Consider the following 72,089-nt stretch of genomic DNA (forward strand, 5'->3'; position numbering starts at 1 on the left):
CTCTCCTCTAGTGTGCATATTTCATCTGCATTGTGCCTTAACCAGACCTCTTCAAGGGAAGAAATACCCATTTCACCACAAGGGTGACATTTTCTAGAGGAAGCCATGTAACTCCTTAGAAGACAGCACTGCTAACTTACTTAGGACCTGATTAATGTCTCTAACTGTATTACTTGTGCTGTGCTTATTTTAAAGATTCATGCCTTATTTCTTGTATTAACAGATGTGTGATAAAGAATGTGATGAAAAAATAATGGTGACTAGGCCTCTTGAAATGATTCATATAGTATATATAGTTTTATAAGATCCAGGATTGTAATGCAGTGACTATTCCCATATGACTCAGTGGTAACGAACCTGCCTGCTAATGCAGGAGACTTGGGTTTGATTCCTAGGTCTGGAAAATGCCCTGGAGAAGGAAATGGCAACGCACTCCAGCATTCTTGCCTGGAAAACCCTAAGGACTGAGGAATCTGGCGGGCTACAGTCCATTGGTCTCAAAGATCAGAGACGACTTAGCGTCTAAACCACAACAACAGCTACAGATACGGGAATAAGCAACAGGAAGGAACCATTTGCTCAGGACTTGGGCCCAGACCACCTTTTTTCTGGGAGTCTTTTTTTCCTCATTCAGTCCGATGACTTTAAGATTCCACTCATCAATAAATACTCTTGTTCCCCAAGTGTGTGTGTGCCAGGCCCTATTCTAGACACTGGATAGAGAGCAGAGAACAGAACCAAGAGTTCCGGCCTCATAGAGCTTGCACTCTAGTACAGGAGACATGCACATCAATACATAACATCAGTCAGTGGGCTATTAATGCCATGATAAAGGGAACACAGGTAAGAAGGGTTATTCGAGTGCCTGTTGGCGGCAGTGGGGCAAGGCTGCTCCATGGATGTGACGTTTAAGAAGAAACTGAAAGAAGAGTGTAGGCCGAGGGAGGACAGCTCCCCAGTTCCTGTCTCCAGAGCCGATCTCTACTGGGATCCAGAGTCATATACACCTGCCTCCTGATCTCCCCTCACGGATGTCTCGGGACATGTCACACTCCGTAGGTCCAGTCCCACCTCTTCAATCCCCCGCTCCCATCACTCACTGATCCTTCCTCATGTTTCCATCTCAGTCAATGGCACCACCTTCCCAGATGCTCTTCACAAAATTCTCCTGAACCCACCCACTCTTCTTCATCTTTAGACCACCTGGTCCAGATCCATCCATCCCCTCACCTGTACTCCTGCCATAAGCTTCTAGATGCTTCCTCTATTTCCATCCTTTCCCTCAAAGACTGGTTTGGAGTAAAGTCAAAGTACAATACTCTGAAGATTTCTGTTTGCTCCCTTAGGATGGAACACAGACTCCACAACATCACCCACCTCCAAAGCCCTGCAAGATCAGACCCCTTTCTTCCTCTCCAGCCTCCTCCCCTGCCTCCAGCCACTGACAACTGTTTCTAGTTCTCTTGGTCATCTCAGAGCTTTTCACCTTTTATGTCTACACACCACCTCCCAACCCTCAACTGAGACCTGAGTTCAGCCGGGCTCACAATAGACCTGTGCTCAGTCTATGCTACTCTAGGTCTCAGTTTGCTCATCCAGAAAATGGAGATAATAGCTCCTGCTTTTAGTCATAAAGGCTATTAACTGTACCCTCCAGAGACATCTCTGGCAGCATAAGCAGAGAACAACTGTACTAGAAGGATACTGGATAGCTTGGAGAACTGCTAGAGAGGGACCAGCCTGAGAACAGGCTCAGACCAGAAATGAGGGTGCTGGACAGCCAGCTCACAGCCAAGGGCACTTGGTCCAGGCCCCTGTGGCCACTGGAAGCACACTGGATGCTACTGCAGGCCCTGCAGAAGGAATTCTGGTCTCTCTTTGTTTCTGTGTATATCTGTTCTTGTGTGTCCAGGCCCCATTTGTGGGGCAGGTCCAATATTTATCTGGCCTTTTCTTTCTTGAGGCTTCCCTGATGGCTCAGACAGTAAAGCATCTGCCTGCAATGTGGGAGACCTGGATTCGATCCCTGGATGAGGAAGAGACTCTGGAGAAGGAAATGGCAACCCACTCTAGTATCCTTGCCTGGAAATCCCCATGGACAGTGGAGCCTGGGATGCTACAGTCCATGGGGTCGCAAAGAGTTGGCCACGACTGAGCGACTGCACTTTACTTGCCTTTTCTTTCTTATTGAGGGTCAGGCCCAGTCTCTCCCCAGGTTGCACACATTATGGGATTGTCCTCAAATATAGTGATGAGGTCAGGTCCTCAGTGATTTCCCTCCATGGAGATATCCATCACAGAAGGTCAAGTGTTGTTAGGAGGATTAAATGGGACAAAACATGATTCAGAGATTCTCAAATATTCCCCTAAAAGGCAGAAGGGATGGAATGCATCCCACTTGGTAGGTCCAGGCTACAGTCTGAGCTGTAAGCACTTGTATTCATTTCAGAAACATTTGCCATGGGCCAACAGGGCAGGTATTGACATAAAAGTTAAGAGAGGTGTCACACACAGCACACACTGCAGGCTAACCACTGTTCTGGATGTTTTGTTCCTCCCAGCAGCCCATGAACTATGCACTCAGTGTCCCCGTTATCACAGACACACAGTGGGTAACTAGAGCAAGATCACACAAGTAGGAAGTGGCAGAGCTGGGATTTGAACCCAGTCATGTGGGTGCAGGATCTTGTACCCTGATTGTCATTAATTTGTACCTTGAATTCCAGAAAGATAAAACAGCCAATATTTTTTGCACCAACAGGGTGCAAACAAACAACAAGGAGGTCCAGCACCTCCTTGGTGGCTCACATGGTAAAGAATCCACATACAATGTGGGAGACCTGGGTTCAATCCCTGGGTCAGAAGGATCCCCTGAAGGAGGGCATGACAACCTGCTTCAGTATTCTTGCCTGGAAAATCCCCTTGGACAGAGGAGCCTGGCGGGATACAGTCCAAGGGGTCGCACGGAGGTGGACATGACTGAGCGACAAAACATACCACCAGTCTGACTAGGTGACTTATTATCACTATTTCATTTTCAAGGATATTATTATTGTCATCCCTATTTAAGAGATGATGAAAGTGAGGCTCAGAGAGCACATTATGTTTTTTTCCTCAAGATCACACAGTTACTCTCTGAGAGAGCCTGTGTTGAATACAGATCTGTCTCCCCCAAAGCTCAGCAAGAACCTCGGGAAATGCTGAGCCCGTTCCCTCTTCTCTCAGATCCAGGTATAACCTCCTGGCTCCTGTCTGTCCTGCTCTGGCTGCAGTACCTCATTCAGAGGTCCTACAGCAACACCCCTGTCTCAGTCAGACTACCTATTTCCTGTTGAAAAGGGAAGTAGCCAGCCAGAAAAGTCCGGAGACAGCAGGGAGAAACTTCACAGGGGTTGATTAAAGCCCCCTTGTTTCTCTTCAGCTCACCTGGCCCCCAACAGGCACTTTTAGACAGGAGCCAACCACACAGACAAGGGCCGCATGATCGGCCGTCTGCACGGGCACCCAGGGCAGATAACCAGGTGCCTGAGACACAGGAGGGAACGGCCCCAACTCTCCCCACTCAGAGGAAGACTGAGGAGGCTGATTCTGTGATTTTTCCAAGAAGCTGCTCCAGGACCAGAAAACGGGAACATCTGTGCCCCAGGCTGTGTTCTGGATGCGGCTCAGGCCATAGTCTGGGGGTGTCAGCTGGAGTCACCCTGTGCAGAGGACGCTCTGGCCGGCTGAGGAGGGAGCCTCTGACTGCTGCCCCAGGAGACAAGAAGCCCAGGGCAGACAGGGAGCAAGGGAAGGGCCTGAGGCTTGGGTACTGGGAGGTCTTCTCCATGAACTGTGTGTGTTGAAGGGCTGGGGGAGGCCGTGGTCACCAAGTAGGTGGGTTTCGGGTCCCCAGCTCTCCCTCCTGAGACCTCTGGACCCAAGTCACCTCCCTTCTCTCTGCCTTTGGAGACAGGCCTGTGTGGGCATCTCTCAGCTCCTCCCCGAGCCTGTCTGCTCTCGAGTCAGAGCAGATGTGACTGTGAATCCAGTCGCAGACCCCAGATCTGCCTCTCTTCACTCTGGGCTTCTGTTTCATCTTCCCCTGCTTATGGTCAGCCCTCTATATGCACAGCAGGAAGGAATTTGCTTTTCCCAAAGGAAACACAAGCTCCCTAAATAAGGCAAGAGCATTCTGGCTGCTGAGCTGGATCTGAAAAAGTGGAAAGTCAAGAATGTGTGGGAACAAGGAAGTCTGGGAGACCTCAGACTGTGGGGGTGCCTAGAAGCAGTTTGTGTTTTTGACAAGAATCACTGGAGAGTTGGACCCCAGGAAAGGGATTAAGGAAACTCATGTTATGAAAGAGAAGCATGTTCCCCACCAAGCAGTGGTCATGGGGAAGGAGGGTGTGTTTAGTCAGGAAGGATGTGACCAATAAACAGGACCCAGCAGCCGAGAGGAAACAAGCAGAGAGGGTGGAGAAGGGGGACAGACGGGAGGGAGCCGGCTCCATCTCCACGTCTGAGTCTCCAGGACTGGCAAGTCCAGGGGCCCCGGGAAGAGGGGGGCTGGGAAGGACCAGGGTCTCTGGGACCCCTCCCCCATCTAGCAGATGAGGAAACTGACTCAGCAGCAGTGAGTGCCCTCCTCAGGGGGATGGGGCAAGTTTGTGCAGGACTAGGGTGGACGGGGCAGAATCCCAGCCTGGAGGATGCTGCTGCCACACTTATAACAAGAAGTATGGGGCCGTGGCCAGACAGCCAGCCTGGCAACAGGACACCTGGTCCTGACTCTGACTCTGCCACACACAGGGTGACTTTGGACAAGTCCTGCCCCTCCCTGGCGTCCAGCTGCTCCTCCTCTATGAAGAGAAGACTAAGTGTATCTCACTCAGTCATGTCTGACACTTTGCGGCCCCATGGACTGCAGCCCACCAGGCTCCTCTGTCCGAGGGATTTCCCAGGCAAGAATACTGGAGGGGGTTGACAACCCATCTCCAGGGGATCTTGCCAACTCAGAGATCAAACCCGGGTCGACCTGCATTGCAGAAGGATTCTTTACCATCTGAGCCACCAGGGAATACCCTAAGACTAGAGGGTTGGACTAAATACAAGATCATTACACTTTCTTTTGAGGGCCACAGTGAGGAATTGGAGCACCATTGGAATTGTGACAAATGTCCCTTAATCTCTCAACAGGAGGAATTGACCAGCTGCCCCCCATGAACCACGAGGCTTGGACAGCGAGCCCCTCAGGTGAGCCCACCCTAGACAATTCTTTTACTGAAGCACAGAGACATTTGCATCCTCCTGAGAAGTGAGGTCCCAGGGTTGTGTTCAATTTGATTTAGAAAAATATAAGAATCTGAGGTTCCTGCACTGAGACTTGCGGAGGTCAACGCATACTTGCTTTTGTGGATAAAAAATTAGCCAATAGTCAGACAACCTAAGAAAGAATTGGAAATTTTATTGGAACCAACCTGAGAAGTTTAACTGGGGAGACAGTCTCTCAAGACGCTCCAAGAGCTGTTTTGAGGAGATTAGGTTTGGTTTGGAGGTCAATGTTTAAGTGATTTGGGGAAGGACATGAAACCAGCCTACGCTTTGGTAGAAGGTTGCTTCACTCAGGAAGAACAGATATCATGGTTCATGCTTTTAGTGCTTCCCAAGCATGAACAGATGCAGAAAACTGGGTTCATAGAAAAGTCTCCTGAAATATCCAAGTATGTGAGGGCAGGTTCTGCCAGTTTTCTCAGAGTACAAAGTACAATCCTGACCTTTTTCACGACTTCTTTCCAGAGTGGATTGCAGGTCAGTGAACTGCAGCAGCCAGTGACTTGATTTTGGAAGACCTCAGTGGTGGGCAACATTCTTTATCACACAATCTATTTGTTTCCATCTTAATTGCAATCAAGGTTTGGGAGGAATTTTCCCAGGTCAGGGGAGGATTCCATTGATGGGCCACTGGGTGTGCAATTCTTCTTCTAGTTCTGGTATCAGTAGCCAAAATCCTCCAGAACAATTGTCTCACTTGTCTGTCCGGCTCTCAGAAATGGTTCCCTCCTGTTGCTTCTTCCCATATTTCGAGTCATGGATCTTATAAAACTGTATGTAAGGTCACCTGGTCATCACCATGTTTATCAGAGGCTCAATGACACATTTGTTAATGCGAGAAACAACACTCTTATAAAGTGCTAGACAAGAGTAATATGGCTAGTGACATTAGTAAGGTCATAGGGAGGCAGTGTCATGTAAAGTCACAAGGCTGGGGTTAGAAGAACACAAATGGATCTTTATATTGGGTCAGGTATTTCTGCCCTTCGGAAGGTCTGGTTAACACATACTCCAGATGCACACTGCACACTTCAGGGCAGGGAGGAGGTCAAAACAGGCAGAGACGAATTTTGTTTCAATTTTTCTTGTCTTGACTTAAAATATGAATTTTATTTGTTTGCTTCTTAGGATTTGCCTGCCACGGGAACCACGTCCTGGAGCCCTCCCCATCCACCCCACCTGCCCCTGTGTGAAGAACTCATGCTTCATCCCAGTACAGGAGCGAGGGGCAGCAGGGGGGCCTTCCCCTGTCCCACCCCCTCCCCTGCCCACCACAGCTCTGATGCCTGACTCCTCCAGTCCTGGTGACTCCAGGATGCTGGGCTCTGTGGTTTGTGGCTGAGAAACGAGACTGAACACAATAAGGGTGGCTTCCTGGCCACCAGTTATTATAAAGGCTGCTGGTCCAAATGCACCTGTGAGCACAGACATACAGGCACATACACAGGCAAACACGCGCTGGGCATGCACGCAGGGACACACCTTTAAATACAGTTCTCCAGGGTCTCGTCCTTTAAGAGCTAAGGGGACAGAAAGTCTAGTGTTGGGGACACAACTGCTAGTTGTCTTGGGCTGGGCCATGGCCCCAGGGCCCAGGGGAAGGTGCGAGTGGGGAGACATTGGGAAGGGCTCCCAGAGATGAGGGCTTTCATCAGAATAAAAATCTCCTGCATCCTTCCCAGCTCTGAGAAAATTTGGGCAATTAGATATGTCAAGTTTGTGGGGTTTTTCTTTTATCTTTGTACTGAGGTAAAAAAGAGCATTACAGTTGTAGGAGAAAGGGCAAGGCTGCATCTATGATTGATAGCAGGGGTGATGGTATCCAGAAATTCCAGACAATTAAGAAATCCATGTATATTTACATTTATTTAGATTATATGTAGATCCTGGAGAAGCAGGAGGCAGCATGAGAAAACAGCTGACACATAGAAACACATGTCTGTGCAGCACAAACTCAAGCAATACAGTTTCCTCGACTGTGGCATCAGCATTACTCACCCATCCAACACCACCCATCAACAAAGTTTTGAATAGAAACTTTCCATGCAAAAATATAGTCAACCAGTAATTTTTGCCCTTGAGACAATAAAAATTAAGAAAACTATAACACCCAGGCTAACATCACCTTTAATGCTGGCAATGGCGATGTCCTTCTCCCTTCAGAGGCAGAACCTGCTGTTTTGATCACTGAGGTAGGAGGGCCACATCGCTGCCCCTCACCAACTCTGCAGGCAGGTGTCTTCAAGACTCTGGGGTTCATTCACCAGGTCCTACTTTGATTCCCCAGAGAGTAGTTGGATGGGGAGGCATTCAGCCTTTGCTTCCTTTAAGATGGCCTCTGCTGGCAGTGGGTTTCAGTAAGCTTGGAAAAATTCTGGAGCCGATGTCAGATGGGGCCAACCACCAGTTGGGGCTTAGCGACCAGGGTCTCTGCTTCAAGACTCCTCCCACTGGAAATTACTGACCTGCACAGACTTTTGTTTAACTTAAAGGAGTGGTGGACTGTATACCCCATCCGCTGGGAAGAAGTGGGCCATATCCCTTGGTACTCACCCCCAACCCCAGCCTCCTTCCAACACACACACACACCAACTAAGGCACCCCCAGTGGGACAGACTTGCTTGGCAATGAGGCCCCTCCAGAGGCCCAGGGTGTGAACAGCTGCACAGAGGGCTGTGTGATGTGGAGTCAGCGCCTTAGGAGGCAGTGGGCAGAGAAGGAAGGGGTCTCAGGTCCTGATGGATCAGAAGAAGGAAAATGGGGAGAGGTGGTCAGGACACAGGAGATGGGAAAGCCAAGGATGACCAGAAAAAGGGAAAAAAGCAGAAAGTGTAGATTAGATGAGGGCAGCAAGAGAAAGAGACAAAACCGAATGTGAGCAAACACACCAAACGGGGCAAAGACAGAGCAGAAGGAGAGAAGGAACACAAAAGAGAGTGAGATGCATGGAGAAGGTTGTGAGGAGGGAGAGGGAGGCCAGGAAGAGGGCATCAGAGGATGTCAGAGCTCTACAAAGAACACCTCTCATTTAGAAAGTGCATTCTTAGTCCCTACAATAGCCTCACAGGCCAGGCACTCAGTGTCAGCCACATCAAGCAGCAGCTGGATAGGACGGCTACAGCCAGCCGCTGGTCCCAGGTGCACACCGAGCAGGTGCGTCTGTTCCTGCAGCTCACATCACTGGATCACTGGGGTTGCCCATCAGGCTTCTTATTGAACTGGTGGAGCTGACAGAGGACCAGAGCACTAGGGCAGAGGAGCACAGAGAGCACCGTCTGCTCAGACAGGATACAGGTAGGGAACAGAGATTTTTGTCTTTGACTCGATCAAATCGCTTCACTATGAAGTTCACAGCTCCTTCCAGGAGGAAGCATATGAAGTACACAACCTCGAACGTAGGGCTGGCTGATGCTGATACTGGTGGGGGCTGCTGATGAACGTGATGATGAGCCAGTCAGCATAGTTCTCTGGCCTCCTGCGCAGGCCCGGGAAGGCTGGCTTGAACCAGACCATGCCTCCAGGCTGGATATGATGCAGAATGCTTCAATGGCATAGAGACAGCAGCCACGAAGGCGAATGCAGTGGCAGTGATGACCCTGTTCTGGGCGAAGCCTGGAGGCAAGAACTTGATGTAGGTGGCGCCGAAGATGATGGTCTTTGAGAGGCAGGTGATAGAGAAGTAAAAGGCGTGGGCACAGAAAAAGCCCTCCCAGGAGAAGGGGAGGTGGGACCGGAGCTCACAGAATTCCACTATGAAGATGGTGAGGGTCATGGTGAAGCAGACGCACCAGATGAACATGCACCAGTTAATTACGTCCCCCTTCAGAGTGTCCTCACTGGCCCCCAGCGAGAAGGGCACTCAGGTGGTGAGCAGATGCCCCAAGTGGAGGAAGAAGCCCACGATGGGCTTGGTGCCCAGGCCTGAGGACGGGCACATGGTGATCATGGTGGTCAGGTAGGTCACCAGCACCCGTTTGTAACCTTGCTTGTTTCTCAACCAAAGGCTTATGAATAGTTAAACAGAGTTTGATGTTTTCTGGTTTCAGTTTTGCTTGGCCAGTTAAGCTCTGTTTCTGCCTCAATTCTTTTTTCTCTAGAAAATATACAACCACTGACACCTAGATCTGATGTGCTGATCTGAACAAAGTAAGGACCACACTCACCTTCTCAATCCAGCAAGGCGGCCCAGGGGTTAATGTAAAGTCCCCAAAATAGAAGCACAGCGCACCCCTGGCATGCAGCCTGCAGCCGTTTCCTGCTTCCCTCCTTGTATAAATCCCGGCTGAGCCTTGCCGTGCTGGGAGTTGATTCTTCTGGGCAGTAAAACACCTTCTTGCCAGCTTCCTTAAGATAAGCTACTTTTCTTAAACCCAAGACTTAGCTCTCTGTATTGGCTTCTTCAGCGACAAGCAGCTGGGCCTGACTTGGGGGACAATGTTGAGCGCCCAGGCAGGAGTCAGGTCCCCAAGTCTCCAGCCCCTCCCTTTCTTCCTAGAGCAAGGAACAGAGTGCCACTGGGAAGATAAGGTGGAGTGCCAGCTATTCCCAGGAAGATATATAGGTCTCTTCCATCAGCTGCCGAACTTGCTAGATTCAGGAACTTGCCCTGTCCCTCCCCAGGCCTTGCTCACAGGGTTCTTTCTCTTTCTGTTAAGAGAAGGAAACTGGCCTCTGAAGGAGCACTGAGCTCTTGACTGAGTGAGTAGAGGGGTGTGGGTCCCAGGAGCCCCCTTTCCACCTGTTTGGGTGTATTCTGTGCTCTTTGAAACTCTGGGGCCAGTTGGAGACTGGAGAAGTGGGAAATGGCTTGTTTGTGACTCTGTACCACTCTCTTCAAGAATTGCTTGTTTGTTTTAAATCTGTTCTGGAAGAGCCAGTGAAGTGGGGGGAGGGGACCTACATCCATCCCTTCTACAAGTCCACTGGCACCCATCTTGGCAGATGGGCAAAACTGGAGGTATGACCCTGTAATCAAGAAAAAAATGGTTTTCTACTTTCAATACAACCTTGCCCATGTATGTTTTCTGTTGGGAATAGTGTTGGTTCCTGTATGGATCTCTAAATTATTCCAGTATTTTGCAGTTAGAGCTCTTTTTTTAAGATCCGGAAGTGGGAGGGAACTCCATGTGCAGGTCTTCCTGTTACTCCCTAATTAGGATTCTTCCAAGGGCACCAAATTAAAGGCCAAAAGGAAAGTAAACTGTGAAAAGCTTGCCGTGTTCACAGACGAGTCTGCAGGCAAGGGAGGGAGAAGAGGCGTCACCTTCTTAGTGAACTGATCCAGCCCCAGCTTTGTGGTTCCTATGATGCCCCAGGCAGGGGCTGTCCTGGTCTGCGCCATCCCCCTCCCCCTCCCCCCAACTCCAGTCTCCGGAAGAGGAGGGGTTCTAGTGTGTTGGCGGGGCACAGCCTTAGCGTCACCACAGCTTGAAGAAGAAAGGGGTTCTGAAGTAGTCTCTCCCTTTAAGACCTGACAGGTCACTCAATTTGGCCAGAGTGCGTCCCTTATGGCACGGGGCGGGGAGGCGGAGGTGGGCAAGGGGGTGGATTTCCACTAAGACAATTCCCTGCAGGAGGTTTCAGTGCAGAAGAAAAGTCTGTAACTGCTACTGGACATACGATCTTCTTCTCAACATAGACCTGCTAAACTGGAAAAAACCATCCTCCAAGTTGATCCACAAAAAATGGTGGAAACCTTCATTCGTATTTTTTCTAACCTCCACCCAACATGGGCTGATGCACAGATGTGGGTGATGATTGTGTTCACAGCAGAGGAGCGGCACCTTGTCCCAGAAAAAGCCGGACACTGGTGTCTCAGTGTTTGGCTTCTTGAGGACTGAGTAGACAAGCCTGAGTTCAGGAACACAGCCACGGGCCAAGGCTCCTCCAGAAGCCAAAAGAGACAAGGAGGGACCCTCCCCTGGGGCATCAGAGACAGAGCAGCCCTGCTGACACCTTGTTTCAAAACGCTGACCTCCAGAACTGTGAGAGAATCCGTTTCTGTTGTTTTAAGCCATCAGGCTTGTGGTAATTGGCTGCAGTAGCCCTAGTAGAACAAAATGAATTTCCAGAAATGAAAAATATATTATTTGTCATATTTTTTTAAAGTTCCAGAAAAGCTTGCCAACCTCCTGCTCTAGAGTATGGTGGTCACAGGGATCCCAGGACCCCTTGTCATATTCTGTGTCCCCCAGTGTCTGAGACTCACAGGGGAGGGTCCACTGATCTAGAGAAGGGGGGTCAGTCCAAACGCCCACAGGAGCCAGGAGGGAAGGAAATAAGTAAAGGGGATGGAGAGGACTAGGGCCCCTGGAGAAGACCAGCTGCACCTGCCGGGGGTGGTGGAAAAGCAAGATGCCGTGTGCATGGCACGGTCTTATGTTTACAAATCAGAAAATAAGGAAGATACTCCCTACAGGCATGTGTGCATGTATGCAAACATGTGTCTAAATACAGTTTCAGAGCTTGTGACATGTGTTGAAGGCTGTACGAGATGTTGAGAACACGGATGCTCCCTGGATGAAGGGGTGGACGCTCGTGTGAGCAGGCAGGAAGCCTGGCCATCCCAAAGAGGGGGAAATAGGCACATGTGAGATGATCATAGCCCTGTTTATGTCGATTATACAGGAGAATAAGAGAAATATAGAAAACTACACAAAGGTATAAATGGAAAACAGTAAAGAGGCCATAGCTGATGCTCACCCCCAGCTACTCCCCCAACCACAAGGGAACACAGCCCAGTGACACCAGATCCCCTGAGGTTTCTAAAGGAGCAGGAAATCTGGATTTTCTTGTGAAATTAAAATACTGCAGCTTCCAAGCCCTTAGGGAAAAAACAACACTGATTCTACATCATGTCTTCCAGAAAATACCATGAAGAAAAACAAAACAAATCCTCGGGGCCACCTCCAGTACAAACTGGTTTGTGCCCCTAATCTGGAGCTAACCAAGCTTGCATGAGGGGACCAGGGCCTTCTGGGTCCTCTCTGAGGGGGAGGCGGAGAACCGTGAGACCATGAATTGTCTCATGTACATTCAGCTCAAATTCTGCTACAAAAATGAAATTTCTAAAAATCGTTTTCAATTTTGAGAGACTTGAAGATTTGAGATTGTACATAAGGATGATTCTACCTTACAACCCCAAAAGATAATGGTATGCAGCCCAAGAGGCCCCAAATATTCATGGTTTGGGGGCAGATCAAACATGGCTGTGAGATTTGGGGATGAGGCAGTCTCCTGACAAGGCCGAGGGTGATGGGTGGGGAGAACCATTCTGGAGCGGCTGTGTTGTTACCCAAGTGTCTGACCATTGGGTCCAACTCCACAGATCCTGAGCCTCAGCCATCACAGGGCCCTGAGCCTGTTCCAGGAGGCTGACTCGATCCACCACCAGCCAGACCAGCACAGCCCACGTGCACTGGGGTGACACTTGAGACAGGGGCTTCTTGGAGGTCACATGCTGCTGTCTCTGCCTCTGCCCGCCACAGCTCTTCTCCACCTGTGTGGCCTTCTCTCTGGTGGCCGACATGGGCATCTGGAGAGGGGCCACAGGTAACTGGTTCATGTCCTTCTGGTGCATCTGCTTCGCTGTGACCCTCATCATCTCCATAGTCGACTTACGTGAGCTCTCGTCCTGCTTTCCTTTCTTCTGGTGCAACACCACCCTCCTCTGTCTCTCGGCCTCCATCATCTACTCTGTCACCTTTGTCCAGTTCCTGCCTGATGGTCCTTACCGGGACCGGGCCATCACTGCCACTACGTTCCCCTGTGTCCCACCTCTGCTACATGCCATGTAAGTAGTCTGCATGCGGATCACCTATGGGTTCAAAGAGACCTCCTGCTGTGTGCTCACCATGCCAGGCCTGCTGAAGGTGCTGGAGACCTTTATGGCTGGTTTCATCTTCATCTGCATCATCAACACCTCCCTGTACCTGCACCAGCCGGCCCTGGAGTGGTGTGTGGCCGTGTACTCCATCTGCTTCATCCCAGCAGCCCTGGCCATCCTGCTGAACCTGGGCAAATGGCAATGCAGGCTGCCCAGCCTGTATCCCATTTTTCAACTTGTGCTCAGCCTGCTGTCTGTCCTCCTCTATGTCAGCGCTCTGGTCCTCTGGCCGCTCTACCAGTTCAATGAGCAGTTTGGCAGACAGCCCCACCGGTCCAGTGATATGGGCCGCATCAATGGGCTCAACTATGACATGTGCTTCTGGGACCAGCGACTGGCTGTGACCCTCCTGACAGCCATCAACCTGCTGGTTTACGCGTCTGACCTGGTGTACTGGGCTCGCCAGGTTTCTGTAGGGACTGAGGACCAGCCCAGGGTTCCTGACCCCTCTGCTCACAGGAGGTATACTCACCGAGCTCTGTCAGCCCCTGATGTCCTCTTCCTGGCTCTCCTCTCTCCTTGCTCGCGTACTTATTCACTCATCTCACTCTCTTTTCCATTTCCTTCCCTTCTGCTCTGTCTCCTTTCTGTCTTGTGTGGTTGCCCACATTCTGTTTTGCTTCTTTCTCTTGCTTCTTTCATTTTTTCTACATTTTTCTACCTTTCGCCCCTTTCCTGGTCATCCTTGCTTTTCTCATTTCCTGTGTCCTGACCACCTCTCCCCATTTACCTTCTCCTGATCACAGCAGCCTGACATAAATCAAGCTCCCACTCAAGATCAAATTCACAAGTAAGATAGAAAAGATTGAAAATAACCCAGGTGTTCATCTTTAGGATGCGGATTAATAAACAGTGATGTAGTGCAAGAAGGAATACTCTGCAACAGTGATAAGTAAATATCTCCAGGATACATGAAATAAAAATAGTTAAGATATAAATCAACATGGAGTATACTATATTTTATATAATAAAAATGAAGGGAAATAATATTAAATACACCTGTATGTACTTGACTTGCATCAAGGAGCACAGGAAGGACTCCCCTGAGTTCATTGGAATAGCGACGTGGGCCGGGTCGGGGAGGGGAACTGAGGAGAGAGTGGATGGGGCCACAGGTAGAAGTGAGGTTTCTCAGAACATGGCTTTTTCAGAATATTTTTATTTTGAACCAGGTAAAGATTCCCTTTTTAAAAAACTAAAATTTATGTTTGAAAAATATACCAACTGGAGAAGAAGAGTCAGGGAAGGGATAGTTGGCAGATGGTCTGCATGCTTCCTGCAGCCTTCATGGAAAGGCTGCAGGAGAAGCTGAGAGATGCCCACACAGGCCTGTATCCAAAGCAGACAGAAGGGAGGCACCTTGGGTCCAGGGGTCTGAGGAGGGAGAGCTGTGGTCCCCAATCCTCCCTGCTGAGTGGCCAGGGCCTTTCCAAGCCCTTTAGCACACACAGTTGATGGAGAAGACTTCCCGTTGCCCAAGCCTCAGGCCCTTCCCTTGCCCCCTGCCTGACCTGAGCTCCCTGTCTCCTGGGGCAGTGGCCAGAGGCTCCTTCCTTGAAGGCCAGCCAGAGCCTCCCCCAGGCAGGGTGACTCCAGCTAACATCCTCCAGACTGTGTCCTGAGGCGCATCCAGAACACAGCCCGGGGCACAAATGTTTCCATTCTCTGGCCAGCTTGGAAAAATCACAGAATCAACCTTCCTAGTCCACCTTGGAGTAGAGAGAAGGGACTCTGCTCTCCGGAGGCTCCAGGCACCTACCTGGGACCCAGGCATCGACTGCCAATCCGTGTGGCCCTTGTCTGTGTCACTGTCCTGTGGAAAAGTCTCTAGGAAGACTGATGTGCCGAGGAGATTCAGGCCAGGCTCCAATCAGTCTCTCCCTAGGGTCTGGACCCTCCCTGTCATGTTCTGGCTGGCTTGCCAACAGGAAGTGGTCTGGCCTGTATGGGAACTTGGCCACAGGACCTCTGGGTGGGGCACTAGAGCCAGACCAGGACACACGGGAGCCAGGAGATGAATCCTGGACCCAGGGAAGAGGGAAGGGGCTCAGCATTTACTGAGGTTCTGTTCCCTGCTGGGGCTTCCTTGGTGGCTCAGATGGTAAAGAATCTGCCTGCAAAGCAGGAGACTCATGTTTTATCCCTGGGTTGGGAAGATCTTCCGGAGAAGGAAATGGCTTCCCACTCTAGTACTCTTGCCTGGACAATTCCATGGACAGAGGGAGCCTGTGAGGGCTACAATCTGTGGGGTCGCAGCATCAAACACGACTTAGCAATTAACACTTTTCTTTTTCTGAGCTTTGCAGGGAGACAGGCCTGTGTTCAAATCTGGGCTCTGACAGAAAGTGACTGTGTAAACTTGAGCAAAAAACATAACACACTCTCTGAGCCTCAGAATCATCATCTGTACAATGGGGATGACAATAATAATATCCCTGAAGATGAATGAAATGGAGGTGATGTCACCAGGTCAGTCTGTTGGTGCTGAAAAATATATTGGCCACTCTGTCCCTTTGGGTCTAAGGTACAAATCAAACCCAAGCAGATTTTAAGGTCCTAAACCCACATGACTGTGTTCAAATCCCAGCTCTGACACCTAAACCTCTGTAAAGGTGATCGGTTGACCTCTCTGTGCCTGTTAAAATGGGGACTGAAAACATAGTTCAGGGGCTGCTGGGAGGAACAAATGAATCCACAGCAGAGCTCGACCTGCAGTGAGCACGACACATACGACCTCTTGTAACTGTTGTGTCCACAGCAGCCCCGCTGCAGCCCAAGTCCTCAGGGCCCCTTTCTCAGCCAACAGAACCTGTGAGCTGTCACCTGAGGTCTCTTCTGGAGCCAGGCTGGGCTGGTGAGGTTTGCCCAGTTGGTCTTTTCTGGGACTGCTTCTGACCAGGAATGGAGAAGCAGTGGGGGTGGGGGAGCTTAGTTCAAGCCCATCTCCTCACCCCTCACTCCAACCAGCATCTGTTTCCATAAATCCCTCAAGTGCTTGGCCCATCAGCCCAAACCACTGCCCCCAGAAACACTCCCATTGCTAGTGTGGGACCACTCCTTAGGGAAAACCCATAAAAGAAAGCCTGGTGTTCTTTCTGCTACTTCAGGCAGGAAATGCTTCTTGAATAGTCTGTTCCTGGACCTTGTCAGAGGCTGGCAGGACCCCAGAACCCTCCATCATCTCTCGGACCCTCTGCTCCTCTCTCACAGGTTTTGGCTCCCCCATTTTCTACTCCCCCGATCACATGTACTCTGACCCAGCTTTGTTCATGTGTCAACCACAATGTGCCTAAATATAGGCACATAAAGACCTCATCTTCTAGTATCTTCAAGCAAATAGGATGGCTCAGCCACCAGCCCATTAGTAGGAAGTTGTTACTTTTGTATTGAAACAAGTCTGATATGTTAAGAGTATATTATTATGGGGTATTATAAAAAGGAATGCAATATCCCACATTTACTTTCATGGAAAACACGAGGCTTCAAAGATAAACTCTAGAATATAGATCCACAAAGCAGAGGTGTCTTGTCCTTTGTTCTTTGAAATTTTCCCAGTGCTGAGCAGAAGGCCTGGTATGTTGCAGGAGTTTATTGAATAAGTATTAACGCGAGCTTACAACCTCAGGCCCCTTCCTGCCTGGACCTCCTGACTGGGATACATTCCATCCCTTCTGCCTTTAGGGGAAATGTTGAAGAATCAGTGATTCCTTTGTTTTCTCTTTTAATTTTCCCAACTTTCCCATGGCCTTGTATGATGAACATCTCCAGGGAGAAGAACAATTGAGAACCTGAACTTCCCCCCACCTCATATTTGAGGATGTCCCCATCGTGTGAATCTTGAGGAGAAACTGGGCCTCACCCTCAATAAGAAACTCAAAAGGTCAGGTAAATATTTGACCTGCCGCCATATGAACTCTGGACACACACCTAAGGAGCAGGTGATACACAGACACCAGGTCAGATCGGAATTTCTACTGCTGAGGCCTGAGTAGCATCCAGAGTCTGCTGCCAGGGGCCATGGTGGCTAGACCAGCTGCCCTTGCCTGTGCCCCAGCTGCCCAGCACCCCTCCTTCCTGGTCTAAGCCTGCTCTCAGGCCCATCTCTCCCTAATAATTCTCTAGCAGCCTTCTAGGACAGTTGTTCTCTGCCTAAGTTGCTAGAGGTGTTTTCTGCAGGATGCAATCAAGAATCTTCACCTTTAAAAACTGATGCTATCTGTAAAGCAATTATCCTTTAATAAAAAATAAATAAATTTATAAAAACTGGTGCTATTATCTCCATTTTCTGGATGAGGAAACTGAGGCTCAGAGTGACATTGCCTGGACAGGACTACTATGTTCCAGGCTCAGTTCTGGTCTCCATTCAGAGTTGGGGTGTGTGTAGACTTGTAGCAGGAAAGGCCCTGAGATGACAAAGAGGAACTGGAAGTACTTCTCAGTGACTGGAGGGAGGGAGGTGATGAAGCTGGAGAGGTAGAAAGGGGTGCGAACATACAGGGAGGTGACACTGTGCAGTTTGAGGGAGCAAAGAAAAGCGGTCAAAGGTAACTTAGTTTGAGTTCAGCCCAAGCTGACTTTGAGGGAAAGAATGGAAATAGAGGAAGCAGTGAGAAGCTTATGAGGGGAGCACAGGTGAGAAGGCTGGATGGATCTGGACCAAGATCAAGTGGATGCTCTAGAGAGGAGGAAGAGAGTGTGTGTGTGTGTGTGTGTGTGTGTGGTGTGGATTCACAGTATTTTGTGAAGCGCATCTGTGAAGGTGGTGCCATCATCTTAGATGGGAAAGACAAGGAAGGATCTGTGTGTGTTGGCGCTAGGGGGGTTCAGGAGATGGGACCAGACATGGCGAGTGTGAGGCATCCTGAGACATCCAGAGGGAGAGATCAGGAGGCAGTTGCATATGACTCAGGGTCTCTGTAGAGATCAGCTCTGGAGGCCAGAATTGGGGAGTTATCATCATACAGCCAATTCACTTCACTCAGCTCCAATGAATCAGAATCTCTTGGTGAGGGGTGGGTCACATCCATAGAGTGGCCTGACCTCCAACCACCTAAAATAGCAGCCTCGCCCATCCCTGCATTCCAATAACTCTCTTTTTCACCTGTTTTCCCTTTAGCATAGTATTTATCATCCACTGACCTGATATTCCATTCTAAAGGAGATCAGCCCTGGGATTTATTTGGAAGGAATGATGCTAAAGCTGAAACTCAAGTACTTTGGCCATCTCATGCAAAGAGTGGACTCATTGGAAAAGACTCTGATGCTGGGAGGGATTGGGGGCAGGAGGAGAAGGGGCTGACAGAGGATGAGATGGCTGGATGGCATCACTGACTCGATGGATGTGAGTCTGAGTGAACTCTGGGAGTTGGTGATGGACAGGGAGGCCTGGCGTACTGCGATTCATGGAGTTGCAAAGAGTCGGACATGACTCAGCGACTGAACTGAACTGAACTGACCTGATATTACACATTGGTTCTCAGATTTTCCATCTTGTGTCCTAGAGGATAAGCTCCATGAGGGGGGAACTACTGGTTATCTTCTCTGCTCTCTCCATTGTCTAGAAAACTGCCGGGCACACACTTGGTGCACAGGTGTATTTGTCAACTGAGTGGAATCTTAAAGCCATCGGACTGGATGAGGATGAGAAGGAGTGAAGGTAGGTAGCTAGGCATCAGGGCTCCTTTCTCCCAATAGAAGGAAGTGTATAGTGCACCTCCCCTTTAAGTAAAAAAAAAAAAAAAAAGAAAGAAAAAATTCTGGAGGTCACTGATTTCCAATGGGCAAGAGTCCTGAATCAGAGAATTTGGATCCCAGGGCCCCACCTGATGCTCAGCCTCACACTGGCTGCCTAGAGGGCATCTTAAAGGAATTTGGGATAAGTTCCACCCCCAGCCAATCTCTGGAGAATCGAAAAAGGAGCTGGTGAAGAACCCCAGGGAGTTGAAGACACAACCACAAACGTAGGGCTGGCTGTTGCTGATACTGGTGGGGCCTGCTGATGAAGGCGATGATGAGCCAGTCAGCATAGTTCTCTGGCCTCCTGAGCAGGCCTGGGAGGCTGGCTTGAACCAGAACATGCCTCCAGGCTGGATATGATGCAGAACGCTTCAATGGCATACAGTACAGCAGCCACGAAGGCGAATGCAGTGGCAGTGAGGACCCAGGTTCGGGTGGAGCCTGGAGGCAAGAACTTGATGTAGGTGGTGCCAAAGACGATGGACGTTGAGAGGCAGGAGATGGAGAAATAAAAGGCATGGGTGCAGAGAAAGCCGTCTCAAGAGAAGGGAGCCCACAAAACTCCCCTATGAAGATGGTGAGGGTCATGGTGAAGCAGACGCACCATGAACATGCACCAGTTAATTATGCCCCCCTCACTGGCCGCCAGCGAGAAGGGCATACTGATGGAGAGCAGCTGCCCCAAGTGGAGGAAGAAGCCCACGATGGGCTTGGTGCCCAGGCCTGAGGACAGGCACATGGTGATCATGGTGGTCAGGCAGGTCACCGGCACCGGTTTGTAACCTTGCTTGTTACTCAACCAAAGGCTTATGAATACTTAGAGTTTGATGTTTTCTGGTTTCAGTTTTGCTTTGCCAGTTAAGCTCTGTTTTTGCCTCAATTCTTTTTTCTCTAGAAAATATACAACCACTGACCCCTCGAACTGATGTATTGATCTGAACAAAGTAAGGACCACATGTTCTCAGCCCAGAAAGGCTCCTGGTGGTTACTGTAAAGTCCCCCAAAATAGAAGCACAGCGCACTCCCGGCATGCAGCCTGCAGCCGTTTCCTGCTTCCCTCCTTGTATAAATCCCGGCTGAGCCTTGCCCTGCTGGGAGTTGATTCTTCTGGGCAGTAAAACACCTTCTTGCCAGCTTCCTTAAGATAAGCTACTTTTCTTAAACCCAAGACTTAGCTCTCTGTATTGGCTTCTTCAGCGACAAGCAGCTGGGCCTGACTTGGGGGACAATGTTGAGTGTCCAGGCAGGAGTCAGGTCCCCAAGTCTCCAGCCCCTCCCTGTCTTCCTAGAGCAAGGAGCAGAGTGCCACTGGGAAGACAGGGTGGAGTACCATCTATTCCCAGGAAGATCTATAGGTCTTCTCCAGCAGCTGCCAAACTTGCTAGATTCAGGAACTAGCCCTGCCCCTCCCCACGCCTTGCTCACAGGGTGCTTTCACTTTCTGTTAAGAGAAGGAAACTGGCCTCTGAAGGAGCACAGAGCTCTTGACTGAGTGAGTAGAGGGGTGTGGGTCCCAGGAGCCCCCCTTCCCACCTGTTTGTGTGTATTCTTTGCTGTTTGGAACTTTGGGGCCAGTTGGACACTGCAGAAGTGGGAAATGGCTTGTTTGTGACTCTGTACCACTCTCTTCCCAAGGAAGAATTGCTTGTTTGTTTGAAATCTGTTCTGGGGGAGCCAGTGAAGTTGGGGGAAGGGACCTACATCCATCCCTTCTACAAGTCCACTGGCACGCATCTTGACAGATTGGCAAAACTAGAGGTATTGTTGCAAGAAGAGGGACCCTTTCCAGGGCTCGAAACTGTGCTCTCGTCTAACACTCGGAAATGAATTGTCGGAGGAGACACATGCGCTGACAAAGCAAGAGATTTTTATTGGGAAACAGCACCGGGGCGGAGAGCAGGAAGGTAAGGGGACCCAGGAGAACAGCTCTGCCACATGGCTCACAGTTTGGGTTTTATGGTGATGGGATTAGTCTCCGGGTTGTCCATAGCCAATCATTCTGATTCAGAGTCCTTCCTGGTGGTGCCCACCTTGTTCAGCCAGGATGGATGCCAGAGAGGAGGATTGTGGAAGGTGGTCAGACACATGCTGTCTCCTTTCGACCTTTCCTGAACCCTTCTGGTTGGTGGTGGCTTCTTAGTTCCGTGTTTCTTACCGGGACCTCCTGTCGTAAGACAACTCATACAAGTGGTTACTAGGGTTCCTGAACGGGGTGGGTGGTTGTGTCAGTGTGGTTCCCCTAACAGTATGACCCTGTATCAAGAAAAAAGTGGTTTTCTACTTTTAATACAACCTTGCCCGTGTATGTCTTCAGTTGTGAAGAACATTGTTCCTGCATGGATCTCTAAGTTATTCCAGTATTTTGCAGTTAGAGCTCTTTTGTCAAGATCTGGTAAGTGGGAGGGAACTCCATGCGCAGGTCTTCCTGTTACTCCATAGTAAGGATTCTTCCAACAAGGGCACTAAATTAAAGGCAAAAAGGAAAGGAAACTGTGAAAAGCCTGCCGCGTTCACAGAGGAGTCTGCAGGCAAGGGAGGGAGAAGATGGGGTCAGCTTTTTAGGGAACTGAATCCAGCCCCAGCTCTGTGGTTCCAGTCCTGATGCCCGAGGCAGGAGCTGCCTGGGCATCTGCGCCCCCCTCCCCCCAACTCCAGTCCCCGGAAGGAGGAGGGGTTCTAGTGTGTTGGCGGGACACAGCCTTAGCGTCACCACAGTGTGAGGAAGAAAGGAGGTCTGAAGCAGTTTCTCCTTTTAAGACGGGACAGATCACTTGATTTGGCCAGAGTGTGTCCCCTGGGGTGGGGGTGGGGTGGGGGCGCGCCAGGGGTGGATTTCCACTGAGACGATTCCCTGCAGGAGCTTTCAGTGCAGGAGAAGAGTCAGTGGCTGACTCTTGATACAATCTTTTTCTCACTTCAGACCTACTAAACTGGAAAAAAACAAATCCTCTGAGTTGATGCACAAAAAAAGGTAGAAATGTTCATGAGTATTTTTTTCAAACCACCGTCCAACATGGGCTGATGCACAGACATGAGCGATGATTGTGTTCACAGTGGGGGAGCCGCACCTCGTCCCAGGCAAAGCCCAGCACTCATCTCTCGGTGTTTGGCTTCTTGAGGGATGATCGGACATCATCAGAGTTCAGTAACATGGGACGAGCTAAAGGGCCTCCAGAAGCTAAAAGAGGCAAAGCGGGACCCTCCCCTGGGGCATCAGAGACAGAGCAGCCCTGCTGACACCTTGTTTCAAATTGCTGACCTCCAGAACTGTGAGAGAACAGGTTTCTGCTGTTTTAAGCTGCCAGGCTTGTGATAATTTGTTGCAGATCTAGGAAACCAGATTTAATTTCCAGAAATGAAAAATATATTCTTTGTCATATTTTTAAGAAAATTTCTCAGAAAAACTTGCTGACCTCCTGCCCTATAGCATGGTGGTCACTTGGATCCCAGGATCCCTTGTCACATCCTATGTCCCCGTGTCTGAGACTCACAGGGGAGGGTCCACTGATGCCCAAGGAGCCAGGAGGGAAGGAAATAAGGGGATGGAGAGCACTAGGATCCCTGGAGAGGACCAGCTGCACCTGTCTGGGGCGGTGCAAAAGCAAGATGCTCTGGGAAGACGTGGTCTCATGTTGACAAAACAGGAAAAGAGATACAGATATTCCCTACAAACATGTATGCATGTATGTACAAACAAGTATGCTTGTGTGTACACACATGTCTACACATGATTTTACAGCATTTGAAATGTATTGAAGGCTGAGGTTGAGGTTGTGGACATGGATGCTCTCTGGATGGAGGGGTGGACGCTCCTGTGAGCAGGCAGGAAGCTTGGCCATGTCGAAGACAGGAAACCAGTCACAGGAGAGATGATAATAGTCTTGCTTTATGTCAGTTATACATGAGAATGAGAGAAATATAGAAAATACTAAACAGAGATGAGGATGGAAAACAATATAAAGAAAAGAGGCTAGCAGCTGCTTATCTCCAGCAACCCCACTGCCAAGGGAACCAAACCAGGTGACACTGTATCTCCTGAGGCTTGAAAAGGAGCTGTAATCCGAATTTTCATGTGAAATTAAAACAATGTGCAGCCACCAAACACTCAGGGAAGAAATAGTAATGCTAGTGATTCCACATCATTTTTTCATGAAAACACTGATGGAAACTGTGGTGGAAACTGAACACATCAAGAGTCCACCTGCAGTGCAAACTGGCTTGCAGCCCCTGATCTGCAGCAAATCAAGCTGCATGTGCTGATGTTCAGAGCCAGGGCCTTCTGGGTCCTCTGTGAGGGGGGTGGGGAGGTAGCTGGCACAGATTGAGGGTTCCATGTGACAGGCTTTCTGATGAACCCGTCACATGCTTTTATTCATTTAATTGACACAAAATAGGTATAGAGACATTGAACAGAAGGGGGAAACTGAGGTTCTATTGAGTAGCTTGCCATGATCATCCAGCTATGAAGGCTCTACTCCTTGTCACTCTGAGTGTCCATCCCATCTCACCCTTCTCTGCCCTTCTGGCACTTCCTCATTCCTTCCTCTGTTCTGGCCATGACCTTCCCAGCTCACTGTCTTCTAGTCCACATGCCTGGCTGCTGGGCAGGCAGGGCTCAGCCACATCGGCTGTGCTCTGACAGGGGCACCATGTCCAGGCTCACAGATTAGAGTGGAGGAGGGGCTGCTGGAAGACTCAGACAAACTTCCACTTCCTGTTTTCCAGGGCACAGGCCTGACCCAGGGTCACGCGGTTGGAACCCCCATGCCTCCTCTTCTCCATATCCTCTCTCTGATGCATTCAATGGATTCAAAGCATTCAAGTTGTCTCTTATCGTAGGTGGAATTTCAGGGTGAGTTCAAGTAATTAAACTGGGATCAAACTGGGGTACAAAGAGCATGACAATCCCTCCTTCCCTCACCCCAGTGCTCCTTCCCACCCTGGCAGTGCCCACTAGGAGGCCAGCAGGCTCCAGGGCTCCCCTGCAATGGGGCTCAAGGAGCTTTGTGAGTCCAGGGAGGTTCTCAGGTTTTCTCTCTGTTTCTCTTTCCAGCCTCAGCTTGTCCCAGGGTTTATTATCAGCAAAGGCAACAAGGCCCATGATGGCAGGAAGCTGGCTGGGGCTCAGGCTGTTGGCCCTTCAGCCCTGGGGGCCTCTCAGCAAATAGTCCCTTGGAAACAGGGCGGCTGTCCCTGCGGAGGGGGCGGGCTGGGAGAGGCACACTCCCCCCACACACTGGACCCTGGAGGAGCCCCTGTATGAGCAGGACTACAGCTCTGGCTGGAGGGACTGTCTTGGGTGGTGACCTGGGAAATTCCGTGGTCTCCAGGGTCCCTGACACTCTGGCCATGTGTCCCTGTCACAGCCCTGAAACCCCTTCAGGCCCCTGTTCTCCTGTCTCAGTTCCAGTCCCGGCCCCTCCTCCATGGGAAGGTTGGCTCCATGCGTGCATCCCTTCTGGGTCAGAAGACCCCTACTGGGCTGCCTCAGGGCCCCTGGGACCCTGGGATCCCCCCAGTCATCTCCACTCTGCCCCCCGCCCCCGCCTCCACCCCAGTCCCGGGCTCATCCTCAGGGCTGGCCCCTCCCAGGGGTCCTGCAGGGGCCTCCTCTCTCAGCTCCTGCCCTTTAAAGGATTAGATTTGCACGTGGATGGCTGCTTTGGAGCTTAAAAAGCTGGCATTTTAACATTTCGTTCCTTGGTTCCTCCATGACACTCCACCTTGGAATCATGCTAGGTTGGGATACCCTGACCCAATGCAAAAGAGTGACATGTGAAAGCAAAATTGGGGAGGGGAGTCACAATAGTCCCTACTTCCCATTTCATCCTGTCCCCACGGCCTTGCTCTCACCCCATGGCTCCTCCCTGTTCACTTCTGAAGCTGCCCTCCTCCGGGTGGGGCTGTGTCCCCTCACATGGCAGCTTCTTCTAGTGATGGCTGCAGGGAGGAGAGGCCTGGATTCATGTATGTTCAGGTTGCTGTGGAAGGAGGCTGTGGCCCTGAAGTTGTGTTCTAGGCTTTGGTCCTGGGCTCCACCTAAGGGGATTTCTGCCATGTGTGCTGTAGAGCAAAGAGTTCATGCCCATGGCTTTGGTATATTTATCTGGGGTTCCAACTTCATGGTCATGCCATCTTAGGGAAGGACTTAATTCCCCTACCTTAGTTTTCTCATCTGTAAAATGGGGTTAGTCAAAAGGACACTCCATAGTCCCTTTTCTGAAACACTTGGGGTCAGATATTCTCTAGAATTCAGAATTTTCAGCTCCATACAGGTGACATAGTACATCTACTCTACATGACATCACACCCCACTGGGGTCTCAAAGCACCTTGTAATCATACACATTAGTGTTTTGGCAGCTGAACTTTTGAACAGTCACATTGAGTAAAATAAAAAAAGATCATAATTTGTCTCATGTCTCTTTGGGCCGAATTTTGTTACCAAACAATTTTTTAAATATTCATTTTCAATTTTGAGAGACTTGAAGGGTTGGGATTAAAGATAAGGACCATCCGTCTCTGTGTCTCCATAAATAATGGTCAGCTTAGAGAGATCCACAATGTTCATGGTTTGAGGCTAGACCACAACTAGCTGGGAGCTTTGGGATAAGACAAGTCTCCTGACAAGGCCAAGGGTGATGGGTGGGGAGAACCATTTGGAGCAGCTGTGCTCTTACCCGAGTGTCTGAGCCATCGGTTCCAACTCCACAGGTCCTGAGCCTCAGCCGTCACAGAGCCCTGAGGCGTTTGTAGGCGTCTGATCCTCTGGAGCCGGATCTTTCTTTGGTGGGTCCTCAGTGAAGACCACTGCCAGACCGGTGACTGTGACTTGCCAGACATTCATAACACCATGAGCACCAGGGCGACACTCCCATACTGGCTCTACGTGAACAGAGTGTTCTGGCTCCTCCGCGTGCCGCAGCTCTTCTCCACCTGCGTGGCATTCTCCTTGGTGGCTGACATGGGCATTTGGAGAGGGGACATAGGTAACTGGTTCATGTCCTGCTGGTGCATCTGTTTCATTGTGACCCTATTCATAGTCATAATTGAGTTAAACGATCTCCAGCCTCGCTTTCCTTTCTACTGGTACAACTTTCCCGTCACCTTTGCCTGCTATGCCGCCCTCATCTGCCTCTCAGCCTCCATCATCTACTCCATCGCCTACGTCCAGTTCCTGCCTGATGGCCCTGAGTGGGACCGGGCCGTCGCTGCCACTGCATTCTCCTGCATCGCGTCAGTGCTTTATGCCATAGAAATGGCGGGCGTGTGGAACTTCTACAAGCTCAAAGAGATCCCCTGCTACGTGCACACTGTGCCAGGCCTGCTGAACGTGCTGGAGACCTTCGTTGCTGGTGTCATCTTTGCCTTCCTCAGCAACACCTCCCTATACCTGCACCAGCCGGCCCTGGAGTGCTGCGTGGCCGTGTACTCCATCTGCTTCATCCCAGCAGCAGTAACCATCCTGTTGAATCTGGGCGAATGGGAGAACAGGCTGCCAATCCCCTTCCCCATTTTCCAACTTGTGCTCACCGTGTTCTCTGTCCTCCTCTACATCAGTGCTCTTGTCCTCTGGCTGCTCTACCAGTTCTATGAGGAGCTGGGCGGGCTGCCCCAGCGGTCCAGCGATGTGAGCTGCATTGACGACCTCATGTGCGCCTGGGACCAGCGCCTGGCTGTGGCTGTCCTGACAGCCATCAACTTGCTGATTTACGTGGCTGAGCTGGGGTACTGGGCCCGCCGGTCTCTGTAGGGACTTAGGACCAGCCTGGAGACTCCCGATCCTCTGCTCACAGGAGATATCCTCACTGAGCTCTGACGTCCTCTGATGCCCTCTTCCTGGCTCCCCTTTCCCTCCTCACATCTTTCCCCATGCATCTCATTCTCTTTTCTGTTCCTCTGTCTCCTTCCTGTCTTGTGTGGTTGCCCACATTCTCTTTTGCTTCTCTCATTTTTTCTATATTTTCTATTTTTTGGCCCTTTTCTGGTTTTCTTGTCTGTGTCCTGACCACCTCTCCCCATTTTCCTTCTTCTGATCCATCAGGGACCTGAGACTCCTTCCTTCTGTGTCCACCGCCCCCTCCCGCCTCCTAAGGTGCGGACTCCACAGCACACAACCCTCTGTGCAGCTGTTCACACCCTGGGCCTCCGGAGGGGCCTCATTGCCAAAGTGTGTCTGTCCCCCTGGGGGTAATAGTTGGTGTGTTTATGGGGGGTGTATGAGTGTTGGGGGTAGGTAGGTCCTCATTTCTGTTAGTGGAGGGGGCTGTACAGTGCACCTCCCCTTTAAGTTAAATAAAATCTCTAGAGGTCAATAATGTCAAGTGGACAGGAAACTTGAAGCAGAGACCTTAGATTGAGACCCAACCTGTTGCACAACCCCACCAGAGATTGACTGGAGAATTTTCCCAGGCTTACTTATTATCTGCTGCCTAGAGGGTGTCTTAACAGAAGTGTCTTAACCAATCCAGCTCCTCTCTGGGCAAAGTAAAAAGGATCTAGGGAAAAAAAGCACAAGGTCTTGCAGACACCTGTCTGCAGTGTTGGTGAGGGATGGTGATGCAGCCCTCCTGCCTCGGTGATCAAAGCAGTAGGTCCTTCCTCTGCAGGGAGAAGAGCATGGTCCTGCCAGCCTTAAAGGGGATGTTAGCTTGCTATTCTTTTTTCCTATTCTTTTCTTTTTTCTGATCAAGACAGCAAAAATTAGTAGGTGACCCTATTTGTAAAGGGGGAAAGTTTCTTTTCAAATTTTCTTCAGTGGGCAGTTTGAGGGGGTAGCATTTGACAGCATTGACAATGCTGATGTCATTGTCATAGAAACTGCATGGCTTGAGTATGTGGTGCACACACATATGCTGAAGCATAATGTGATCTATATAAATACATATAGTTTAGAAAAACTCCACAGAGCTTTTCGTGTCCATCATTGTCTCTGCTCAATCACATAGTCTGTTTCTTAATCACAGAGAAAGACTTGTACCCCTTCCCACATTTATAGTGTCCTTTTCAATTTCAATATAAAGATGAAGGAAAACAAAGAAAAACTTCCACAAAATCCAAATATTCCAATTGCCCCAAATTTGCCTAGGGCTCAGAAGGATCCTATCCAATTTCACCCTCACCCAAACCTGGGTTTCGTGGAGCCCCTTCCACTGATGCCCCACCCACACCTGGACGAGACCCTGGGTCACAGGTGGCCCAGCCTGGGACACAAGAGGTTAGGCCCACCCCAGTGCCAGCTTCCTGTGCCTGAACCCTTAAAGGGGCCAGGAAAGCCCCTGGACATCTCTCTTTAAGGGTGTGTGCCTGTGTGCAGGCTCAGTGGGTGTTTGTGTCTCTGTGTGTACCTGTATATGTGCCCATGGGTTCCACTGCACTGAGGCCAGTAGCAGTTTGTTTATAGGAACTGGTGACTGGGAAGGCACCGAAAGGCCTCTTCCTCTCTTCCTCTCAAATGCAAAGCCTCAGAGCCCAGCATCCTGGTGTCACCAGGCCCAGAAGGACCCGGCAAGCAGAGCTGTGGGAGAGGGGCGGGGAAGGACCCCCGCTGCTGCCCCTCAGTCCTGTGCTGGGAGGAAGCCTGGGATCTTCACCCACAGGCAGGTGCGGTGGAGGGGGAGGGCTCCCAGGAGGCAGTTTCCATGGCCGGTAAAACTTAAGAAGCAATGAAAAAGACTTGCTATTTTAAGACAAGACAAGAAAAATTTAAACATAAATATTTTCTCTGCCCATTTGAACCTTCTCCCTCCCCTCTGGTGTGCATTGTGTATTTGCATTGTGTATAAAACCTACCTTCACAAGGGCAGAAATACCTGCTCCACCATAAAGATCAATATTTCTGTTCTGGGCCCAGCCACGTAACTCCTTAGAAAATACTACTGCTTACAAATGACCTTACTAATGTCACTACTTTATTACTTCTATTCTTCCTGTTTGACAAGATTCTTGTTTCTTGCTTTCACAATGTGTTATTGAGCCCCTGAAAAAACTAATGATTAACAGACTTGAAACAATTGACCTGATGTATATATAATTCTAAGATCACTGATTGTAATAGTGTGACTCTGGATATGGGAAGAAGCAACAGGAGGGAATCATTTCCTGGAGCTGACAGACTAGTAAGACAGTTGGTCCAGAGGATTTTGGCTACTGTTACCAAGACTAGACGAGTAATTGCTTGCTGAGTAGCCTATCAATGAAATCTTTACCTGACCAGGGAATGAGCATTCCTAGCATCCTAGGGCAAATTGGTCAAAAACACCTCCTAAACTTTAGCTGAAATAAGACAGAAACAAATGGAGAATATTGAGTAGTAAAAAATGTTGCCCACCACTGGGTTCTACAAGAATCAAGTCATTAACCACTGCAGTCACTGACCTATCCTGAAAGTAAGCTACCCTGAAATGAATTCAGGGTGGAAATCAGGAAGAAGCACTTTATGTTGTAGCAAGACTGGCAGAACCAGAAAGAAACCAGAGGAAGATAGATATTTTTAGGAGAAATTTTTATGAACCCAGTTTCTTGCATCTTCCCATACTTAGAAAAACACTAAATCCTTAACTCTGGTATCTGATCCTTTCGAAGAACAATAACTTGGCTAAGATGTATGCTTGGTTGCATGTACCCAAATCACACACATACTGTCTCCAACCCTTAACTCTTCAGCACAGTTCTCACAGCTTTCTGAAAGACTGTCTCCCTGGTTATAATTCTTTGTTGATTTGAGTAAAACTTTTCACTTCTTTTTGAGTTGACAATTGATGAATTTTTTTACTGATATGAGCATGTATGCATTTATCTCTTGCAAGTTCAGTGCAAGAACTCTCATTTTCTTACATTTTCCTGAATCAGACGAAACACAAACTCCCTCCCAGAGAGGGAGGTGATGAGGTTGAAGAGGTATAAAATGGTCTGAGCTTGCAAAGCTTTGGAGGTGACATTTTAAAAGTTTGTGTTTCATCTTAAGATAACAAAGAGAACCCACCAGAGTTATTTCAGTTTGCATTCAGCACAAGCAGACATTGAGGAAAAGAATGGAAATAGACAAAGCAGCTAGAAGCTAATCACAGGAGTGCAGGTGAGGGGATGGATGGATCTCAGGTTCATCTTTGTTCAAGGCTGCCTTTCACCGGGAACCCCTCTGTCCCTGGCCCCTCACATCATTGTCTCTGACCTTCACACCAGCCTTAGGAGAGTTATATAATCTCCGGTCTACAGATGAGAAACTAGAACCTCAACAGGGCTAGAGCTCAGGACCTTCCAGCCCTGGAGTCACTGAGCAGGGCCTGATCTCCAGTCTCTGCCCACCAGGTCCTGTCCTTCCTGTGGCTGCACCTCAGGCCAGGCTCCTGGGGCTTCCAAATAGCAGGGGAGCCCCAGCTGTGATCTCGGTCGTCCAGCCTTTCTTTCACTTAGAGGACAGATGCTAGTCACATAGAGAGAATTCTTATTACAAAGCCACCCTTCCTTTCTGTAGACTCCAGTGAGTCCCGGTGCAGTGGGACTGAACCAGTAGGCTTGCCAGCTCCCCCTTAGCCTGAGCTCTTGAGACAGAGGATCCTGGGTGGGGGAGGTCCGTCAAGTGGAACAACTCCAGCCTCCACTGAGGGACCCCATGGATGAAAAGCTGGGACTGACTGGCAGGGTGATCTCTGCACCCCTGTCCTTCTAGTGAAAGTGAGTCACTCAGTTGTGTCTGACTCTTTGTGACCCTGTGGACTATATAGTCCATAGAATTCTCTTCGACCAGAATACTGGAGTGGGTATAGCCTTTCCCTTCTCCAGGGGATCTTACCAGCCCAGGGATCGAACCCAGGTCTCCCACATTGCAGGCAGATTCTTTACTGGCTGAGCCACAAGGGAAGCCCAAGAATACTAGAGTGAGTAGCTTATCCCTTTTCCAGCAGATCTTCCTGAACCAGGAATCAAACTGGGGTCTCCTGCATTGCAGGCAGATTCTTTACCAACTGAGCTATCAGGGAAGCCCCCTGTCTCTCTATCCCAGCCCTAAACCCTGGGGATAGGTGGACATGAAGAGATGAAGACACTCCATCTTGACAGAGGGACAAGCTCAGGGCTCTAAACAAGATCCTGATAGGTGTCCCTGGAGCTCCAGGACCTGGGAACAGAGGGTGGCTGTTCTTCACAGACATGAGCAGCTGGGCTGAAAGGCATCTGCCAAGGGTAACTGACCCTGCATTGAGCCAGAAGCAGGAGGCAGGGTTAGAGATTTGAAAGCTCTTCCTCTGGGAATCCTGGTTCCACTCCTTCCAAGAAAGCCTAAAACTCTAGAAGAAACCCCGGCTGAGAGGCAGGAATCCTGGGGTCATCTTCCACACCAGGCTGCAACACTGCCCCAGGCCTCTCCCAACCTCAGCTCATTGGCTGAGAGAGGGCATCTAGAGGTCCCTGGAGCTGCCCCCTGGAGCCACCCCTAACCAAATTGGAGACCCAGCCCCTCACGCCTCCTGCCAGAGCGTCCCTCAGGCTGGCTCTCCCTGCAAGTCAGCCTGGGGGAGAGATGGTCCAAGGACTCCACCTGGTGGCCACTCCACAGCCAGACACAGAGCTGCCTACAGCAGAGACCCCTGAGAAGTCAAGCTGCACCTCCCTGCCCTCTCACACTGGTTCCCAGGTTCTCACACTGGTTCCCAGGTGTCATAGGTGGGAATGCAAAGCACCAGCTCTGGAAACCTGTCTGAATGAAAAGCACTGGCATTGCTGTCAGATGGGCCTGGATTTGAATCCCTTGGGTTCTTAACTTTACCTGGAGCCCCTCATCCCTGCAGTGGGCTATTTGGGACATGTCCTGTGGAGCTGTGCCCCCTCTCTGCATGAACAGGCAGCCCAGGGAGATGGCAGGGGCGAGGCTGGACCAGTCATCAGAATCCCTCTGGAGGTGCTCAGTTCTTAGGCCAGTTGCTAATCCGTGGCTGCACATCATGGTTGCCTGATGTGGCAGTGCTTCTCAAAGTGTGGTCCTCGGACCAGCAGCAGAACATCAACAGGAAATTATTGGGAATGCAGATGCCTGGGTTCCACCCCAGACCTGCTGAGTCAGAAACTCTGGGATGGGGCCCAGAAGCCCCCCAGGTGATGCTGATCCTGGTCCAGTGTGAGAACACGGTGCTCAGGTACCAAGGTGCTGAGAAAGCCCCTCAGGGCATTCCAGGGTGTTAGGCACTGGAAACATCTGAAGGTCAACAGGGCCACCCTACCCCCACCCATCTGCCTCACTCCCCACCCCCAGGGATTCTGGTTCCTTGGAGCTGAAGCAGGACCCAGACACAGATCTAAATAGCAACATGCAGCTGATCCTAATGTGAGTCGCTGCTCTGGTATGGACACTTCCTTACGTACACTGTGCATGCTCTTCCTTTAGAGGCCAGGCCCTGCAGCACAGGACAGGTGCGCTCTGCTAGGTCACTGGACTGTGCAGAGAATAATCACCAGATATTGACGTTTAGTGGTAGCTTGAGCTATGACATGCATGGTGCTGGATGACTTCTATGTAATATCTCAGAAGAGCCCAGCGAATTGTTAGATTTTCCTGCTTTACAGGTCTAAAAACTGAAGCACAGAGAGGTTAAGTCCTTAGTCACACAGCTACTAAATGACAGAATCAGATTTCCAACCTATTTTTCTCAGACTTCAGAGTACACCACTTTTGCTTCCTTTTTTTACAAACAAGAGCAGGAATGAGGTGCTGAAGGTCACCATGCGGGGCATCCATCACTCCTGCTGTACTTTTGCCTGGAAGCTCCCTAGTGCTGGGGCATCAACTTCAAGATGTGATGAATGGACCTCGGAGCTGGGTATCACCTCAGGAAATAATGCCTCCTGCCTGGGCATAGATGTAGTTGGGAAAGGAAGGTGAGGTTTCATCCTGGACTCACAGGATTCAGGGTGTTAAGGAATTTGACACTTGCCCCTACCTTCTGCAATAGCTATTATGGAGAAAGAATCCAAGAAAGCACAGATATGCTGTGTGTGTATGTCATAACTAAAAAAGCGGCTGTACTGTGAGGACAAGCACAAAACCGCAAATCAACTATATTCTAACACAGCAAAGGCGTGAGATTACAGGACAGGAAAGGAAATGAAAGCAATATCTATTTCGTTTCCCTCTTGCCTCCCTAACTTGGGCTCCTACCCCATCCCTGGAGCCTGAGGAGGCTTGGTTCCTGTGGCTGGACTCGGAGCATCATGACACTGGGAAGTGTGCCCTTAATTTTGATTCCTGTGACACTGGTATTGTGTGATTCCCTCTGGCTAGGACCACAAGTCAGCAGGGCCCATGGGTGGGAGCCCAGGACCAAACTCGAGCTCTGGGACCCAGGACTCAGCTGCAGGTCTTCCTTCCACAGAAACCTGAAGACACACATGTCCTGGCCTGTCCTCCCTGCAGCATCACTAGCAGGAGCTGCCATCTGAGGGGACACAGCCCCACCCAGAGGAGTGGGATCAGAGATTAACAGGGAGGAACCATGGAATGAGAGCAAGGCCATGGGGACAAGATGACATGGGAAGTAGAAACTATTCTGAATCACCTCCCCTAATTTTGCCTTAACATGTGGTTCTTCTCCACTGGAACAGGGGACACCCACCCAGCATGACTCCAAGATGGAGCATCATGGGGGAACCACAGAATAAATTAACATAATGTTTGACTCTTAAGCTCTAAAGATGCCATCCAGATGGGAGTCTGGCAGTAGTCCTACCTGTGAGGATTCTCCTGGCCTGGGAGACTGGTTAGCAGCTTCCAAGCTGGAAGAAGGGATTGGAAATGAACAGGGATGCTCTGTCTGATGCTGATGTGGAGGTTTTCAGGGCATCTCAGGGAGGGGGTGATGATGGATGGATGATCAGACCCCTTTTAAGGGCAGGAGCTGAAAGAGGAGACCCCTGCAGGACCCCTGGGAGGGGCCAGCCCTGAGGATGCTCCACGAACTGGGGTGGGCGGGGAGCAGAGTGGAAATGACTGGGGGGACCCCAGGGTCCCAGTGGCCCTGGGGCAGCCCAGTGGGTGTCTTCTGACCCAGGAAAAGTCACCCTCCTCCAGGTCCGCTGGTGCTGGGGTCCCCAGCTGAAGCCTCTGAGAGTACAGCCTCCTGGGCACCTCAGCAGGGAGCGGTGCCCCAGGTTGGGATAAGTCTGAAACAGAGGGTGAAGTGTTAAGGGGAAGTAGCAGTGAGACAGGCCTTGCGTGTTTGCTCAGGCACGTTACACTCTTAATTCACAGCCCAGGAAGTCAATTTCCAAAGTCTCAGCTTGCCTGCCATTTCCTTCTCCAGGGGATCTTCCTGACCCAGGAATCGAACCCGAGTCTCCCTCATTGAGGGCAGACTCTTTACCGTCTGAGCCACCAGGGAATCCCTAAGAACCAGAGTTGGCACGAAACAGTGCTGCCTCCTTGTGGACATTACCTGAAACTACAACTTGAGCACAGATAATGCCACCTCCAACTGACAAGGACTTTGGGAATGCTGACGACCGCAGCACTCAGGAAAGGCCCTGGGGAAGATATTGCAGAAATAAATTCCAAACACAGCTGACTTTCAAGAAGACAACTGCAACAGGTAAATTTTCCTCATGCCCTTTAAGGAAAAAAAAAAAAAAAAACTCAGACACAGGACAAGATGCTCAGCATCCCTACTTACAGGAAAAAGGACAAAACTACACAAATACCACTATACGGTCAGAACGGCCAACAATCTGCATCTCCCCCAAAATAATAAAATTTCAAGTTAACTACAGCCTCTGACATTCCCAAACTTGGAGTATATCCCCAGAAAACCATCTTTCAAAAAGACACATGCACCCCAGCGTTCACTGCAGCACTGCTCACAGCAGCCGAGACACAGAACCACAAAGTGTCACCCACAGCTTAAAGCTTAAACAAGATGGGAAAATATTTGCCACAGACTATTATTACTCAGCCATAAAAACCACACCTGAAATTATGAAATTATGTGATTGGTCATCACAAAAGTGAACCTTAGAGGATCATACGCTAAATGAAATCAGCCGGACAAAGGAAGAAAATACCAGATGAAGAATCTCCAGGGCAACATAAAAAAAGATCAAAAAAAAAAAAAGGAACTAATTCACAGCTCAAAAGAAGCCTCTGAGAATTCAAACACAAAGAATTTTTTTTAAAGTTAAGGACCAGGTTGTATTCATAGGGGCTTGGGACTGACAAATACACAGAAATCCACTACTTCAGCATATACACCGAAATCTGTATCTGTAATAGAAGATCCATGAGGATTATCTCCTTCCCTCATTCCTTCCTTTGACATACACACACACAAAAATCTGTGTCTCTAATAGACACTGCACAAGGATCTGATATTCAGCAAATGGAACTTTCCTTTACCTTCTACAATAACCGTTATGGAAAAAGAATCCAAAAAAAGAACAGATGTGCTATATGGATATGTCATCACTGAATCAAGGGTGTATAAACCCCGACAACAAGCATAAAACCTCAAATCAACCATATTCCAACATAGCAATGGCATGAGGTTACAGAAAAGAAAAGGAAACAAAAGCAATATCTATCTCATTCCCTCCTGTCTCCCTGACTTGGCTGCTATCCCATCGTTGGAGTCTGAGGAGGCTTGGTTCCCATGGCTGGACTGGTATGGGACACTGGTCTTGACTTGACTGGGAAGGATACACTTAATTTAGAGCCCTATGACAACTGTATTGTCTGTTTCTCTGGCTGGGACCCCATGCCCTAGACACCCAAAGGATGCTGGCATGACCCTCTGACTTCAAGGACCTTGGAAAAGTCACCTAGCCTCCAGGTCTCCTGGTGCTGGGGTCCCCAATTCAAGGTTCCTTCATGAGACTACAGCTTCCTAGGCACCTCAGCAGGGGCTGTGGCCCAAGTTGGGATGAGTCTGGAGGGGAGGGGTGAAGCTTTAGGTGGAAAAATTAGTGAGACACAAGCTCTGGAGTGTTTGCTCATGCACATTCCACTCTAAATCACAGCCCAGGAGGCCGACTCACCTTAAGGCTCGGGTTGCAGGAGGATCAGAGTTGGAATGAAGAAGTGCTGCCGCCTTGTGGGCATTTCCTGTACCTACAACTTGAACACGCGCATAATGGTGCCTCCAATTCACAAGGGCTGTTAGGCTGCTAATGGCAGCTGCCCTCAGGAAAGTTCCTGGGGCAGGTATTGCAGATAAATTACAAACACACTGACTTTCAGAAGCCAACTGTAACAGGTAAATTTTCTTCACATACTTTCAGGGAAAAGTAGAGAAGAAAATCTCCAAAGGGACACAGGACAAGATGCTCAGCACCCCTAATTATTACAGGAGGAATGCCATCAAAATAACAATGTACTAGTCAGAATGGCCGTTCTAAAAGTCTACAAACCATGTCTACTCCCGGCGTCCCACCTGACTCGGTCTCTGGAATTGACATTGGCAACAGCCACAGAAAGGAAGGCTATGCCAGGGGAAAAAAAAAAAAAAACTTTCAAAGGTGTCAAGCCTAGGATCTGACATAGCCACATCTGGTCATCTATCTTATGAAAACCATCATTCCAAAGACACATGCTCCCCAACGTTCACTGCAGCTGAGACACAGACATGGGAAAATGTCCACCGACAGATTAAAGAAACTGTGGTACACATACATACACAGTGGACTCTTCCTCACCCATGAATAGCCACCACTGAAGTGTGACATCAGTCACAACAAGACTGGATCTTGGAGAATCATGCATTACATGAAGTCAGCTAGACAGAGGAAGACAAAAGAATTTGATTTCTCTTACAGGCAAAATTTTAAAAATTTACAAAGGAACCAATGTAAAACACAAAAAGATTGCTGAGAATTCAAACACAAAGAATCAGTCTCAAAAAAGTAACAATAAAGGGGCAGGGATAAAATCAGAGATCCTGAAAAACATACGCAGGAATTTGTAATGATAATCCCCACTTCATGGATCACTGCCTTGTTGTGTCCAAGGGGCTTGTATAACTCAATGAAGGTATGAGCCATGCAGTGTAGGGCCACCTGAGAAGGATGGGTCATACCAGAGACTTCTGACAAAACGTGATCCGCTGGAGGAGTGAATGGCAAACCACCCCAGTAGACTTGCCATGAGAAACTCATCAACTGCTGTTTAAAAAGCTAGTGGATGCCATGGAACTCCAGTAGAGCTATTTGAAACGATAAAGGATGACGCCATTGATGTGTTGCATTCAATATGTCAGCAAATCCAGAAAACCCAGCAGTGGCCACAGGACTGGAAAAGGTCAATCCTCATGCCAATTCCCAAGAAGGGCAGCAATAAAGATGTGCTATTGGACAGTTATATTCATCTCCCATGCTAATAAGATCATGCTTAAAATCTTACTTGCATGCAAAGCATTATGCGAACCAAGAACTTCCAGATGTCCAAGCTGGTTTAGAAAAGGAAGAGGAAGCAGAGATCAAATTGCCAACATTCGCTGGATCATAGAGAAAGCAAGGGAATTCCAGAAAAACATCTACTTCTGTTTCATTGATTACTCTAAAGCCTTTGACTGTGTGGATCATAACAAACTGGGGAAAGCTCTTAGAGAGATGGGAATACCAGACCAACTTACCTGTCTCCTGAGAAACCTGTATGTGGGTCAAGAAGCAACAGTTAGAACCCTGCAGGAAACAACTGATGGCTTCCAGATTGAGAAAGGAGGATGACAGGGCTGACTGCTCTCACCCTGCTTGTTTACCTATATGCTGAGCACATCATGAGAAAGGCCGGGCTGCTGAGTTACAAGCTGGGATCAGGATAGTTGGGAGAAACATCAACAGTTTCAGATATTCGGATGATACCACTCTAATGGCAGAAAGTGAAGAGGAACTGAAGAACCTCTTGATGAGGGTGAAGGAGGGGAGTGAAAGAGCTGGCTTAAAACTCAATATTAAAAATACTAAGATCATGGCATCTGGCCCCATTACTTAATGGCAAATAGAAGGGGAAGTATGGAAGTAGTGACAGATTTCCTCTTCTTGGGCTCTAAGATCACTGTGGATGGTGACTGCAGTCATGAAACCAGAAGATGATTGCTTCTTGGCAGGAAAGCTATGACAGACCTAGGGAGTGTATTGAAAAGCAGAGACATTACTCTGCTGACAAATGTCCATATAGTCAAGGCTGTGGTCTCCCCATTGGTCATGTGTGGTTGTGAGAGCGGGGCCACAAAGAAGGCAGAGCACCAGCGAATTGACGCCTTCAAACTGTGGCGCTGGAGAAGACTCCTGAAGGTCCCCTGGACATCAAGGACATCACACCAGTCAATCTTAAGGGAAAACAACCCTGAATACTCATTGGAAGGACTGATGCTGAAGCTCCAGGATTCTGGTCATCTGATGCAAACAATCAGCTCGCTGGAAAAGTCCCCGATGCTGGGAAAGATTGAGAGCGGAAGGATAAGAGGGTGTCAGAGGATGAGAAGGCTGGACGGCGTCACCAAGGTGATGGGCATGAACTTGGGCAAACTCCAGGAGATGCTCAGGGCCAGAGATGCCTGGCGGGCTGCAGTCCATGGGGTCTCAAAGAGTCGGACATGACTGGCCAACTGAACAACAATGACAATGATAATCCAGAAGGATCATCTTTACTTCCCTTCTTCCTTTCAAATATACACAGAAACCTGTATCTCTAACCTATACAAAGAAACCTCCCTCTGTAATAGGTAATTCACAAGGATTAGCTCCTCCCTTCCTGTCTTTCACAAACCCACAAAAAAATCTGTATATCTAATAGATAATCCAGGACATGATTTTCAGCAAAGGGAACTTGGACCAACTTTCTGCAATAAATTTTATGGCAAAAGAATCCCCCAAAGAAGTGATAGGCTATATGTATGTGTCATAGTTGAATCAGGCGGCTGTACACTAACAGAAGCATAAAAATGGAGATTAAAGAAAAGTAAAAGAAGGAAAAGGAATGCCCATTTGTTCCCTCCAACCTCCCTGACTTGGGCTGCGATCCCTTCCCTGGACCCTGAGCAGGCGTGGGTGCCCGTGCTGGACTGGATGGGGCAGAGACCACGGGTAGGGTGCTGGTAATAGAGCCCCCCCGCCCCCAAACCTGTACTATCTGGTTTGCTTGGCTGGGAACAGAGTCCCAGGGCACCTAAAGGATGGTGGCCCAACCCTCTGACGTCCAGGACCTTGGAAAATCACCTAACTCTAGGTCTCCTGGTGCTCTGGTGCCCAACGCAAGCCATCTTCTGAGAGTGGAGCCTCCTAGGCCCCTCGGCAGGGTGTGTGGTCCAGGTTGGGAGGAGTCTAGAGGGGAGGGGTAAAGATTTAGGGGGAAGAAGTACTCAGACCATGCCCTTGAGTGTTTCCTCAGGCACTTTCCACTATAATTCACAGCCCAGGAAGCTGATTTTCCTTAAGGACCTCCTTGCAAGGGGAACAAGAGTTGGGCAGGCAGAATTGCTATTGCCCTGTGGACATTTCCTGTAACTACAACTTGACCAGCAGTGCCCACTTGCACCTCCAATTCGCAAGGCCTGGGGGGCTGTTAAGGACAACCTGCCCTCAGGAAAGATCTTGGGCAGGTGGTGCAGAGATATATTCCAAACAGAGTTGACATTTAAAAGCCAATTCTGACAGGTAAGGATCCTAAATTCTTTATGGAAAAAAAACCCAAACAGCCACAGCACATGATGATCAGCATCCTTAAATATTATAGGGGAAATGACAATCAAAACAGCAAGAAATCAAATCCCACCTGCCCTAATGGCCATCATCACAGGTGTGTAAACAGTAAATGCAGGAGAAAGCCGGGGGATGTTTGAACTCCACTACATGGTTGGTGAGAATGGACATTGCCAACATCCCTTAGAAAAGACAATTTTCTCATGCCAAAAAACCCCCAAAAAACCTTTCCGACAAGCTAAGCCTACTATCTGGCATCTTCACCTGGGTCAGTGTGCAGAGAAAACCATCATTAAAAAAAGATTCATGCACCCCAGCGTTCACTGCTGCAGTGCTTACAATAGTCAAGACACAGAACCACAAAATGTCCTGACAGATTAAAGCTTAAGGAAAATGTCATACATAAATACAATGGACTATTACTCAGTCATGAAAAAGCAGCACTGAAAATATGAAACTATGCTCCAGGTTGCCACAGGAATGGAGCCTGGATGATCATACACTAAATTTAATCAGCCAGACAGAGGGAAAAAATAGCATATGTGGTTCCTTTGAGGCAAATAAAAAAAGAGATACTAAGGAACTAATTTACAACACAGAAAGAGACTAGGAAAATTCAAACATAAAAGAAATTTCCCAAAAAAAGGAACAATAAAGGCCAGTGAAACATTTGGAAATCAGCACTACCATATACAGAGGAATTTGTATCTCTTACATACACATAGAAATTTGTATCTGCATGACATACACACAAAAACCTGAATCTGTAATAGATAATTCACAAGGATTATCTCCTTCCTCCTTCCTTTCATATATGTGTGTGTGTGTGTGTCTATATATATATATATAATCTCTATCTCTAATAGATACTATGGTCTTCCCTGGTGACATAAGGGGTAAATAATATGAAGGCAATGATGGAGACCTGGATTTAATGCCTGGGGCCAAAATATCCCCCAAAGAAGGGGATGGCTACCTACTCCAGTATTTGTGCCTGGAGAATTCCATGGAGAGAGGAACATAGTGGGTTACAGTCCTTGGTGTCGCATACACTCAGAATAGATACACCAGAAGGACATAATATTCAGCCCAGGGAGGTTACCTGACCTTGTTCAATAATCTCTATGGCAAAGACTTGAAGGACAGAGATGCTGTGTGTAAATGTCATAACTGAAACCGGAGCCTGTTCACTGACAACAAGCACAACACTGCAAATCAAATGTAGGCCAACGTAGCATCTGCGTGAGATTAACCAAAAGAAAAGAGCAATGTCTTTTATTCCCTCCGATCTCCCTGACTTGGGCTGCTTTCCAGCCCGTGGAACCTGAGCAGGCTTGGTTCCCATGAGTGGGTAGAGAGGGGTCCAGACAGTCGGGCCGGGTGCCCTTCACTGAGCCTCCTCTTCAACATGTACCATCTGGCTTGCCCTGGCCGGGACCATAGCCCCTACTGCATCCAAGGGATGGTGGACCAACACTGTGACCACGAGGACCTTGGAAAAGTCACCTTCCTCCAGGTCCGCTGGTGCTGGGGTCCCCAGCTGAAGCCTCCTTCCTGAGAGTGCAGGCTCCTAGGCACCTCAGCAGGGAGCGGTGGCCCAGAATGGGATGAATCTGAAAGGAAGGGGTGAAGCCTTAAGGGGAAGAAGCAGTGAGACCCAAGGCCTTGGGTGTTTGCCCAGGCACCTTTCACTCTATTTCACAGCCCTGGAAGGCAACTTTCCCAAAGGCTCAGTTTGCCTGAAGAACCAGAGTTGGCAAGAAACAGTGCTGCCGCCCTGTGCACATTTCCTGTAACTACAACTTAAACACCTTGCTTTCTGCACCTCCATTCACAAGGCCTGTGGGGCTGGAATGACAGCTGCCCTCGGGAAAGGTCCTGGGGTGGGTATTGCAGAAATAAATTCCAAACACAACTGACTTTCAAGATGCCAGTTGCAACATGTACATTTTCTTCACACAATTTAAGGAAGAAAATAAAGAAAAAACAATCCCCAAATGGCTACAGGACAAGATACTCAGCATCCCTAATTATTACAGGAGGAAAGTCAATGAAAATAGCCAGAAATCTAATCACACTAATCACAAACAATAAATGCAGTACAGAGCCGGCAAGACAAGTAACACCTCCCTCTCTGACCCAGCACAATCAGTGGGATGGACATTGGCAATAGCCACTGAAAGGAGAGTTTCCACGTGCCAGAAAAAAAACACTTTCCAAGTAGCTAAGCTTAGGATCTGACATATGCACACCTGGGCCAAGAAACTGTCATTCCAAAAGACACATGCACCCCACGTTCACTGCAGCACTACTCACAGTAGCTGAGACACAGACCCGAGAAAATGTCCAATGGCAGATGAAAGCCTAAAGAAAATGCGGGGCACATATACAATGGACTGTCACTCAGCTATGAGGAGGCACCACTGAAACTACTAAACTCTGTCGTCAGTCACTAGAAGGATGGACCTCGGAGGATCACACACTAAGTGACGTCAGCCAGAGAAGACAAAAGACTATGATACCCCTACAGGGAAAGTTTTTAAATACATGAAGAAACTCATTGAAAACTCAAAAAAAATCCCTGAGAATACAAACACAAACAACCAATCCCCAAAAAGTAACAATAAAGGGATATGGATAAATTCAGCGGTCATGACTAAAAAAACACATGAATCTCTATCTGTAATAGGTAATCAAGAAGGATTATATTTTTCCTTTCTTTCTTCCTTCCAAATATATTCAGAAATCTATCTCTAACATATACACAGAAAACTAAATCTGTAATAGATAATTTACAAGGACTATCTCCTCCCTTCCTTACTTTCACAAATACAAAATATCTGTAATAATAGATATCCTGAAGAACATGATTTTCAGCAGATGGAACTTTCCTCAGCCTTCTGCAATAATCTTTATGGCAAAAGGATCCTCAAAACGAGAGTTACGCTGTCTGTTTATGTCATAGTTGAATCAGATGGCTGTCCACTGACAAGAGGCACAAAATTGGAGATTAAAGAAAAGTCAAAGAAAAGGAATCCCATTTTGTTCCCTCCGACCCCCTGACTTGAGTTCCTATCCCATCCCTGGAGTCTGAGCAGGCTTGGGTCCCACTGCTGGAATGCATGGGGGCAGAGACAGCTGGGCAGGGCACCCTTAACCAAGCCCCCACTTAACCTGTACTGTCGGGTTTGCTTGGCTGTGAACAAATTCTCCAGTGCACCCAAAATATCGTGCCCCAACTCTCTGACCACTCTCTCTGGTGGATATTGCACATATAAATTACTAACAGCCGACTTTCAAGAAGCCAATTGCAACTGGTAAATTTTCCTAACACCCTTTAATGAAAAAAAAAAAAGAAATAAAAACTATCCCAAATGGCAACCAGACAAGATGTTCAGCACCCCTAATTACTGCAGGAAGAATGACAGAATGACAACAAATGTCACCCTACACCAGTCAGAGTGGCCATCCACCCAAGTCTACAGGAAATAAATGTAGAAGAGAGCCAGGAGGTGAGGGAACCCCTTACATGGTCGATGGGAATGCACACTGGCAACAGTCACTAGAAAAGACAGTCTCTGCATGCCAGAAATTAAAGTTTCAAGATAGTTAAGCCTAGGTCTGACATTCCCACACCTGGGCTATGTCCTGAGAAAACCATCATTCACAAGACACATGCACCCCAACATTCTCCGCAGCACTGCTTACCACAGACAAGACACAGAAACACAAAATTTCCACCCACAGCTCAAAGCTTAAACAAGATGTGCTACGTACTTACCATGGACTATCACTCAGCCATAAAAAAGTGCCACTGAAATTGTGATATTATGTCCAGGGCTCCACAAGGGTGGACCCTGAAGGACCATACACTAAGTGAAATCAGCCAGACAAAACAGCAGAGGAAGAACCTTCCAGGCCACATAAAAAGAGATAAAAAGAAACCAATTTACAACACAAAAGGAGCCTCTGAGAATTCAAACACAAATAAAGGGTTAATAAAAGGCCAGGATGAATTCAGAGGAGGTTGGCACTAACACATACACCAAATTCTTTATCTGTAATAGTTAATCTACGTGCATTATCTCCTTCCCTCATTTGTTCCTTCACATTCATGCAAAAAACAAACAAAAACTGTATCTCTAATAGATACTGCACAAGGATCTGAAGTTCAGCACAAGAACCTCCCCCTACCTTCTGCAATAACCTCTATGGAAAAAAAATCCAAGAAAGCACAGATATGCTGTGTGTATACATCATAACTGAAAAACGCGGCTGTACATGGATGACAAGCACAAAACCGCAAATCAACTATATTCTAACACGGCAAAGACACGAGATTACAGAAAAGAAAATAAAAGCAGTATGTATTTCATTTCCCTTTTCCCTCCCTGACTTGGGCTCCTATCGCATCCCTGGAGCCTGAGGAGGCTTGGTTCCTATGACTGGGCTGGGAGGGTCGAACACTAGGAAGAGTGCTCTTAATTTAAACCCCTATGACGCTTGTATTTTGTGGTTTCCTCTGGCTGGTTCCTAACGCCCTAGGGCATCCAAAGGATTGTGGCAGGACCCTCTGACCTCGAAGACCTTGAAAAAGTCTCCTAATCTCCAGTTCCCTGGTGCTGGGGTCCCAGGAGGGAGTGCAGCCTTCTGGGCCCCTCACCAGGGACAGGTCCGCAAGGTAGGCATGAGGGTAGTGGGCTGGGGAGAAGCTTCAGGAGGAAGAATAGTGAGACACAAGCCCTTGGGTGTTTGCTCAGGCACGTTCCACTCTAAGTCACAGCCCCCAAAGTCCACTTTCCCTCAGGCTCTGACTGCAGGTGGAACCAGAGTTGTCATGAAGTGCTGCCACCTTGTGGACATTTCCTGTAACAACAACTTGCCCACCAGCGCTTACCTGTACCTCCAATTCAAAAGCCCTGTGGGGTGGTTAATGACAGCTGCCCTCAGGAAAGGCCCTGGGGTGGCTATTGCGGAAATAAATTCCAAACATAACGGACTCAAGAAGTCAATTGCGATGGGTAAATTTCCTCAAATCCTTTGTGGGGGAAAAAAAAAAAGAAAAAATGGCCACAGGACAAACCATTCAGCATTTAATTATTACAGGAGGAAAGACAATCAAAATGATGACAAGAAATCAAATCCCACCAGTCAGAATGGACACCCTCAAAGGCCGACAAAGAGCAAATGTGGGAGACAGCCAGTTAATGATTGAACCCCACTACACGGTTGGTGGGAATGGACGTCGCCAACAGCCCCTAGAAAAGGCAGCCTCCGCATGCCAGAAGATAAACTTCTCAAGAGAGCTAAGCCTCGTGTCTGACATCCACACCTGGGCCTATAGCCCCAGAAATCCATCATTCAAAAAGACACATGCACCCCAACATTCACTGCTGTACTACTTATAATAGCCAAGACACAGAATGACAAAATCCTGTAACAGATTAAAGCTTAAAGACAATGTGGTAAATACATTGGACTATTAGTAAGCCATGAAAAGCAGCACTGCAGTGATGAAATTAGGCCACAGTTTGCCACAATGATGGAGGCTGGAGAATCAAACACTAAGTGGAAGAAAATAGAAAATAGAGGAAGGAAATATAATATGATGTTCCTTCTAGACAAAAATAAATAAAGAAACTAACATACAATACAGAGACAGAGACTCTGAAAATTCAAACACAAACAGGAATTCCAAAGAAAAGAAACCATAAAGGGCCAGGGATGAATTAGGAATTCAGGACTACATATACATAGAAACGGTATCTGAATAGATAATTCACAAGGACTACCTCCTTTCTTCCCTGCCCTCCTTCCTTATTCCTTCATTCCTTATTCCTTCCTTCCACATATACACAGAAATCTGTATGTCTAACAGGTACACACAAATCCATATGTCTAACATATACACATAAATCTGTACTCATAATAGATAATTCAAAGGATTATCTCCTTCCTTCCACATACGTAAATATCTGTATCTCTAATAGATACTGTGGGCTTCCCTGGTGGCTCAAAGTATAAATAATATGAAAGCAATGAGGGAGACCTGGGTTCAACCCTGGGTCAAAACATCCCCAGGAGAAGGGAATGGCCCCCCACTCTGTATTTGTGCCTGGGAAATCATGGAAAGAGGAGCCTGTTGGGCTTCAGCCCTTGGGGTCACATAGAGTCAAAATAGATGCTCCAGAAGGACAGAATGTTCAGCATAGGGAGCTTACTCTCCTTGTTCAATAACGTCTATGACAAAGAAGTGAAAAAGGAACAGATATGCTGTATGTACACGTCATAACTGAATCAGGAGCCTGTACACTGACAGCAAGCACAGCACTGCAAATCAAATACAGGTCAGCATTTCATCAGCATGATATTAAAGAAAAGAGTAATGCCTTTTTTATTCGCTCTGGTCTCCCTGATGTAGGCCGCTTGCTGTACCTGGAACCTGACCAGGCTTGAGTCCCATGACTGGGCAGGAGAGGGGCTGAGACAGTTAGGGTGAGTGCCCTTAACTGAGCCTGCTCCCAAGCCGGTAGCATCCGGTTTGCTCTGGCTGGGACCATAGACCCTAGTGCACCCAAAGGATGGTGGCTTGACCCTCTGGCCACAAGGACCTTGGAAAAGTCACCTTCCTCCAGGTTTCCTGGTGCTGGGGTCCCCAGCTGAAGCCTCCTTCCTGAGAGTGCAGCCTCCTAGGCACCTCAGCAGGGAGCAGTGCCCCAGAATGGGAGGAGTCTCCAGGGGAGGGGTGAAGCCTTAAGGGGAAGAAGGGAGACCCTGGCACATTCCTCTCTAATTCACAGCCCTGGAAGCCAACTTTCCCAAAGGCTCAGTTTGCCTGAGGAGAAGGCAATGGCAACCCACTCCAGTACTCTTGCCTGGAAAATCCCATGGACAGAGGAGCCTGGTAGGCTGCAGTCCATTGGGTCACGAAGCGTCGGACACGACTGAGCGACTTCACTTTCACTTTTCACTTTCATGCATTGGAGAAGGAAATGGCAACCCACTCCAGTGTTCTTGCCTGGAGAATCCCAGGGACGGTGGAGCCTGGTGGGCTGCTGTCTATGGGGTCGCACAGAGTCGGACACGACTGAAGCGACTTAGCAGCAGCAGCAGCAGCAGGCAAGAAATAGTGCTGCCGCCTTATGGACATTTTCTGTAATAACACCATGAAGAGCTGTGCTGCTGGACATTTAATATTCACAAGGATCCAGGAGCTCCAAAAAATTAAATACATGCCCTAGAGAAATGTTTTATGGGTGGCCATGGAAAAATAATTCAAAATAAGGCAGGCATTAAAGAAGCCAATTTCAAGATATAAGTATAACTCACACCCTTTTCAAAAAAATCACATGAAATGATGTCAACATTGTTAAATATTAGAGAAATGCAAATCTGAACTACAGCAAGGCATCACATCACACTGGTCAGAATGGCCATTGCCAAACACTCCACAAACAATAAGTGCTGGAGAGGCTGTGCAGACAGGGGAACACTCCTCCACTGATGCTTGGGATGGAAATTGGTAACAGCCACTGTGGAGGACGCAGTGAGGGTTCCTTCAGACATGAAAATGAGAAAGAAGTTAGAAAAATTCCTAACACCGTACACAAAATAAATATGGTGTAAATATCTACAGGCAATGATGGATACTATGAAATTCTTGAGAAAAATATAAACAGGACATGATTTGACATAAAATGCAGGAAGTCTGCTGTGGATCTACCTCTCAGAACAATGAAAAATAAACCACAGATCAGAAAATGGGATTTCATTAACCTTAAAACCATTTGCCTACCAAAGGAAACCCTAAACAAGAGACAAGCACAACCCTCAGAATGGGAAGAAAGATTTGCAAACCAAGACACCCACAAGGAATTCATCTCCAAAACATACAAACAGCTCATGCAACTCAATATCAAAAATAAATACAACCCAAGAATAAAATGGGCCAAAGATTGAAGATGATATTTCTCAGAGGAAGGCCTGCAGATTGCACTTGGGCACATGAAAAGATGCTCAGCATCACTAATTATAGAAAGACTCAAAGTCCAATAAGCTAAGCACTCACATTGGTCAGAATGGCCATTTCAAAACATCTTAAAGAATAAATGCTAGAAAAAAAATGCTAGGACTTACCTGGTGGTGCCATGGTTAAGAATCGCCTGCAAATGCAGGAGACAGAAGCCCGGTGCTCTGGAGCCCACATTCTGCAGCCAGAGGGCACCTCAAGGAGAAGCTGCACAGTGAAGCTAGAGAGTAGCCCCGCTCGCTGCAGACAGAGGAAGCCTGCGCTCAGCAACTAAGGCCCAGTGCAACCAGAAGAATGAATAAATAAAATTATTTTATAAGAATAAATGCCAGAGAGGGTGTGGAGACAAGGGAACCCTCCTGCACTGTTGATCGTAATGTACATAGGTTCATCCGGTAGGGAGAACACATGGAGGTTCATTTAAAAAATAACAGAAGTACTTCAGGACCCAGCAAGCCCATGTCTGGGCATAAATCTGGAGAAATTCAAAAATTTAAAAGCCAAGGGAACGCCTGCAGTCTCGGCCCCACAAGGTACAACAGCCAAGTCTGGGAAGCAAGCTAATTGATGAAATTACAGATGAATGGATACACGGTGGGGTCCATATACCCAAAGCAATATTTCTCAACCATAAAGAAGTAGGAAATAATTCCAAGGCCAGCCACAGAAAAGAAAATCAAGATGATCATTCTAGGTGAAGTAAAGGAGACAGGGACAGACAAGTATCGTATGATGTCACTTCTAGGTAATCAAAACATGGATGCAAATGAACTTCTTTACAAAAGAGAAGCAGATTAACATACTTAGAAAAGAAACTTAGGGTTACCAAGAAAGAAATGTGGAGGGGGGACGAGGGGAATTAGCTGGTTCAGGTCAATATATACACCTCAAAACAGGTGCTGCTGTTGTTCAGTCGCTCAGTCGTGTCCAGCTCTGTTGCGACCCCATGGACTGTGTAGCCCACCAGGCTCCTCTGCCCATGGGAGTCTCCAGGCAAGAATACTGGAGTGGGGTGCCATTTCCTCCACCAGGGGATCTTCCTGACCCAGGGAGCGAACCCGTGTCTCCTGCATTGAAACTGACTCACTGTACAGAGGACTAAGTCAGCAGTGCAGAGAGGGAGGTGGGAGGGGCAAGATAGGGGTAGGGGAATAAGAGACACACACTGCTATCCATAAAAGAAATAAGCTACTACAGCAGAGTGAAATACAGTCATTATTTTGTGATTCCTTTAAATAGAGTATATTCCATAAAAATATTGAATCACTATGTTGCACACCCAAAACAAACATAGGAATGTAAATCAACTGTACTTCAGTTAAAAAATACAGTTGATGGCTAGCTACAAACACAAAAAATAATCAACAAAAAAAGTTAGCAAAATAAAACTGGGTATTTTTTAAAATAGGAGATTCTATCAAGAAATTAATTTTGATGAGATTTTAAATAATCATATAAAGTAGTTTTAGTCTTTTAAAATTTGCTTCACAAATCATTCAGGTCAAGCCAATTAATCTAACTACAAAATAAATATGGTTTTTTGAAAGTTATGTTGCTTTTGTCAGTGTTCTCTGAAAAAATACTTTATTTAATGTTATTTTTGATGCACTTGCTCCTTGTGAGAAAAGCTATGACCAACCTAGACAGCGTTTTGAAAAACAGACAATCACTTTGCTGACAAAAATCTCTATAGTCAAAGCTATGGTATTTCTGGGTGAAGGCAATGGCACCCCACTCCAGTACTCTTGCCTGGAAAAATCCCATGGACAGAGGAGCCTGGTAGGCTTCAGTCTATGGGGTCGCTAAGAGTTGAACATGACTGAGCAACTTCACTTTCACTTTTTACTTTCATGCATTGGAGAAGGAAATGGCAACCCACTCGTGTTCTTGCTTGGAGAATCCCAGGGACAGGGGAGCCTGGTGGGCTGCCGTCTATGGGGTCGCACAGAGTCGGACACGACTGAAGCGACTTAGCAGCAGCAGCAGCATGGTATTTCTAATAGTCACGTACAGATGTTACAGTTGGACCATAAAGGCTGAGCGCTGAAGAACTGATGCTTTTGAACTGTGTTGCTGGAGAAGACTCTTGAGAGTCCCTTGGACTGCAAGGAGATCCAACCAGTCCATCCTAAGAGAAATCAGTTCTGAATATTCATTGGAAGGACTGATGCTAAAGCTGAAGCTCTGATATTTTGGCCACCTGATGTGAAGAACTGACTCGTTGAAAAAGACCTTGATGCTGGGAAAGATAGAAAGCAAAAGGAAAAGAGAGAGGCAGAAGATGAGATGGTTAGACAGCATCACTGATTCAATGGACATGAATTTGAGGAAACTCCAGAAGATAGTGAAGGACAGGGAAGCTAGTGTGCTGCAGACTGTAGGGGCAAAATGAGTCAGACAAAACTTATCAACTAAACAGCAGCAATATGTACACAGAAAGCTGTACCAGTAATTTTAATATATCTTATCTTATATAAGCTTATCTCCTTCCTTCCACATATACAAAAAAAAATCTGTATTTCTAACAGATACTCCACAAAGACCTAATGTTCAGCACGGGTTCAACCTTCTGCAATAAGCTCTTAAGCAAAAGAATTTAAAAAAGAAGAGATACGCTGCATGTATATGTCATAACTGAATCAGGCGGAAATCGACTATACTCCAGCACAGCATAGACATGAGGTTAAAGAAACGGAATAAAAAAGTAATGCCTAGTTTATTCCCTCCAACTTCCCTGACTTTGGCTGCTACCCCATCCCTGGAGCCTGGGCAGACTTGGGTCTCTTGTCTGGACTGGGGTGGGGTCCAGGTGGCTGGGTCGAGACAACCCAAACTTTAATAGAGAAGTGTACCTATGTAATTTTGACCCCACAAGGTACAGCAGCCAAGACAGGAAGCAGCTAATTATAGGACCACACATGAATGGAGACAGAGGTGGGTTCATGTTCACAGTGCAGCGTACCTCCACCAGAAAAAGGAGGATATAACGCGGAATCCAGCCACAGAAAAGGAAGGAGGCGTGGTCATCCCAAGTGAAGTAAGGGAGACAGGCAGCTGCAAGTATCACATGATCACTTCCAGGTGTAATCTGAAAATGGATACAAGTGAACTCTTTCTAAGAGACACAGCTCAGAGACTTAGAAGGGAAATCTCCAGTCACCAAGAATGTAAGATGTGGGGCAGGGAGAAATGAGCTGCTTCAGACTAACATATGCACATAACTATTTCTAAAGTAAGACACCAGGACCCACTGTGTAACACAAGGAATCTTACACCACACTATGTAATTACCTATATAGAAAAAGAACCTCCCCAAAAGCGTATACATCTATATGGAAGTGAACCAGTTGCGGTAGATTGAAAAGGAAAGGGGGAAAAAAAAAAACAAAAACAAGATTTTAATTCACCTAAAAACTCTAGTTCAAATAATTGATTAAAAACAGAAAGAAAAAAAAATGGGAAAAAATGCTAACTCTATTCCCTCCAGGCAATAGTGACCGGGCTGGTGTCACATCCCTGAAGCCAGATTGGCTTGCGTCCCAAGGCTGCAGAGTCCAGGAGCTGAGGGAGCTGGGAGCATGTGGCAGGCAGTATACCTCCAAAACCAACCTGGAGTATCTCTTCCTTTCTGCAGAGCCCCCAACCTCCAGATACAGGCAGGAGAAATTGAAAGCTTGGAGTTAACATATACACATTAATTCGTGTCGGATAGATGATCCAGAAGTTTATTGAACACATTGTAATCATGCGAAGAGTTGACTCATTGGAAAAGACTCTGATGCTGGGAGGGATTAGGGGCAGGAGGAGAAGGGAACGGCGGAGAACGAGATGGCTGGATGGCATCACCGACTCGATGGACATGAGTTTGAGTGAACTCCGGGAGTTGGTGATGGACAGGCAGGGAGGCCTGGCGTGCTGCGATTCATGGGGTCGCAGAGTTGGACACCACTGAGCGACTGAACGGAACTGAATCACCTAAACGTGAAAAAGGACCTGAAAGATAACAGATACACATCTATGTATAATTGAATCAAGTTCTTGTACACCTGAAACAAAAACATCAGAAATCAACTATGTTCCGATATAAAATTACAAGAAAATTACAGAATAAAGAAATAAACATTGTAGCGTGGAGAAGTGATGCCGCCTTGTGGCCATTTTCTGTAACAACACCATGAAAACCAATAACATGAAAAACCAATAACAATTAAAATACTTGAGCTTGGTGAAGGGGAAACCAGGCAGTGGTGACCTATGAATTAGACATGTGATATGCTATGATATGGAGAAGGCAATGGCACCCCACTCCAGTACTCTTGCTTGGAAAATCCCATGGATGGAGGAGCCTGTTAGACTACAATCCATGGGGTCGCTAAGAGTCGGACACGACTGAGCGACTTCACTTTCACTTTTATGCATTGGAGAAGGAAATGGCAACCCACTCCAGTGTTCTTGCCTGGAGAATCCCAGGGACGGGGGAGCCGGGTGGGCTGCCGTCTCTGGGGTCGCAATAGTAGGACACGACTGAAGCGACTTAGCATAGCATAGAATGATATGACATTAATCTGACAGCAAAGGTTGTCACTCAGCAGAACACAGAGCAGCAACCCACTCAAAGGCGCCTGACCTCACGTGAATGTGACAACGTGAAGAGAAGAAAAGGGACCACAGGTTAATCAGGCAACACCCTCAATTCAGATGTTGGGAATCTCCGAGGTGACAAGACACACTGCAGGCACACAGCAGATACACGGCCTCTGTGTACACAGGATCCCGACCCACGTGGATGGGGTGAGACCCACACAATCCCCAGAGCCTGCACCTGGGGTCCCACGACCCTTGGTTAGGGTGTCGTGTCTCTGAGGAGTCTCCTGAGGAGTCTCCAGGAGCCCCAGGGAGGGTGAACCTCGCGGGGGTAAAAAGGCAAACAGGCACAGCCTGTATAAAGTGAATTCCATAAAGTACTGATTCCTAAACACAAGTGAAGCTCTCATGTATCCTTCCCTTTTTCTTGTCTTTGTGTGTGTGGTCTCCCCACATACGTGATCCTGACCCATGCAGAGGGGGTGAGACTCACACAGTCCCCAGAACCCCCCCTCGGGTCACGTGCCCCCTCGATCAGGACACCATGGCTGTGGTCAGCCAGACCCCAGTGGGTAAACGAGCCAGGTCTGTGGGACCCCCGGGACCCTAGAAAGAAGTGCAGGGTCTGTCTCCTCTCCCCTCAATTGTCCCTGAGAAGTCAGGCCCCTCCTGTTTTCACTTTGGTTCTGTGTGATTTTTTTTTTTTTTTTTTACTGGTTTGGAAGCTCATGCTGGAGTTAAATACAGTACCTTTAATAATACAGTTATTATTATTATATATATATATATTATATATATATATTATATATATATATATTATATATATATATTATATATATATAATTATATATATAATATATATTTTTATATTATATATATATATATATAATTATATATATAATAATAATATATATATATATAATAATAATAATAATAAAAATACAGTTAAATACAGGCGGGCTCTGTCTTTCTTGTCCCGACGAGGTGCTGAGAAAACACAGGAGAGCTGGGCTGAAAGACGAGGGGCAGCTCTGTTCTCTTCGGAGGAGAGAGTCGACTGGAAGGAGTTCACAGCCGCAGCCTCACCTGCTGCCCATTGACTTTATGCCCGATCCCTGTGCCCTGGAACCAATTCACCAGGTGAAACTGCTTCTCTACTCAACCCGAATGTGCTGGAAAATTGGGATAATTACCAGGTAGCCCACCTGAGGGGTCTCCAGGAGCCCCAGGGAAGCTGAACCTGGCAGGCCCCCCAGAAGGGCCATGGAACCCCACTCAGAGAAGAGCACGGTTACCTAGAGAAGGCCTCCTCAGCTCCAGACCCCAGACAGCTGAGCACTGACATTCAGATGCAAGCATGGAGTTTTCTAGGACAGAAGCCAGACCAGGCCTCCACCCGGGTCTCCATGTCCCAGTGCAGAGAGTACAAGGTCAGGTCTAAATGTTCTCACTGCAGAAAGTGTAGGGAATGGAGTTAGAGAAGGCGAGGTTCAGAAAAAGAAGGAGACCAGCACTTTACAGGAACAGATCACCTTTAATGAGGTGAGAAGGGGCAGCAGTCAGATTAGTGAGCTGCTACACTAACCCAAGAAAAGAGCAGGTATGTATAGGCATATATGTGGAAATCTACTGTCTTAAGGGGGCCTGTTCTTCTCCAAGGTTGTTCAGAGTAGATATCTCTTAAATGGCTGGGGCAAGGAATTCTGGAGATCGGCCAGAGGCTGGACTGGCTGGGAGCTGGTTGTAACCAACCTTAATGTCCATTTTTTCCTTTGGGTGAGAGAGTTCTTTGTTTTGCATAGAATGGTGGGGAGGACCAGAGGGGAGTTTAACTCCAGGCTATTTTGAGCCTGTAACTTTCCTTCAGAAAGCACAGTCTCATCTAAACATCATCATGTAGATAGGACTTATAGAGGGCTAAATCTACCATGTAGACAGAACTTGGTCAGGTTCAAACTAGTTTAGCGCTGGTCTCCCAGGAGGCACAGGTCACACATGCAGGGTCTCTCATCATCCGATGGGGGCTCACCCTCGTGTGGGAACTAGGAAGAAGTCATCACTGGGCTCCACACTTCACCCACATCAGGAAACCGAAAGAATCTGTCCTATTACACATTTCAACAGGCAAAACAACAACGTTACCAATTTCTCTGGCCACATGATGGTCAGGGGAGCAACAGGAACTTCTCAGAGTGCAGCCCAGTGTCCTGTAAAGACAGACAGGAAGAGGCCTGATTCCAGCATCCCAGCTTCCAGCAGGAGGTGGCCATGCTGGAAATCTTCTGAAAAAATACATTCCTTATCAGAATAAAAATATATTGTTGAAATCGCAAGCATACTAATTACTGTTTGCACACCTAAAATATTCTTAAAAGCTTGGCACCCTGATCTTTGCGGTTTTCATTGTTTCCTTTGGTTCAGATTTTCAAGCCATCTTTTCAAACTACTTTCTTCTAGTTCTGTTATTTGTTATTATATGAATGAAGGGTCACACTTAAAATAAAAGAAAACCCCTGCCAACAATTAGTGACAAAGATCACATGAGCTTCAGGAATTTTTCTTCTAACAGTTTCATTTTTCTCCATGATGAAAACAGAAAACATAGGCCCCCCTGATTTTTTGCTTCTCTGTTCAAACTGAGCTAAAATGAAATTGATGCTCATAGCAACAAGTAACAGTTTTGAGGTTTGAAATGTCATGCCAGAGTAACAGGGCCTGGAGAAAAGGGAATGCTCCTAAGCTGCTGGAGAGAAACCACATCCTAAAATTCAAATTGGACAGATTCAAACTATGACAGAATGTGATTACATGGAGTATGAACCAAGGGTCTCCATGTAGCAAGCAATATGTGAAGACAAATTTGATGTCTCAGATGTGAGAGTAAAGGTTTCTTCTCAGATCTGCAGCTTGTATGCACAAATTCTTTTAGAATACTGCATGTATCTTTTCAAATTATAGCTTAGTCTGTATGGCTGGGAGTGGGATTGCTGTATCATATGGTAACTATTTTTTTTTTTTTTTTTTGAGGAACTGCCATACTGTTCTCTACAGTGACTGCACCAATTAACATTCCTACCAACACTACTGGAGGGTTCCCTCTTCTCCACATCCTCTGTAACACTTGTTATTTGGAGATTTTTTAAATGATGGCCATTCTGACCAGTTTGAGGTGGTACCTCACTGAAGTTTTGATTTGCATTTCTCTAATAATTAACAATGAGGAGCATTACAGGATGATTCTTTAATTTTCAGATATGTGAAGTACGTTAAGTGTAACCTGTCAACTTGACCATTATTTTCACAGATGAGGATTTATTGAATATTTAGTTATTTCCTTTCTTCCTAGTCTAACTATAGGGGACATTCATTATCATGTTACTTAAGGCAATGATCTTGGTTATGCCTGCAATGCAGAAGACCCAAATTTGATCCTTGGGTTGGGAAGATCTCCTGGAGAATGGAATGTCTACCCAGTATTCTTGCCTGGAGAATTCCATGGACAGAGGGTCCTGGTGGACTATTGTCCATGGGGTTGCAAAGAGTTGGACACGACTGAGCAACTAACACACACGCGCGTGCACGTGCATACATACACACACACACACATACACACACACACATACACACACACACATCTTTGAACAGTTTTAGAGAACTGCATTGCTCCCTATACAGGGAAGGTTTGTGTTGGGACCAAGGTCTGCTGTTCCTTGAGCAAATAAATGCTGTTCCTTGAGCAAATTCAGTCACTGCCCAGGGGGCACATGGTGAGACCACCTTGTCAGCTGACATTTCCCACATCTCAGGCCTCAGACTGACCATTCCATTTGTGGTGTAACAGTTTGCCCTGGTGATACAGCTTGACCTCTTTCTGTATGACTAGGTGAGTTGTTAATAACATTTTAGGATTCTGTAGGATTAACAGCCCTCTAATAGCAAAATATCGGAGAAGGCAATGGCACTCCACTCCAGTACTCTTGCCTGGAAAATCCCATGGATGGAGGAGCCTGGTACGCTGCAGTCCATGGGGTCGCGACTGAGCGACTTCACTGTCACTTTTCACTTTCATGCATTGGAGAAAGAAATGGCAACTCACTCCAGTGTTCTTGCCTGGAGAATCCCAGGGACGGCGGAGCCTGGTGGGCTGCCGTCTACGTGGTCGCACAGAGTCGGACACTACTGAAGTGACTTAGCAGCTGCAGCAGCAATAGCAAAATATATGTTTTAAAGTTACACCAGGACCCAGGGGTTACACCATGAGCCTCAGGGAGTTTCTGCTGGATTTTTCTGTTCTGACATCAAGGCCCATCCCCAGTTTGATGACAGCACAATTGCCAGAGACTGGATGAGCTACATAATTGGGAAGGATCAGCGCAAAATGAAAATGTCGGAATTCTTGTGTAAGAATTATTAAGAATTTGGATGGTGACAACCAGCCTTAAACCAAGCACAGAGCCCTTCTAAGTGCAAGAGGAGCCCCCGACACCATGCAAACCTGTGCCCATGAAGCCAGCCCCAGCCAAAGACTTCTGTTTGAATAGTCAATCTTGTGTAAAGGTGTGCTAAATTGACTTATAACTTCAAATATTTGTATTAATGATATGTGGACTTGTTTTCTATCGAAAACAGGTGCATTTTTAATTGAAGAGTATTTGTTTTACGTTAATTCCAGGTGTACAGCAAAGTCATTCAATTGTATATATATTATATATATATAATATATATTACATATATTTATATAAGCATATATAATACATACATATAAATATACCCACATACATGTTCTTTCTCAGATTATTAGGCTATTACAAGATATTGATTATAGCTCCCCATCCTGTTCATAGGGACTTGTTTATCTATTTCATATATAGTAGTATGTATCTGTCGATACCAGACTCCTAATTTGTCCCCCACCTCTTTCCCCTTTGGTAACCATAAGTTTGTTTTCTATGTCTGAGACTATTTCTGTTTTGTCAAGAAGTTCATTTGCATCATAGTTTAGATTCCACACATAAGTGATATCATATGCTATTTGTCTGTCTGTGCCTTCACTTAATATGCTAACCTCTAGGTCCATTCATGTTGATGAAATGGCATTATTTCATTTATTACGGCTGAGTACTATTCCATTGTATATTCTATGATTTGTGGACTCTTGATTCAGGCCTTAGAGATGTTACCCACAGACCTGTTTGCATGAACGTGCTCTCATGGTGAGGGCTAAACCATGATTCCCCAGAAGAAACTTACCTGATGGTCTGGGCCTCATCTTCTGACATGGAGCGCTCCCTGATCCCCTTAACAGAACATTATACTGCCCCTCCCACCTGCCCAGAGGGACCGCTCCAAACGGGCCACTTCCCAGCTCCTTCAACACGGTAATCTCTTCACTTTGCAGACCCCAGACTCCTAATACGGCAGCACAGGTGCACTTTAGGATGAGAGCAGGAGGCTCTGGGGCTAGCAGCGTCACAAGTGACTTCCTCTCCAATGAGAATTTAACACCGACAGGATGAAGCACAGCACGACTTTTTAAAAAGTTGCTCAGTTAAAAAGAAAACCCTTGGTAATGTGATCTTAGGACCTGTTATACCACGTGATATTGCCACCAGAACAATATTGCTCCTGAAATAGCTACAATTAGTGACAAGAAAGGTTAAAGTTAAAAAAAACCTTTGCCAACTAGAGGCTTCTTGGAAAAACATGGTGACCAAATGTGCTTACCGCCCTTAGCTTGGTAAGGTTTAGTGTTAGGTAGATTAATTGGCTTGACTGGACTAATAAGTTCTTGAAAAGCAAGAATTAAAACAGTAAAGCTATTTTAGGTGATTTTTAAAATTCTCATCAAAATTAATTTCTTGATGGAATCTTCTATTTTTAGCAATTTCCCATTTTTATTTCACTTATTTTTTAATTTTTGACTACTTTATTGTTTTTGTAGATAGCCATCAACATTTTTTTAAGTTGAAGTACAGCTTATTTACAATACTATATTAGTTTTGGGTATTCAACATAGTGATTCAATATTTATATGGATTATACTCCATCTAAAGGTATTACAAATAAAGGCTATATTTCCTCATGCTGTATAATATATCCTTATACTTTATGGATATTATACATAGTTTCTATCTCTTAATCCTCTATACCTATCTTGCCCCTCCCACTGGTAACTGGTAACCATATCTATGAGTCTGTCTCCATTTCATAGATAAGTTCATTGGTGTTATACTTTAGATTTTACATGTAAGTGATATTATATGGGATTTCTCTTTGTCTTTCTGACTTATATCACTTATTATGATAATCTCTAGGATTATACTGCTGAAAATGCCATTATTTTAATCTTTTTATTAACTGAGCAGTACTCAGTATATATTTCACATATGAAAACCTAGGTATATATTTCATATAAGAAAACATAGGTATATATTTCATATATGAAAATATACATACATATATTTGCAGAGTACACTCCTTTGCTATTGTTCTTTAACCAAAAGGACGAAAATTTTACAATAACTTCTAATGATACTAATTCTTACAACTGGGGCTTGGTAAAAGTGTATTTTGCCAGGATTTTCAGCGCAAAAACTGAAAACTGAAGTTCTCAAAAGTCAGTTTGCTTTAGTGCTTCAGATTCACCTGGACGCTTATTTACTAAAATCATCAGACGGCAGTTCAGAGCTTCTGATTTAGTAGATTTGCAAATACCAGTCCAGGGACCATAATGAAAACCATTGTGCCTTTTGAGTAATGCTTTTAGAGACTGAAGATAACCCTTCCAAATCAAGTATACTGTCTTACATCTTAATACATACAAAAGTCTTAATCTGAAGCTAGAAGATTGCTAAATGACTTCTACTTATAGGGCATTGTGAACTGAAATCAATTTGTAGGCATGAAAAATAATGAAAATAAAATGTTTTGTCAGAGAACATTGACAGAAGCAACTTAAGTTTTAAAAAAAGCATATTTATCCTATAGTTATATTAAATGGCTTGACCTGACTGATAAGTTCTTTGTAAAGCAAAAATCAAGAGTAAAACAATTTTACGTGATTTTTAAAAATCTCATCAAAACCTGTTTCTTGATGGCATCTCCTGTTTTTAAAACTTTCCCATTTTTATTTTGCTATTCTGCTGAGTAGTATTCCATGTGTATTTCATATATGAAAATAAAGTTATACATTTCATATATGGCAATATAGGTATGTATGCCACATGAAAATATTAGTATATATCTCATATGACAATGTAGGAACATATCTCATATGCAAAAATATAGGTATATATGTCATAAAATATAGGTATCTATTTTTATATCATAAAATTAAAAACTTTCATAAACTTAAAACTTAAAAAAGAATTAAAGCCTTTGATTATGTGAATCACAACATACTGGAGAATTCTTAAAGAGATTGGAGGACCAGACCACCTTACCTGCTTCTTGAGAAACCTGTATGCAGGTCAAGAAGCAAAGGTTAGAACTGGATATGGAGCAATAGACTGGTTCAAAATTGGGAAAGGAGTATGTCAAGGATGTGTCTTGCTACATGGCTTATTTAACTTCTATGCAGAGTACATCATATTAATGCTGGGCTGGATGAAATCACAAGCTAGAAATGAGGTTTCTAGGAAAAATGTGAGCAATGTCAAATATGCAGATGATACCACCCTAATGGCAGAAAGTGAAGAGGAACTAAAGAGCCTCTTGATGAAGGTGAAAGAGGAAAATGAAAAAACTGGAATAAAACTCAACATTCAAAAAACTAAGATCATAGTATCTGGTCCAATCACTGTATGGCAAACACACAGGGAAGAAATGGAAACAGTGGCAGATATTATTTTCTTGGGCTCCAAAAGTACTGTGGATGGTGACTGCATGCATGACTGAAACACCTTATTCAGAAAACCAAGTGATGAACCACAGACTGGAAGAAACTATTTCCAAAACACATATCAGAGAAAGGATCTGTACTCAATCAAGAAAGGATCTGTACTCAAATTGTATCAAACAGCTCCTTAAAATTTGATAAAGATTGAAAAACACACCTGGCCAAAAAATATAAACAGATGTGTACATAGATATTTATATAATATATAGAGAATTGTTTATCTCTCTGTAGATAGATGTTTACATGTCTAGGTAGATAGATATTTATATCTCTCTGTAGGTAAATATTTATATCACTACACAGATATTCCACAAAATTAATAACTTCCATAAAATTAAATACCTCCATAAAATTGAAAATTTCTATAAAATTAAAACTTCCATAAAATTGATAATTTTCATAAAATGAATATCAAAATTTGCATAACTTCTATAAATTGAATAAATTTATAAAACTATTGACATTCCTAAAATCTTTTATAATTAATAATATTCATAGAACTACTCACTTTCATACAATTAAAAACTTCTTCAGGAAGTTAAAACCTTCCTCAGAAAATTAAAAACTTCCTCAGAAAATTAAAAATTATAAAATTATTTATAAAAATTAAAACTTCTACTCTATGAAACACCTTATTCAGAACATCAAAAAATGAACCACAAACTGGAAGAAACTGTTTTCAAACCACATATCAGATAACGGATCTGTACTCAAATTATACCAAACAACCCCCCAAAAATTTGGTAAGGTTTGAAACACACATCTGGCCAAAAAAAGATAAACGATAAGTAAGAGAGGAAGGAAAAACTAGGGTGGGGTAGAGACAGCCCCTTGAGACAGCTAACCCTAGGATCTGACGTTCCCACCCTGGGCTGATATCCTGAGAAAAACAAGATTCAAATATGCACATGCACCCTGACCTTCACTGCAGCACTCCTTACAATAGCCAAGACACAGAACCAGCAAGACGTCACCCACAGGCTAAAACTTAAAAAAGATGTGGTACGTGTAGATAATGCACTGTTACTCACCCCAGAGAAACTGCCACTGAAACTGAAATAACACCCCTGCAGCCACAGGGATGGACCTTGAAGGTCACACACGAAGTGAAGCCAGACAGAGAAAGGCCATAGCATATGAGTCCATTCTGGGCAAAATAAAAAAGGTGGTACAGGAACTAATGTACAAGACAAAAAGAGACTGAGATTTCCAACACAGACAAAGCAAACCAAAATAAATAAATAAATAAAGGCTTTATCTCCTTCCTTCCATCCACTGTGCAGAAACTCTGTATCTCTAATAGACACTCCACAAGGACCCGAGGATCATCACACGGAACTTTACTTGAGTTTGTGCAATATCCTCTATGGAAAAGAATTGAAGGAAACAACAGATATGCTGTCTGTATGTCACAACTGACTCAGGTGGCTGTACACTGCCAACAAGCACAAACCGGAAAACTGTCCCAGCACAGCTACCCATGAGATTAAAGAAAAGGAATTACTAGTTTATACCCTGCCACCTCCTTAACTTGGGCTGATAACTCATTCCTGGAACCTGAGTAGACTTGAGTGCAGGGCTGGATTGGGGTGGAGTCGAGACAGGCCAGGAGGTGCCCTTCTTTGACACCCCTGTTAAACCTGAACTGTCTGGCTTGCCCTGGCTGGAACCAGAATCCCTAGTGCTCCTTAACGATGGTGGCCTGACCCTCTGGACCAGGGTAAAGTCACCAAAAATCCAGGTTCACTGGTGCCGGAGTCCCAGCTGAAGTCTCCTTCCTCAGAGCACAGCCTCATCAGGGAGCCGTGCCCCAGGTTCAGATGAGTCTGGAGGGAAGGGGTGAAGCTTTAGGGGGAAGAAGTAGTGAGACACAAGCTCTTGGAAGTTTGCTCAAGCACATTTCACTCTCATTCATAGACCAGGAAGCCCACTTTCCCTAGGGCTGGGGTTGCAGGTGAAACCAGAGTTGGGCATGAAGAAGTGCTGCCACCTTGTGGACATTTTCTGTAACTATAACTTGTCCACTGCATGTTTACTAGCACCTCCAATTAACAATGGGGCTTCCCTGGTGGCTCAGACGGTAAAGCGTCTGCCTGCAATGCGGGAGACCGAGGTTCGACTCCTGAGTCAGGAAGATCCCCTGGAGAAGGAAATAGCAACCCACTCTGGTACTCTTGCCTGGAAAATCCCATGCACAGAGAAGCCCTGTGGGCTCCATGTGGTCATAAAGAGTCGGACACGACTGAGTGACTTCACTTTCACTTTCCAATTAACAATGCCTCTGGGGCTGTTAATGACACCTTCCCTCAGGAAAGGACCTTGGACGGCTATTGCAGAAATAAATTCCAAAGACAACTGACTTTCAAGAATCCAATTAAAGGTAAAATTTCCTCACAGCTTTTAAGGAAAAAGAAAAGAAAACCCAAACAGCCACAGAACAAGAATCCCAGCATCCTGAACTATTACAGCAGGAATGCCCATCAAAACGATAAGAAATCTAATCCCATCTGACAGAATGGGAATCCTAACTGTCTACAAACAGGAAAGGGGGGAAAGACCAGGGAGATGATGGAATCCCCCTACACCTTTCATAGGAACAGACATTGGCAACAGCCCCTAGAAAGGACAGCCTGCACAGGCCAGAAGAAAAAATTTCAAGAGAACTAAGCCTACGACTTTTGTGCCCACTGCTGCTGCTGCTAAGTCACTTCAGTCGTGTCCGACTCTGTGTGACCCCATAGACGGCAGCCCACCAGGCTCCCCCGTCCCTGGGATTCTCCAGGTAAGAACACTGGAGTGGGTTGCCATTTCCTTCCCCAATGCATGAAAGTGAAAAGTGAAAGTGAAGTCACTCAGTCGTGTCCAACTCTTAGCGACCCCATGGACTGCAGCCTACCAGGCTCCTCCGTCCATGGGATTTTCCAGGCAAGAGTACTGGAGTGGGGTGCCATTGCCTTCTCCGTTTGTGCCCACACCTGGGCCTATATTACAAAAAAATCATCATTCAAAATGACACATGCAATCTAATGTTCATTCCAGTGCTACTTCGAATAACCAAGACACAGACCCAAGAAATGGTCCATGGACAGATTAAATATTAAAGAACTGTGGTATATATATATACAATGGGCTATTACTCAGACAAGAAAAACTGCCACTGAAATTATGAAATCCTGCAAATGGTTCCCACAAGGATGGACCTTGGTGGATCATATACCAAGTGAAGTCAGAAACAGGAAGAAAATAGCAGATGTCCCTTCTAGGCAAAATTTAAAAAAAGAAATACAGAGGAAGTAGTTTACAGCACAAAAAGAGACTCTGAGAATCAAAACACAAAAAACTCAAAAAAAAAAAAAAAAAAAGGAAATGTCACGAATGAAATAGGAGGTTGATACTAACATATACCCAAAAAGCTATATCTGTAATGGGTAATCCACAAGGATTATCTCCTTCCTTCCTAATTCCACATTTACACAGAAATCTGTATATCTCACAGAGGCTGCACAAACACCTGATGTTCACCACAGGGAACTTTGCTTGAAATTCTGCAAGAACCTCTAGGGCAAAACAATCCATAAAAGAACAGATATGCTGTGTGTTAATATATGTCATACTGAATCAGGTGGCTGTATACTGACAACAAGCACCAACTGGCAGGGCAACTATATTCCTGTATACCATCGCCATTAGATTAAAGAAAAGCAAAGCCTAATTTCCACCCATCTCTCTGACCTGGGCTGCCATCCCATCCCTGGAGTCTGAACGGCCTTGGATCCATGCCTAGCCAGGAGTAGGGTTGAACAGCCCGGCAGGGTGCCCTTAACTGAGCCCCGCTTTAACCTGTACTGTGAGGTTTGCTCTGGCGTTTAACCAAAGGATGGTCGCCTGACCCTCTGGCCTTGAACTCTGAAAAGTAACCAAGACTGCAGGTTGACTGGTGCTGGGGTCCCCACCTCAATCCTCTTTCCTGAGAGTGCAGCCTCCTAGGCACCTCAGCAGGGTTCTGTGGGCGAGGCAGGGATAACTCGGATAATGAAGAGTAAAGCGTTAGGGCGAAGAGGCAGGGGAACACAAGCCCTTGGGTGTTTACTCAGGCACAGTCCTCTAACTCACAGCCCAGGAAGCAGACATTCCCGAAGGCTCTGGTTGCCCAAGAAACAAGCGAGTTGAGAACGAAACAGCGCTGCCGCCCTGTGGACATTTCCTGTAACTACAATTTGACCGGCCGTGCTTACACCTCCAATGAACAAAGCCTGTGGGGCTGTGAGTGACAGCTGCCCTCAGGAAAGGATCTGGGGCTGATGTTGCAGACGTAAATTCCAAACACAACCGATGTTCAAGAAGCCAATTGCAACAGGTAAATTTCCCTGACACCCTGTAAATAAAAGTATAAAGGGGGAAAAATAAATTCCCACCCTGCAACAGGATAAGATTCTGAACATCTCTAATTATTACAGGAGGATGCAAATTAAAGTGACAATGACAAATCAAATCCCACCGCTCAGAATGGCCATTCTCACATGTCACAGGCAACAATGCAAGAGCAAGCCAGGAGGAGAGAGAAGCCACCTACACAGTACGTGGGAATGGACATTGGCAACAGCCACTAGAAAGCACAGCCTCCCTGTGTCGGTTGAGGGGGGGACACTTCCCAGAAAGCTAAGCCTAGGATCTGACATTCCCACACCTGGGCCTATATCCCGAGAAAACCATCATTCAAAAACCCACATGCACCCCAACACTCACTGCAGCACTGCTTACAGTAGCCAAGACTCAGATCCAGCAAAATGTCTGCTGCTGCTGCTAAGTCGCTTCAGTCGTGTCCGACTGTGTGTGACCCCATAGAGGGCAGCCCACCAGGCTCCCCTGTCCCTGGGATTCTCAAGGCAAGAACACTGGAGTGGGTTGCCATTTCTTTCTCCGATGCATGAAAGTGGAAAGTGAAAGTGAAGTCACTCAGTCGTGTCCAACTCTTCGAAATCCCATGGATGGAGGAGCCTGGTGGGCTGCAGCCCACCAGGCTCCTCCATCCATGGGATTTTCCAGGCAAGAGTGCTGGAGTGGGATGCCATTGCCTTCTCCGAGAAAAATGTCTACTGACACATTAAAGCTTAAAGAAGGTGTGGTACATACATACAGTGGACCACAATTCAACCATGAGAACCGCCACTGCAATTATGAAATTATTCCACTGGTCACCACAAGAATGGACCTTGGAGGGTCAGACACTAGTCAGGCAGACAGAGGGATAAAATAGCATATGATGTGAATACTAGGCAAAATCTAAAAGGAAGTAGACAAACTAATTTACAACACAAAAAGAGACTCTGAGAATTCAAACACAGAGGGTTCCAAAAAAGTTGAAAGAGCAAGGATGAATTAGGAGGTCGGGACTAACATATACACAGAAATCTGTATCTAAAATAGATATTCCAAAAGGATTACCTCCTTTCTTCTTTCCTTGCCCTTTCCTCCCAGAAATGGGCTTCCCTGGTGGCTCAGGCAGTAAAGAATCTACCTGCAATGCAGGGGATCTGGCTTTGATCCCTGGGTTGGGAAGATCCCCTGGAAAAGGAAATGGCTACTCACTCCAGTATTCTTGCCTGGAGAATTCCATGGAGAGGAGCCTGGCAGGGGTGGGGTGGCAAAGAGTTGGACACGACAGAGCAACTAACACTTTCACTTTTTTATTACTTTCCTCCCACAAATGCAAACATTTCAGAATCTGTAAGAATACACAGAAATCTGTATCACTAACATATAAGCAGAAATCTATGTCTGTAACAGATAATCTGCAAGATTATCTCCTTCCTTGCTTCCTCCAGATATAAACTAAAGTCTGTATGTCTAACATATATACCAAAATCTGTATCGTTAACATATACACAGAAATCAGTATCTCTAATAGATACCCTACAAAGACCTGATGTTCAGCACAGGGAACTTTGCTAGTCCTTCTGCAATTCCTCTGCGGTAAAAGAATCCAGAAAAGAGATATGCTGTATGTGTATGTGGTAACTGAATCAAGCAGCAGTATAATGATAACATTAAGGAGCAGAGACATTACTTTGCTGACAAAGGTCCATCTAGTCAAAACTATGGTTTTTCCAGTAGTCATGTATAGATGTGAGAGTTCAACCATAAAGTAAACTGGGCCCTGAAGAATTGATGCTTTTGAACTGTGGTGTTGGAGAAGACTCTTGAGAGTCCCTTGGACTGCAAGGAGATCCAACTAGTCCATCCTAAAGGAAATCAGTCCTGAATATTCATTGGAAGGACTGATGCTGAAACTGAAGCTCCAATACTTTGGTCACCTGGTGTGAAGAGCTGACTCATTGGAAAAGACCCTGGGAAAGATTGAAAGCAGGAGAAGAGGGGGTTAATAGAGAACAAGATGGTTAGTGGAATCACCGACTTGATGGACATGAGTTTGAGAAAACTCCGGAAGATGGTGATGGCAGAGAAGCCTGGCATGTTGCAGTCCATGGGGTTGCAAAGAGTCAGACATAACTGAGTAACTGAACGACAACAAAGATAAAGATTCCACCGTATTATGGCTCAGTAGTAAAGAGCTCGCCTGTCAATGCAACAAACTCGGGTTTGATCCATGGGTCAGGAAGATTCCCTGGAGAAGAGAACGGCAACCCACTCTAGTATTCTTGCCTGAGAAATCCCATGGAGAGAGGAGCCTGCCAGGCTATGGTCCATGGGAATACAAAAGAGTTGGACACGACTTAGCAACAGATTTTCAAGATAAAAATCTAATTGTAAGGTCAGATACTATGAAATTCTAGAGGAAAATATAGGCAGTAGAAACTTTGACATTCATCACAGCAAGTTCTTTTGGGACCCAGCTCTTAGAACAATGAAAAAGAAACCCAAAATAAGAAATCAGCCCACGATGTGTGACCCCTCATCCTTCTCACCAGACCAGCTATGCTCCTGAGGGGCAGAGAAGATGGTGTTAGGTGCCACTGCAGGCATTCTTGCTGCCTGGAGGGGGTGGTTTTTTCCAAGTGAAAGTTGCTCAGTTGCGTCTGACTCTTTGCAACCCCAGGGACTATACAGTCCATGGAATTCTCCAGGCCATAATACTGGAGTGGGTAGCGGTTCCCTTCTACAGGGGATCTTCCCAAGCCTAGGACTGAACCCAGATCTCCTGCCTTGTAGGCGGATTCTTTACCAGCTGAGCTACTAGGGAAGCGGTGGTGGTTTAGTCGCTAAGTCGTGTCAGATTTTTGTGACCCCATGGACTGTAGTCTGCCAGGCCCCTCTGTCCATGGGATTTCTCAGGCAGGAATACTGGACTGGGTTGCCATTCCCTTCTCCAGGGGATCTTCCTGACCCAGGTATCCAACTCGCGTCTCGTGCATTGCAGGTTATTTCATTTACCAACCGAGCCATCAGAGAAGCCCCACTGCCTGGAAGGGGTTGTTTATAAAGACCTCAACCCAGGCATAGCTGGGAAGGGCTGGCCAACTCATCCAGTCAGCCAATCCTCACCCACCAGGGGCTCACGGTTGCAGAAAATGGGTCTTGTTGTGCCTGCCAGGTGCAAGGAACAGGTGTGGGCCTGAGGGTCAAGATGGACATGGGGCTGCAGCTCTGGTTTGATTTCTAATCATTTTATCTGGCCCATAAGTGGAGAGAATTTCAAGAAGATCTTCTCCTAAATAGAGGAACCCAGGAGTCAGGGAGAGGAGGGGTGGTGGGTGGAGACAGGAGCCCAGGGCCCCGGGTGCAGTGGAACCTCTGGAAGACCTGCCAGAGGAGGCCGCACAGAGTGAAGCCCAGGGTCACTGACCTGCCCAGGAGCGGCTGTTTAGTCCAGGTCCTGCTCTGAGGTGACCAGGAAGAGGGCTGGGGGTGCTCTGCAGGGTTCCATGCAGGGTACCTGTGTGCTGAGCCCTGCCCAGACAGGCCCCCTGCCCTGGGAGGGGTCTGCCCATGTGAGCCCCGTGCCCTGGGAGGGCCTTGTGAATAGGCTCCCTCTCTTTGCAGCTGGAACACAGCTGCTTAGGATGCAGATTAAAATCAGCTGAGGACAGAGGTCAGGTGCAGGGGCAGGGATCCAAGCTTGCTATGCTTGCTGCATATGCTGGCTGCATGACACGAGGTGTGGAGACTAGAAATACAACTGTATCCTAAGGGCCGGCTGAGCAAAATGACGGCCGATCAATATCTCCAAAGAACTATCTCTTCGGGGTCTGGATGCCAGGTTCTTTTATGAATTAAAGAAGGAGGGTGTGAGGAAACAAACTAAAAAGGCCTTAAATCTTGAAAATACCTTGGGAGAACACCAAGCCTCAGGCAGGGGATGTGTTAATCTCTTCCTTCCTGCCATCCACAGGTGGACAGGGTTCTGAACAAAGGCACTTTAACAGTCAGGCAGAGGGGCAGGATTCTCTGAGGCAGGCCGCTATGTGTGATTATAGTAACAAAAGTAACAGAGAGCCAAAGACACAGTTCCAACATGGAGTCAGAACTGGCTATTCCTGAACATCCTAAGGTGCAGGGTTTATTCAGGTCCTCACATTGCCCTTCCCCTCCCCCAGCGCCAGGCCCCACTCCCTGACTCCCTGTCTCTGGATTTGCCTGTTCTGGATGTTTATTATAAATGCAATCATATGGTTTGTGAGTATTCTGGGCTGTGTGTTGGTGTCCCCCTCAAAATGCACATGTTGAAACCTAACCCCCAGGGTGATGGTGTGAGGAGGGGGTGCCTTGAGGAGGTTATGAGGTCGTGAGAGTGGAGACCCCATGAATGGGATTAGTGCTCTTAAGAAACAGACCCCGAAGGAACCTCCTCAGCCCTTCCTCCATGTGAGGATGCAGTGAAGACCCCTGCCCCCACCAAGAACAGAGCTTCACCAGAACCTGACCATCCTGACGCCCTGATCTCTGACATCTGGCCTCCAGAGCTGTAGGAAATGCATTCCTGTTGCTGAAGCCCCCAGCCTTCTATTTCGCTATGGCAGCCCAGGCAGACTAAGACAGTACGTCCTTCTGTGTCTGCTTCTCTCGCTGAGCATTGTGTGTTCAAGTTCATCCCCATTGTAGCCTGTGTCAGAGCTTCACTCCTTTTCATGGCTGAGTCATAGTCCACTGTGTGAATGGACCACATTCTGTTTACCCCTTCTTCCATCCACCCACCCATCCACACATCCATCTACCCATCCATCCATCCATCCATTATCCATACATCCATTCACCCATCCAACATCCATCCATCCATCCACCCCCTCCCCTATCCCATAGCCACCACAAACCCACTTTCATTCTTTGTGGATTTGCCTTTTTGGGACATTGCCTATAAATGGAATCACGTGCTGTGTGTCCTTCTGTGTCTGCTTCTCTCACTGAGTATCATGTGTTCAAGGTCCATCCACACTGTAGCCTGTGTCAGAGTTTCGCTCCTTTTCATGGCCGAGTCATATTCCACTGTGTGGACGGACCCCACTGTGTGTATCTGTTCTCTGATCACTTGTTGATGGTCATTTGGGTGGTCCTTGGAAATTGTGCTGCTGTGCACATGCATGCACAGGTGTTTGGGTTTATATGTAAGAGTGGAACTGCAGGGTCATGTGGTGACTTCAAGTTTGACAATTTGAGGAACTGCCAGACTGTTCTCCAAAATGGCAGCACCATTTCACATTCCCACTAGCACTGTTTGAAAGTTCAAACTTCTCTCATTATTGTCTAACACAGACACAAATCTGTATCTGTAATCAATAATCCATAAGGATTATCAGCTTCCTTCCTTCTTTCCTTCTGCATACACATAGAAATCTCTATCTCTGACCTATACACAGAAATGTTTGTCTCTAAGAGATACTCCACAAGGATTATCTCCTTCCTTCCTTCCTCATATACACAGAAAACTGCATGTGAAATAGATAATCCCCAAGGACCTGATGCTCAGCATCTTTCTTGACCTTCTGCAATAATCTCCATGGCAAAAGAATTCAGAAAACAACAAATACACTCCATGGATACGTCCTGCCTGAAGCAGGCGGCTGTACACTGACAACAATCATATTGCAGATCGACAATACTGCAAGGAAGCATCAACAAGATGTTGAAGAAAAGGAAAGAAAAGTGATGCCTACTCTATTATCTCCAGCCTTCCTGACATGGGATGCTATCCCATCCCTGGAGGCTGAGCAGGCTTGGGTCCCACTGCTGGACTGGGGTGGGGTCCACACAGCCTGGCATAGTGCCCTTCGGTTAACATTTTTTAAAGACCTATTGTCTGCTGTGTTCTGGCTGGGACCAGAGTCCTGAATGAGATCAAGGGCTCAAGGACTTTGGGGGCAACAGACACCCAGGCACCATGTCTCCTGGTGCTGAGGTTCCCAACTCAAGCCTCCTTCCTGAGAGCACTGCCTCCTAGGCATGTCAGCAGCCTCAGCAGGATGCTGTGGCCCCGGATGGGACAGTGGAATGGAGGATTGTGAAGCTTTAGGGAGAAGAAGTACTGAACCGCAAGTCCTTGAGTGTTTGGTCAGGCACAGTCCACTCTAATTTACTTCCCAGGAAGCCAAATTTCCCTAGGCACTTGTCACTGGAGGGTCCAGAGGTGGGCATGAGAAATGGCTGCCCTTGTGGACTTTTCTTCTAACTTCAACTTGACCACTGGTGCTTATTGGCATCTCCAATTCAGAAAGCCTGGTGGACTGTTTATGACGGCTAACCTCAAGAAATGTCCAAGAGAAGGTATTTTTGAAATGAACTCCAGACACAATGAACTTTCTAGAAGCCACTTGCCACAGATAAATTTTCCTCATACAATTTGAGAAGAAAACAAAACAAAACACCAAATCTCCACCACAGAAGAAGATAGTCAGCATCTGTAATTACTTGGAATGAAGATCAAAATGACAACTCAAATGAGAGCTCAAATCCCACCAGTCAGAAGACAGAAAAATGTGCTTTATGCAGAGTACATAATGTGAAATGCCAGGCTGGATGAAGCACAAGATGGAATCAAGATTGCTGTGAGAAATATCAATAACCTCAGATATGCAGATGACACTAACCTAATGACAAAAAGCAAAGAGGAACTAAGTCTCTTGATGAAGATGAAAGAGGAGAGTGAAAAAGCTGGCTTAAAACTCAACATCCAAAACACTAAGATCATGGCATCTGATCCTGTCACTTCATGGCAAATAGAGGGGGAAAAATAGAAATAGTGACAGACTTTATTTTCTTGGCTCCAAAATCACTGAAGATGGTGGCTGCAGCCATGAAATTAAAAGACACTAGCTCCTTGGAAGAAAAGCTATGATAAAACTAGACAGCATATTAAAAAGCAGAGACATTGCTTTGCTGACAAAGGTCCTGTTAGGTAGTTAGAATGGGATAAAGGAGTCCAGAATGGTGGTGGCCAAAAGACAAAGAAGGAAAAAGCCCACGAAAATAGTGCAAAGGAAGGTCCAGGGAGTGGAGTGAGGACCTCAGGTAAAACAGTCTTCCTGGCTAGCCCAGTTTACACAGGGCAGGCTCAGGGGAAGGAGAAAAAACATACAAAAAGAGGAGCCAAAATTGACCCGGGGGCCTCTCTTCTCTTCTTGTCTTTTGGGTCAGCCCGCCCTCATGCCTCAAGGATGTATTTTCCTTTGCTTGCCAAATAAAACTGAGCTGTAACACTGATCTGTCCGTCGCTTCAATTTTTTGCTGCAGCAAGACAGAACCGAGGAAATTACGAACTCCCCCTACAGTCCGGATAGTCAAAGCTATGGTTTTTCCAGTAGTCATGTAGTGATGTGAGAGATGAACCTGGCTTGCTGCCGTTCATGGGGTCCCAAAGAGAAGGAAATGGCAACCCACTCCAGTGTTCTTGCCTGGAGAATCCCAGGGATGGCGGAGCCTGGTGGGCTACCGTCTATGGGGTCGCACAGAGTCAGACACGACTGAAGCGACTTAGCAGCAGCAGCAGCAGAGCGACTCTGCTGATATGACTGAGGGACT

At 46.8% G+C, this 72,089-nt stretch overlaps 2 protein-coding genes and 1 long non-coding RNA gene across 9 annotated transcripts in view; 2 read left to right on the forward strand and 1 right to left on the reverse strand.

The window, feature by feature from the left end:
- Window positions 1–9,965: 9,965 nt before the first annotated feature.
- LOC520626 (myeloid-associated differentiation marker) lies at window positions 9,966–14,182 on the forward strand. The gene is made up of 2 exons (XM_024982305.2): window positions 9,966–10,011; window positions 12,641–14,182. The coding sequence occupies exon 2, from the start codon at window positions 13,119–13,121 to the stop codon at window positions 13,908–13,910; it is 792 nt and encodes a 263-aa protein (XP_024838073.1). The 5' UTR covers window positions 9,966–10,011; window positions 12,641–13,118; the 3' UTR covers window positions 13,911–14,182.
- A 6,188-nt stretch (window positions 14,183–20,370) lies between these two features.
- Window positions 20,371–29,682, forward strand: LOC508153 (uncharacterized). 5 transcript variants are annotated; one of them, XM_059878985.1, is made up of 4 exons: window positions 20,371–20,426; window positions 20,677–20,838; window positions 23,660–23,786; window positions 25,648–29,682. In XM_059878985.1, exon 4 carries the CDS (start codon window positions 25,787–25,789, stop codon window positions 26,684–26,686), a length of 900 nt encoding a protein of 299 aa, XP_059734968.1. In that variant the 5' UTR covers window positions 20,371–20,426; window positions 20,677–20,838; window positions 23,660–23,786; window positions 25,648–25,786; the 3' UTR covers window positions 26,687–29,682.
- Window positions 29,683–53,182: 23,500 nt separating this feature from the next.
- The window catches only part of LOC100848921 (uncharacterized), a 20,597-nt gene continuing 1,690 nt past the window's right edge, over window positions 53,183–72,089 (reverse strand). The window contains exons 1-3 of one of the 3 annotated variants that reach the window (XR_003031578.2): window positions 61,151–61,491; window positions 54,365–54,429; window positions 53,183–53,672 (exon numbers count right to left, since the gene is read on the reverse strand). This is a non-coding gene — a long non-coding RNA (uncharacterized lncRNA). The other 2 variants (XR_003031580.1, XR_003031579.2) reach the window with 2 other exon arrangements.

This window comes from Bos taurus, chromosome 21, assembly GCF_002263795.3.
Source record: "Bos taurus isolate L1 Dominette 01449 registration number 42190680 breed Hereford chromosome 21, ARS-UCD2.0, whole genome shotgun sequence".
Taxonomy (NCBI): Eukaryota; Metazoa; Chordata; class Mammalia; order Artiodactyla; family Bovidae; genus Bos; species Bos taurus.

What these genes read in the sequence shown, in the direction of transcription:
- LOC520626 (XM_024982305.2), top strand. Translation starts at nt 13,119, where the DNA reads ATGCGGATCACCTATGGGTTCAAAGAGACCTCCTGCTGTGTGCTCACC.
- LOC508153 (XM_024981683.2), top strand. Translation starts at nt 25,787, where the DNA reads ATGAGCACCAGGGCGACACTCCCATACTGGCTCTACGTGAACAGAGTG.